General features: G+C 42.6%; 3 protein-coding genes across 4 annotated transcripts in view; 2 read left to right on the top strand and 1 right to left on the bottom strand.

The window, feature by feature from the left end:
* The window catches only part of XK (X-linked Kx blood group antigen, Kell and VPS13A binding protein), a 15,724-nt gene extending 7,539 nt beyond the window's left edge, over positions 1-8,185 (top strand). The window contains exons 2-3 of the mRNA XM_075725922.1: positions 800-1,062; positions 7,254-8,185. Coding sequence (XP_075582037.1) covers positions 800-1,062; positions 7,254-8,077 — 1,087 coding nt within the window. The 3' untranslated portion in view covers positions 8,078-8,185. The remainder of the gene's footprint in view (positions 1-799; positions 1,063-7,253) is intronic.
* A 15,835-nt stretch (positions 8,186-24,020) lies between these two features.
* Positions 24,021-46,149, top strand: CYBB (cytochrome b-245 beta chain). Its single transcript, XM_009489331.2, has 13 exons — positions 24,021-24,084; positions 26,929-27,024; positions 28,464-28,574; positions 32,962-33,046; positions 34,314-34,459; positions 35,294-35,484; positions 38,772-38,901; positions 39,735-39,827; positions 41,280-41,533; positions 41,825-41,987; positions 42,825-42,971; positions 44,687-44,811; positions 45,552-46,149. The coding sequence occupies exons 1-13, from the start codon at positions 24,040-24,042 to the stop codon at positions 45,676-45,678; spliced, it is 1,713 nt and encodes a 570-aa protein (XP_009487606.1). The 5' UTR covers positions 24,021-24,039; the 3' UTR covers positions 45,679-46,149.
* A 16,375-nt stretch (positions 46,150-62,524) lies between these two features.
* On the bottom strand, positions 62,525-70,799 carry DYNLT3 (dynein light chain Tctex-type 3). 2 transcript variants are annotated; one of them, XM_075711645.1, is made up of 5 exons: positions 70,753-70,799; positions 69,415-69,456; positions 66,825-66,948; positions 65,775-65,852; positions 62,525-64,681 (listed from the first exon to the last, which is right to left on the bottom strand). In XM_075711645.1, exons 1-5 carry the CDS (start codon positions 70,780-70,782, stop codon positions 64,605-64,607), a joined length of 351 nt encoding a protein of 116 aa, XP_075567760.1. In that variant the 5' UTR covers positions 70,783-70,799; the 3' UTR covers positions 62,525-64,604. The 2 variants fall into 2 exon arrangements, with proteins under 2 accessions (XP_075567760.1, XP_075567769.1); XM_075711654.1 differs by lacking the exon at positions 62,525-64,681 and adding an exon at positions 66,155-66,287 and having other exon boundaries at positions 65,819-65,852.
* Positions 70,800-71,373: the final 574 nt, after the last annotated feature.

The raw sequence follows: 71,373 nt of genomic DNA, 5'->3' as shown, positions 1-71,373 counted from the left end.
TAGACCTACATAAACAAGAGGGTTTGGTTCACCTGTGTATAAAGTACAAAGAGCTACAGCAACTGGAAATGCTGCATCTTCTTATTTAGAATATCTTTTGCAATATTGTGTTTAATATTCCTTAAACAGTGCAATAAATGTAAGCAAACGTAAGGAGTAAATCTCCTATTTGTGTTTTTAAAAAATGTTCGTATCCACCGTTGTGAGCCTCTAAACTGCTTGTTCTCATTACTGCTGCTATGGCTTGTTACTTGTGTTCTGGGACCATTGCTTGGCAAAGCAAGGACTAGAGTCCAACTGCTTGAGGTGTGTGCACCCGCTCATACCCTGAGCTTCTCTCCAATGTCTTGAGATTGTTTGTTTAAGGCGAAGGTATGAGAAGTGGTTTTATTGCCCTGTCACAGATGTACAGATAACACCAAGGGAAAAGCATAAGAATCTGAAGAAACACTTCCAACTTGGGTCCTGGGTTGGGAGCCTATGAACATTGTACGGGATGAGTAGTTTAAGGACTTTAACAGGACAGCACAGAGCAAGGGCAGCTGATAGGAAACAACTAAACTGCCTCCTGTGTCTGAGTACTACAAGCAGCCCAGATTCTTGCCCTCTAGTCGCATGTAGTTCATGTTTTAAAGGGTGAAATCTGTCTTATTCCAAATTTACCAAGAGGAGAAAATGTACAGGCTTTGCTCTGTGAACAGATGACTTGGTATGCGATGGCTTAAAATACTAAGGAGTGGGAAGACCTATGCTTTTCTTTCATATTTTCCTGTTACTCTATTTACTGATTTGCTTGTAGGTGTGTGGAAGTCTTTTACATTTACTTCCGTGCTGGCAGAGTTGAAGAACCCTACGTCAGCATCACGAAGAAGAGGCAGATGCCCAAGGATGGCTACTCAGAAGAAATTGAGAAGGAAGTGGGCCAGGCTGAAGGCAAGCTGTGTACGCACAGGTCTGCGTTCAGCAGGGCATCTGTGATCCAGGCATTCCTCGGCTCAGCACCCCAGCTCACGCTCCAGCTCTACATCTGCGTCCTGCAGCAGGAGATCACGGCTGCCAGAAGTAGGTAGAGCTGTTGTTATCACCTCCATATTTTGGTGGGAGGGAGAGGAGAAGGGTCAGCAGGCAGGTGTGGCTGCCCTGGGCAAGAACCAAACATATTGCAATGGGTTTCATCTCCCTGACAGCTTTTGATGGTGATGTTGCTCTCAAGTTTATCTATACCATCATGTTTTAGACTATGATGCTTCCTGTAGCATACTTGGGTTGCTATAAAACCATTAATTTCCTAAGTGGCCATTATGGCATGACAGGGAGGCAGCTGGAGGGACTGAGCTGTCTTCATGAAGAGGGAAAAAAAAATGCCTCTGTTCCATTTTGGTTTTTGAGCAAACTTTCTGGAAAATTCCTTGGGGTACAGTGCAGACCATGTTTTGCTATGCTGCATTAAGGAAGGTGTACTTTCAGGAATGCAGTTTCAGATATGGACCGAGGACGTGAACTGTCTTTACTTATGTCAGACTCTGAATTTGGAATCAAAAGGCAGGACGCAATAAGCTGGTATGCAAATGCGGCCATCTCATCTGTGGACACAGGCTGTTGAGCATTCACCAAGCAGTGATGCACCCACATGGACTTACCAGGACACATACCTCTTACCATGGGACTCTGCATCTTGGTCCATGATGTGCTCCACCTCCTTGAAGAAAGAAAAAAAAAAAAAAACCCAAAACCAAAAAAGTCTTGATTTGCTGGCTGGCTGCTAAATGAAGAACCTACTCCAGCTGGTCATAGGACAGTGAGCTTCCTGGTGTAAGAAAGGAGTTTGGCACCTGTGTGAACTGGGGGTGTGCTTCCACTGAAATACAAAATAGCTGTTGTTATATCTCTGAGGCCCTGAGAGGCCAGGGATCTTTACCAGCTTCACAGCTAGGGAGACTGAGGCTAGAGTGACAGGTTATGAATCCGAATGCTTTTGTCAGTTCTGGTGCCTTGGTTGGCAGCGTACCAAGGTAAGGAACTAAGATTTTTGGAGGAGTCTTTATAATACTGTGAGGGTTTTCCCCTCAACTCAGGGAATGGAAAACTTCAGCATGCCAAGGGGCAAGTCAGCACATAAGGATATTACAACAGGGTAAGGTCTTTATACAAAAGTACTTGTTTAAGGTCATAGCAGTAATTACTTGAAAGACATTGCTCCTGACAGTTTCTGAGTACTTCACAGCTAAGGTAGGCTCTTCGAACAACCATGGCATCTGATGTGGGATGTGAACAAAGCAGCTGAATCCTTTGCTGAGCAGTGCGATGAGCAAAATTTCCAATCACTTCACTGCAGATGGCATTTGCTTGAGAAAGGTCACCTTTTTGTTGTATTTCTTCTGTTACTGGTGTTGACCTTACTGGTCATGATTGCCAAGGAGAAGTACAGTGTTCCAGATGATTAGGGAATTGCATATTTAATAATGATTTGTAACTCCCTGTGACTTCTGACACTTATCAGTCACTGCTGAGATAAATTCTGAATGACAGACTGATAAGTGACCTTCTGTGGGAGAAGTTAAACAATCAGAGATAAGCTGGCTCACCAGCGAGTTCAGTGGACCCACCAGCAAATGCAGTAGTCATCTCGTGTCTCCCAGAAGCCATCTCTATAGCAGGTGTAATTCTAAAATACAGAAATGGGGAGGGGAAAAAAAAAAAGTGTTTTTCTTTCTTTAATCAGTGGTTTAGGAACAATGGCAATGTCTATTAGAGCTCATTTATCAGAAAAACAAGAGTCCTAATCATATTCCTCTCGTGTATTTTACCTTCTGAAATACTGAAACTTTTTGCAGTGCCTTTAGCCAGCTTATTTCTGCAGTTAATACATTTTGTGCACCAGTATTATTCAGCCTCCTTCAGAGTAAACAGGAATGATGCATAGCACAGTTTCAGCTTGTTGTTTATTATGTGTATATGGGGATTCTCATGTATAGGGACATGACTTCAACCTTTTGATCTTGCAGCATCATCAAAGTAATTTAGCAGCCAGTCCAGCTCTTCTTCCACACTTCAGATGTCTTCAACTTGCCTGTTCCTTGACACTGGTCCCCGAAACTGCATGTGTTTTTCCATTTGTCTCTGTTATAATTACCACTCTCTTCTTGTATTTTGATTTCCCCTTTTTTTTGTCTTGTCTCCCCATCAGTTGCTCATTTTTCTGGATTCCTACACTAGCCTGTCTGTTGTTCTGTGTGAATACTGCTTAGTCAATGGCAATGAGGTCAGTTATCATCTGTGAACACTTACCATCATGCTACATAGCATGGTTTGTCCCTTTCAGTTCTGTTTGAAACTCATTATTGCTTCCAGTATTGAATTGAACAGTTCTGAAAAGAGCGTGCATCCTTGCCTAGCCCTTTGTCAACCAGAGCCATGCTGCATTTTTATTGTGTATTTCATGGCATTTGTTAATTTCTCTGGATGTTTTCTTCTGGATGATCAGATTCTTGCCAGTGTCTGGCATTCTCCAAAATTGTCATTTCACTGTCTGCCAAGAATGTAAGATCAAGAAAACTAAAGCGAGTTGCAAAAGCAGGACAAAGCCTCTAGGTTAGTGATGAGAGACGTAAAGCTTTGGTGACTGTTTAGCATGAAATGCATAGAAAAGTTCTTGGATGAAATGCAACATTGGAAACCCACGTGTAATAGCCTAATCTGAGTCCTAGTTCTAGACACTCAGCTCTTTCTTTGGTTACAGCGTAACTGGGAAGAAGTTCCGTACTTGTTACTGTATGAAATGCCCAATCTGACTTTGTAATTGCCACTCCCAGAACAGGCGCTGAGGCCTCTCTTGTGCATTTGGGCTTCACCCTGTACTAGATGCTTCAGCATCTGTCAGTATTGTGCATTGCCTTAGAGCCAGCTGTAACCTTGCTTCGAAGAGGTGGCTCGGGTCTGCTTACGCACTGTTGGGCAGCTATCCGGACCTCTTCACTGAGGTAGTACCACCTGGAGAAGCACAAGGCCAGGAGGTGCCAACAAGACCTGAGCTAGTGTTAATTACAAAACCAGCTAGCTGGAGGTGGGAGATGTGTGACTTGGCCTCTTACCCTTGAAAAAGGGCCTGTTCTCAGTGTGCAGTGCTGAATGCAGAAGATCCGCTTCTGTTAAGAGCGATCTTCTTGTAAGTTTAAAGTTTTTGTGCCATTAACAGCAGTCATCTTTTTCAAGTGTTCCTTGCAGTGATAAAATAATCTCAAAAGGCAGATTTCCTACCCTTTAAAAATAAAATTGTTCTGCTGCAAAAGGTGCTTTTTTTTAATGAAAACTTGCAGCAGTGACTGCCATATTCAAGAATAGAGGCTTTTAGTTTATGATTTTTTTCTAACTTGGTGGTGTTTGCAGTGTCACTTTCCTAATGTTCATGAAACAACTGCGCTTTGTAGGCAGTCTTACCAGATATCTTGAGATGCTTCTACAGTTGCTTCCCCTCAACTCATTAAGCTCTGACCACAGCATAGTTTTCTCATTGTTTGAACAACATACTTCGAGTACTTTTTGAGTATGAATAGTTGCTTTTAAGTTGTTGAAATTATATCTTAAGGCAAAAAATTTGTATCTTGGTATCTTGTCCTAAGTAACAAAATAAGTGCCCCTATTTTTCAAGGGTTCTGATTATCAGTTTAGAAAACTATAGTGTATATATAATAGATAACTTACATTCAGCTGAAGAATCGTAAGATTTCAGTAATAGGCATTTGTGATGTAGCTCATCTAGGGAAGAATTCACTGTCTTACCCATTTCTGAAGTGGGAAAGACCTGGTCTTGAAAAGACTTAAGACACAATTAAAAAAACCCAACAAAGTAAAACAGTTATCTTTCTTTGCGGAGCAGGAAGGAAGAAGAGAACTGCCACCTTTATGAGGACTGTAAGGGGATTTGGGACTGTTCCAGGAGAAGATACTTTGCCCTTTAAATTTTCACTTCTTTGCCTGCTCAGGATGAGTAAAAGCAACAATAACGTCACCCTCCCACATTTCCCTATGGGGTTGCTTCAAACCGTCTTTCTCACAGACTTAAAAGGGATGTTTCAGCTGAAGGTTTGGTGACAGTACTGAGCTTTCGGGAAAGGAGCAGGACTGGGCTACTGTATTAAACCAGAGTCAGCATGACCTGGTTTCTATCAATGCAGAAATGCCTCTTTTGAAGGCTTGAGTTTTTAAGACAAGTTTGAGATTAATAGAGAATCTCTAAAATGAAATTGGGTAATAAGATGAATGTCTCAGCCTGTCAAAGCAGAAAGCAAGCAGAGTTGCAGGACAGAGCACCCTGTCCCCAGTGGATAGGGGGTTTTTTGTTTCTTTAACTCTGAGAATATTCCTTTGCTTCATTAGCTGATGGAAGTTACTTGTTCTCTTACAGCTCTAGAGCCGGCTCAAAACTACAGGAAAGGTTTTGTAAAGGGTCACAGGATATCAAGTGGTATTCTTGACTGCATTCGCTTGCTCTTCTGCTTTCAGCCAATGTTTTCTAAGACTTATGTTTAAAAAGTCTCAGATCAAGTACAGTGCTGTCAGAAAGATGTTTAAAAACACACATTAAAAATTTAACTGTTAAACAAACAAATATATAACCGTTTTCAGAGAATATATGCACCACCCAACTGTCACGTACAAAATGACCATATAAAATGGCAAATGTTTTTCAGCTTACTGAGTGCTATTGGAAATTTAGATATAAAGGATTAATTATTTTCCAAAGTAATTCAGAGGTGTTTGAAGATTGGGATGGGAGAGACATTAGCTAAAATGATAGAGAAAATCCTGTTAGAAAGTTGTTAGAGATCCTAAAATACACTTCTTTCTTTCAAAATCATGGTCAGAAATTAATAATTTTCATTAGGAAAAAAAAGAAAAAACCCTTAGTCATGGCTAAATAGCTATAGCAAAGCAGGGAATCCACTTCACTTGTAAGATATTGATGCATAAACTAATTGAAGGCTGCAAAATGCACTGGTTGCTAAGCATTGCAAAAATAATTGGTGTAATCAAGAACTCCCAATTCTGATTATTTTGTTTTATCTGATGCAATATAATGCCCTGTAGCATGACCAGTTAGCTTGGTTAGTTTCATTGAAATTCTGAAAGAAACAATTGAATCATTTTTACTGTGCTTAACTGATTTGCATTTGAAATGTTCCTTGTGTGGACAAAATGCTAAGATTGAAACTAGAAGTATTGATTGGGGGTGCCTAAAATTAGTCCCCTAAATCAGCTATTCAGCATGTCAGTAAAAATTGTGAAGAAAGTATGCAAATGCTAACAAAACTGTGGGCAGTCAGCACTTCTGAACATCAAGGTGCTTCTCTGTGAATGCTTATTCTATGCATCCAGGGTTCTTACAAGTCTGTACAGACTTAATGTACCAAGACAAGACTCCCTCCTGCAGTGCCGGAAAGCTTTGCCCATACTGTATCTGGAGGGGAGGCCACGTATCAACTGGCCTCCACCTTCACTTGCTGCAGAATTTAAATGCTGTGAAACCTTCACTTGAGGGATTCTGTGTAGATGAGAGATGCAGAAAGTTGATCTGAGTTTAAAGACATTTTTAAAAGGAGTGTTGTTTTTAAATGCATGATATCGATAGGTGTATGAGGAAAATAGATGTACAGGAAAACACACTATAGGCAGGTGAGCAAATATCTGTCTGCGCAGGCAGAAAACGTGCAGGTGCTTCTGGGTTTAAATTGCTTTGACTTTCACTTTTGAGCTCCATCGCAGAGCTCTTCTGTGAGCTTAGGCAATTTGCTTCAAGATAGAACTTTGCAAGCACTGAGATATCTGCACGCCCAAATAACTCCAAAATTTCAGCTTCTGCTTTGCAGTTCTTCACCTGTACCGAGGGGGAATAGCACCCCTGTGCCCTGTGGGGTACTGTGAGAGTCTGAGAGCAACTTGGATACTTTTATAACTGAGCTGTATAATTACCAAAGACTGTGTATATGAACAGCCCTGGGCGGGGGGAGGAGGGAGAGACACCTGTGACTGTTAAGTGCCTTTTTTTTTTTTTTTTCTTTCTAGCTACTTGGAAAAGTAACAAATGGAGACCAAAATACGAGGCAGGGTTAGAGTAAAAACCCAGAATTGTGTACAAGGAGTGGCTTTTTTGGTGTTACACCCTGCCATGAAGACAACTACATCTGCACTACTCTGATGCAATGTCTTTAACTTCTGCTGAGCTGAAAGTCCTGATTTGTGTTTTCTCTTTGTAGGTATTTTTATGGTCCTTTCTCTCCTGTCAATTGTATATGGCGCCTTACGCTGCAACATCCTGGCTATTAAGATTAAGTATGATGATTATGATGTCAGCGTGAAACCAGCTGCCTACCTCTGCATATTCATGTGGAGAAGCTTTGAGATTGCTACACGGGTTACAGTGTTGGTCCTTTTCAGTTCAGTCCTTCAAATCTGGACTCTTCCTGTTGTGCTAGTGAATTTCTTTGGTTTTTTCTTCTACCCGTGGATTCTCTTCTGGCAAAGCAAGTCCCCGTTTCCAGAGAACATAGAGAAGGCATTGAGCAGGGTTGGCACTACCATCGTCTTGTGCCTTTTCACCTTCCTGTATGCTGGTATTAACATGTTCTGCTGGTCAGCCGTGCAGGTGAAGCTCAATGATCCTGACTTAATTAACAAATCCCAAAATTGGTACCGACTGACTGTGTATTACATGCTGCGATTCATTGAGAATGCATTCCTCCTGCTGATGTGGTACATCTATAAAACTGATATCTACCTGTATGTCTGTGCCCCGTTGTTGGTCTTGCAGCTCCTGATAGGTTACTGCATGGCTGTCCTCTTCATGTTGGTGTTCTACCAGTTCTGCCACCCGTGCAAAAAGCTTTTCTCATCCAGCATTTCCGAAGCTTTGCTGTCCTGTTTCAAGTTCCTCTGCTTTATTTGCAAGCCTCCCAAATCCACCATACTGACGGACAAGGCAGAAGTGAAATCTGAAAATACTGATGAAGTACGGAGCAGTAGCAAGACAATAGATTCTCAAAAGGAGAATCCTCATCAAAGTGTTTCTTCCAATGCCTAGTACAACTGGAAGCAAGTAGGTGCCTTTGGAAGGTGGCAGATGACCTGCTGGGAACGTTGTGTATCTTGGACATTGTGTCTTGCGGATGGGATTTCTTTATTGCAGCTGTAGCACTGCATGACAACTGACAAGCCTACCTTTTCAGAAAACTTAGTGTATGAGTACGTGTATCTGTGTGTGTTTGTGTTTGGACATAGAGAGTAATCATTGTTCATAGACTTCTATTTCAGAGGTTTTTTGCACGTAGGTTTATTATCACGTGCTTACTTTGAAATCATTGTAGGAGACATCCTTCAAAAACTGGCCTGATGCTCATCTTACTCAGGAAATCTGAGGATGGAAGGAAATGCTTTTTATTTCAGATAGGATGTCACTATGGCATGCCACCCTAGCATGGAAACAGAGCATAGTTCTTGACTATATATTGACTGTAGCTGTGGTCTGCTTTGATCAAATTGCAGACTTTTTTACACTCTAATCAGTGTAATAAGATAATACTTCTCTCTGTGATATAAGAGTTGGACTTCTACAATGCACTGTGGTCTAGGTTGCCAAGAAACAGCCAGTTAGCCAGCACTAATACTGAAATGTGACTGTTACTGAGAATGGACAGAGAAGTTACTGGCTTTGCACTGTTTTACTCTTCATATTTGCTGCTTGTTAGTAAGGGAATTAAATTGAACACATTAATTGTGATGTTCTGGAATAGGTAATTTTTCTGACATCATTTATCAAATACCTTGTGATGTTCTGGTATTTGGGTGGTGTTTATTTTATATAACTTTAAATATCTAGAAGTTGGGCAGATAGTGTGAACTAGTCATGTAGGTGCTCTCCATAGTACACCTCCAGAGAGTAATTCAACCCATCTTAAAATGTCCTCTAAGGCAGGGGAGGTGAATCATTCTCTGGAGACCTATTACTCAGTGTTAATCAGATGCCTTGACAATTAGTTTTGACTATATGTCTCCCTTTTAGATGGCTGAAGTCGAGACAAGCACTACGCTGATTGTCAGTGGGTGGGTAGTACACCAAGCAGGCAACTCAGTGACTTGTTATGTGGGGATAGAAGACACTGAGTCCTTCTTTTTGAGGCTGTGACATGTTATGGTTAGTTTAATATCAGCAGTTCAAAACCCTCTGACTTCTTTACCTCAGAAGTACCACAGGCTTGAAATCTGAAAGAGGAAATGGAAGTTGTTGACTTTTTCTTCTATGCACTGTATCACCACAAATAAAAGTGCTTCTGTATTTTGAAAGTTGCTGAGAAAGCTTTAGCAGATGAACACCCAAGAATTTAGTGGAAATACACAAACACAACTGTATTTTCAAAAATTAAGTGAAATCTTTTTGCACTATGTTTGCTTAGCACCTTGGATTTCTTTTGAGTATTACACATTATGGCTGCTAGCGGAAACAAATAATTCATGACCCAAAGCATCTCCTAGTATCCTAAGCTTAGCCTCCATCCTGTTGTCATGGAGGATGTGAAGTTCTTCAGTAGGGATGACATCAGCATCATTGCATTAGAAATGTTTCAACTTTGGGTCTGAGGTCATTTATAATGAAATATGTCACATGCAATACTGCAAAGAGCTAAGCTGTTTTTTTTCCTTACTGCACTGTAAATGAACATCTTCATATTTCAGTTTTATAATGGAGTTATGTTTTTTATTTTGCTTAATATGAGTCTGTGTGTGGTACCTGTATGTAGATCTCATTAAATTACTGGTGGGTGGTAATGGGAATTTTTGGCCAGAGCTTCCCAATATGCCTCACGTATTTGGGGAAGACACCAAGCATCTCCGTTCTAATTTCTCTCTCTGAGGAGCATAGAATAGTGAAGTGACTCCTTGAAGACACTACAGTATTCCTCTGTACTTCTGTATGTAGAAGTACAGTATAGTATTTCTCTGTACTTTTCTAGATGTAGAAGAGTATTTCAGATTTTTTTTTTTTCCCAGCAGTGCGTTAAAGGACCAAGTAAGAATGTAACCCTTGCTTCCAAACCTGCAGAGTTCAGCACACAGGGCCAAATTTTCAGGTGTTCTTAGCTAAAACTGAGTATCTGACTTTATAGTTGGATACTGATCAGTAATCAGGGAATTATGGTTGTTGCCTATCTACAGATGTACCTAGGTCTGAAATATTAGTCTTTGAGGGGGGAAAAAAAAAAAAAGTGGCTTCATATGTAGCAGTACTTCCTATCTAAAGAGAGAGCTCTCGAATGATAGAATCGTTAAGGTTGGAAAAGACCTTTAAGATCATTAACCTACACTACCAAGTCCACTCTAAACCAATCAAGGGTAGAGTAGACTAAACCATGTCCTGAAGTGCCACATCTACCCGCTTTTTGAACACTTCCAGGGATGGTGACTCCACCACCTCTCTGGGCAGCCTGTTCCAATGCTTGACAACCCTTTCCATAAAGAAATTTTTCCTAATTTCCAACCTAAACCTCCCCTGGCGCAGCTTGAGCCCATTTCCTCTCGTCCTATTGCTAACTACTTGGGAGAAGAGACCAATGCCCACCTCACTGCAACCTCCTTTCAGGTAGTTGTAGGGAGTGATAAGGTCTCCCCTCAGCCTCCTCTTCTCCAGACTAAACAACCCCAGCTCCCTCAGCCGCTCCTCATTAACACCTGTGCTCCAGACCCTTCACCAGCTTTGTTGCCCTTCTCTGGACACGCTCCAGCACCTCAATGTCTTTCTTGTAGTGAGGGGCCCAAAACTGGACACAGTATTCCAGGTGTGGCCTCACCAGCGCCGAGTACAGGGGCACAGTCACCTCCCTGCTCCTGCTGGCCACGCTATTCCTGGTACAAGCCAGGATGCTGTTGGCCTTCTTGGCCACCTGGGCACACTACTGGCTCATATTCAGCCGGCTGTCTACCAACACCCCCAGGTCCTTTTCGGCCAGGCAGCTTTCCAGCCACTCTTCCCCAAGCCTGTAGCGTTGCATGGGGTTGTTGTGACCCAAGTGCAGGACCCAGCACTTGGCCTTGTTAAACGTCATACAGTTGGCTGCGGCCCATCGATCCAGCGTGTCCTTAAAGCAGACTTTGGACACCGTAAGTGATGGTGCAGTTGTGATTTTGCCACTTGGAAACAGTGGAAGCTTCACAAACCTCAGCCAGTGAAATGCTTGTGCTACAGTGAAGTCAACAATAGGAGAGTTTACACAGCTAGGAGTCCAGTATGTATATGTACGGAGTACCATTTAACCTCACGTATCAATGATGAAGACTACTATATATGCATATTTTTAGAGAGTGTGCCATATTACTTCCTATTTTTATACCAATCTCCTGAAGTTCATGCATAGACAACTGAATCTTTAAATCACTGTTATGAGAGAGAAAAAAAAAAACAACAAGATTTGTATGGGTTATATTTCTGTCATATGGTTTTGCCTTAGTTGTGCAGACTAACCAAACAGAGTTTAAACACTCCATCAACGTAAGGGTTGTTGCTTTTGCTGTGCCTCATGTCACCACAGCATGGAGTGCCCATTAACTAACAGTATTGCTGCTCTATGTATGTTTTGATCTAGCTGTGCTGGTATTGCTGGTAGAAAGAAGGTATGAGAGGGAGTCACAGGGACAAAGATGATCTGTTAAGACCAGTGTTTTAAAGGGCAAGCTTATTTTTCTGAAGTGTGCTGTAGTGCTAGGAGAGGCAGTTTTTCCCAGGATAATGACAGTCTAGACAGTGTCATTATCGATAACGCCCAGCAGCTGCACTGAGAAGGGGTTAGTATTAGCTACAAAGGCTGTATGTGTATGACTGGCTGGTCTCTTGCTGCAAGGTAACTGTAGTTTTACTCTCCTCTATGAATGTTAGAGGCATATGTGTTCAATGGAAGGGTATAGGGCTACTGTTAAAAAATGTACTCACTTGAGTAGTCCTGAGTCACACAAAGCTTTGCTCAATAAGGATTGTTCACAGGTATAAGAGTATGCAAGATCTGATACATAGGTTTTCTTTTATACTTGTAAAACAACACAAATTAAAATGTTGAAACACCCCCTGAAGTTGTGTTGGTATCAGTTCTTAGTCTGCTGCTTTCAGAAACCCAAGGTAAAGTTTATATAGTATGCTGTTGTCTGTTACCACACAGTAGAAGAAATGTTTTCAGGCAGACCTGACAGAAGAATAATCTGTGATTGATTTGGGAGTTCCTTACCTCCAACCAGTGGTGTTTCCAATGCTGTTTAGCTGGTTGGGATCTCAGCAGAAACTTTTGTAGGAGGCAGGCGGTTTAAGAGACCAGTGTTATACAAAACAATATCAGTATAGGTTATTCATTATTAAGATGAGAATATTTAATTGGTTTATATTGGGAATCGGAAAGAAATCATTATGTTAAAAAGGATCTGGTAACTTTTTCCTGCACACTTGTATCATGCTCATCTGGATTTACTACCTGCTTATCTCTGACCTTGGGAATAGCCAGCAAAATCCACACTGAGGACTATTGTGGAGTTACATGTATGCACAAAAACTTTGTAACATGTTTAAGTGTTTGTAAATTTTTATATATATATACACATATATATATAAAAAAGTGTATCTTATAAATGCAAGTGTAAGTAGATATATTGTAACAAGTTGTGTGCACATCACTTAAATCCTTTCTTATTGCTCCTCATTTTAGAAGTCCTGGTGGTGATGAACACCACTATCTGCTAGCAAGAGCTGCGCTCCCTAAGACATATAAAGTAATTTATCCTTTCTTACAGATAATACCTTTAGTCTTAAGGGATGATTTTCAAATGAGTATCCAGCATTTTTTTTTAATCAAATGCAGATTAAAACCTAAATGAAAAATTCCAGATTCGTGCACAATGTTGATAACTTCTGGGATTTTTATCACAAATTTCTTGGTAGTATCTGCCTTCAGATTTGAGAGAATCTCTGCCTTTTGTTTTCAACATTGTTCCTTAAAGAAAAGAAGCTTATGTGACCACACTGTTTTTCTGGTTTAGAATAACTAAATTGTTCGGAGGGCAGAAATGTGAGGAAAAAAACAGGCTTATACAAGCTTTGTGAAGACTATCAGCTTCCAGGAGGAAATGGTGGGAACTGATAAAATTATTCTGCTGATAAGAAAGGTTTCGGCATGAGCCATCTACTTTGACCTTCTTGCTGACCACTTTGCAGGCCAAGCACTCGGCACACTTTAGGTGTGATAAACCTGTCTATCGCTCAGTGATCCACATAGCTGCTAACCTTGCCCTTAGTGTGAAAGAGGACAAGAAGTTGTGGGGATGGAGAGATACAGCGAGAGAGACAAGCAGTACATCATAAAGTCATGGGAGGTAATAGGATTAATTTCAGTTTAAAGGATGCGGTATGGACTCTACAGGAAATCATACTTTTTTTGTTGTTCCATTGATTGCAGAACAACATTTAAAGTTTCTAATCATTCTAATAAAAGACAGGGGTTTGTTAGACTTGAAAAATGTCTGACAACTAAAATGAACCCTTTTTTAAAAGAAAAAAAACCCTATTATTTGCAAACAAATCTGGTGACACTTGCAGCCTGACTCAGAATTGGTGACTACTTGGGGTTGGTACACTGTAATCTAATGGAAAAAAAAAAAAGGGGTGGGGGGTTTAATTCTCCAGTAGTTTCTAGATCTTCCCATAGCAGCTGAAAATACCTAGTCTAAAATAATGAACCATTTTCTATTACTTCCTCTTACTTGAAGGGCTTATGTACCAAAGAAAACAGGATTTTGAACTGAGATATTTGCAAGCCAGACATCATAGTGGATATTTCTAATCCTGTATTTTAAAATGCAGTTGGGTCACTGCATGCTAGTCACTCAGGAATCATCACAGAAACATGAATATATAGTAATTTGGTAGAGATGATGTTTGATTCACTGGAGACGGAAGACTTGAAAACTAAGAAGTGTTAAGGATTTTGTAATTTCTTACTGACCAAGAAAAATAAGTACAATAAAACTGTTAGGTCTCTTGGGTTCACCCCAAAACTAAAGATAAAATGAAAGGTAAGTGCTTCAGAACGACACTGCAAGTTTACTGAATGTCTCACTTGAATGAATGACAACTTTATATCCTAGAAACAAAGAACAGTTTTATCCTCTTCTGGATTTCTCACAGTCATAAGGAAAATGTCTTCCTATTGAAATTAAGCGTTACAGAAATTATGAGTGTCTGTATTCAGGTATGAAAATTTCATCTTTCGGGTGTGAAATTCAGATATGAATGCTGCTGTGTGTAAAGGCTTCTGGTCAAAGACTAACATTAATGGGTAAACACATCTAAGCAGGGGATGGGTGCTAATTAGTTCGGTGTTGCTTACCAAGATTCTTCTGGAATGACATCACAGTTGTAACTTTTTGGCCCTGAAGGTGAGACATGATTTAATGAACTAGAAAAAGCCTGTCTTAAACACATGTTCTGTGCCTTCACTTGTTTAAGTTCCTATTTTGACAGAGCAAACAAAGTGACAGTGAATAAATGTTAGAGATACTAACTTCTGAAATTTCTTTCATCAGCTATTCTTTTCATCTGAGTAATGTGCCCTGTCAGTACAGAGTTCTAATCACCCACAGATACTCTTCAGGAAAATGATCCAGGATGGATTCAGATGGAGAGCAATGCCAGAGGTAGTCAAGGTGAAGATTAATTCGTGTCTGGCTTCTAGAGTGGGAGCTAAATATCAAAACAGCAGCACAGCACCTTACAGACAAGGTACCAGTGTTGCATTTCATTGTCTTTATGCATGGATTTGCAGTTCTTGTAAATCTGTGTTGCAGTGAGGTGTGCACTAAACTCAGCAGCTAACAGAAAAGAGAGGTGCTTGGAATTGCTTTAGTTTTGCAGTTGGTGGCCCTCATAACATCAGTTACATTCTTCAGAATACATGTCCTAGCTACTCCTCCTTCCTCTCTGCTCCTTCATGGTGGTCATTTTAAATAGAAATGGAGAAATGAGGCACAGTGAAACACTCAGCTGCATTTTCCAGTAGGGCTGCTCTTTAGAGACAAAGTTGCATGGCTGTGAAAAGGGCTGAACTCATGGACTGTGTCAACTCTTCATTGCCACATTGCAATTTTTTATAATAGTGGGTAGTACAGTAACTCAAAAGCATGCAGGTGTCATTAAAAAAAAAATCAGAACGGAGATTTTCAAAAAGGAGTAGCATCAACTTTGGACCTACAAGTAAAGCAAGGGAGCCTTACAACTGCAGAGTAATTAGGTGTTTCTTAAACATTTGTTTTTCATTGTGTTTGTGGATTATTGTCGGCTCCCCCCCCCCCTTTTCCTCTTATTTTTTAAGCAACGAGGAGAAAAAAGACCAAACATGAGAAAAAATAAATATTTTATGAAAATAATAAAATGTCTTTGCAAACCTACAGAAATATATGGGGCAACTCAGAAACCTGTGCACCTAGATTTATCCGCTGGTGTTCTCTAAGGTGCTTGGCACAAGCCCCAGTAAGGAGTCCGGGTTATAGCCAGGCGGTGTACTCAGCCTCAGAAACTGAGAGGGTCTCCCTGATCTAGACATAGCCTAATTTTTTAAAAATTTATCTTTCTTTGTTGTTTGACTGTTTTAATATAATTGTATACATTGTAGTACACACATTAGTTTTGATTCTGCATCTCAGCACAAATAGGTAATTTCCATGCTAATGGTCAGAACAGAAATATTACCACTGACATAATACATGCAGTTTGCTTAGCTGATTCCACCTTCCTTATGCATGTAAAGAAAAACAACGACCTGTGCAATATATCAGAGAGTTTGTAACACCACGTGGTAGCTGGCTGGTTCCTGCTTGGATCATGTTTTCTTCACCAGCTGACAAGATGTGATGTCCTGAAAAATCAGTGTCTATTCTTTACAGAAAGATAAAACATAGCATGTGCAATGCCTTAGGTTTCTCCAACAGATTAAGTCTTATTCATGGTGATTTGGCTGTGTACATCAGGAATGAACCAAACTACTTGAGTAAGAGGAAAGTGAAAACATTGCAGGGGAGACAGGTTATCAGCTGGGAACAGGCAAGGAGTGTATCAAGTGAAAAATTACTTCTGCCTCGCCATGAAATATGATGTTGTGCCATAGAGATTGATGGTGAGGCAAATTCAGGGAAGGCTAAACTATGCCGTACCATTAACTTATCAAATGACTCAACTGCCAATTACACCTGACTCTTCAGCATAATTCGCCATTGGTATGAAATGAAATGGAAGCATCCAAGGGCCCCAAGCAGGAATCCATTAGCGACCACCTATAAATCACTTGGCTTATAGCACTCAAGGGCTTATGTGTTTGAGCTGCTATCTTAATAAAACATACATCACTGTTCTTTCCGGGGTATAACAGCAAATAAGCAGTTGTCTCTTCAAGCAAGAAAAGGAAAAAAAAAAAATGGCAAGGGAAAGAGAAGATTTACTAATGGGAGATCTAAAATTAAAAAACACAAACTGTCTATGGTCTTCAGTGTATCACTCATTCACAAGAAATTCCAGTGTACTAGAAAACTAAATGCAATTTTAGCATGTGTAAGAGCATATTTGTATGGAAAAAAATACTGGCAAAGGATTGGAGTATGATTCGGCAGACCCTCCCTGCCAGGTAGCAAAAGTCTTAGAGAGGTGGGGTTGTGTCTCAGAATTCAAAAGAAAGTGGTGTAGGTCACTGTAATTAGCAGTCAAAAGCTCTGATTTTGATGAAGGTGGGCACAGCTCATTTAGCTTTGGCAGAAAACTCTGTGAGAGAAGGATCTCTAAACCCAGCTGAGAAAGAACTGAGGTATCTCCACCCTATTGCTACTCCCATAAAAGCCTGAGCAATGGAAATAGCAGAATATCATTAAGCCATCAAACCTTATAAAGCAAGAAAGAGAATGAATAAATAATATTGTGGAAATTGTATTCCCCAATCTAATCCACTCTTTTTAATTTCATTTTTAATATTGGTTTCTCTGGAAGTGCTAAAAATGTGTTACCGGAGGGAGGTATGAGTGTATGTATAAAATGCTGTAAACAGTCTTGCAACAGGAGGCTTCAGTAGCTATTAATCCAATGGTAATTCAGCCTGGAAGAAAGTCATCCCAGTTCAAAGCCCAGGTTGTGTGTCATTTGTGTCTTCATTGTTTTCCAAAGAGATGGATGGATGCCTCCAAGCTTCTCATGAGTGTAGCTAAAGCCAGGTAGGGTTTTGCAAGCTACTCTCAGACAAGCGTCCAAGTTAGCAGGGCGAATCCAGAAGTAAAAAAAGCTTTATCATGACAAATGAGCAAAGGGAAACATATAAATCCAGTGATTGTGTGGCTGGAGCAGTGTAATTCTATATGAAGAGGCAGTTTAAGTATGTTTTAGCAGTATATAGGCTTCCTGCTGAGTCTTGCCCAGGGATGAACCACATTTTAGTAATCCAGCTGACAGATAATTTTTAAGCAAAAGCGTGTTCCTTGGAGCTGTGGTTCATTGTGTCATGTTATCTTACTTAGACATGTGCATTAAACATGACATCATTCCTCAGTGTTTCCCCCAGTGATATTACTGAAAACTAAAAATTCTCCGTACAAACAGGACTGAGCCAGAGGCTGTTATCTGTCAGGTGCCTGGTCGTGGATAGGCATCTGCTAACTGGGTCACCCTGTCACCTCCATGCTGAGGACTGGGAGAGAGAAAAATCAGCAAAAAGCTATCACAGCACTCACTGGTATTTTAGAAGACAAACTGTGGCAATGTAAAGTAACATAGACCTGTGTAGTTAGGGTGTAGGCACTACTGTGTTCACACTTGGGTAGCTGTTCCTGTGCATGAACAGGGATACTGGAATACTTCTATGGCTGTGTAGTTATATTGATGCCTTTTCTTCCACTGCTGTAACGCAGACACTAGAACACCCAGCCAGCCAACAGATAAAGCTGTATCAGGGCATGCTGCAGGTTTAGCTTAGACCTGAGATTACAGACCCTTCTGTGAAGTGATGGCTTTTGTGTGCACGTGCATGCTCCCAGGTTGCCTCCCTGTATAATACCGTAACGTGCAGATAGTCAAGCCATGGATCCAACTCTAGCCACTGTGCAAATGCAGTACAGACTCATTTTCAAAAATTGTGTTTCGAAGTCAAAGATGAGAGACAGTTGACAGATGTGGAGCAATAGGGAAATGCTAGCACAAGGCAGCTTGCCTCTCTTTAACACCAGAAGGCTTGTGATGAGCCAAGTCTGCTAGACTTTCAATTCCATCAGGGAGCACATAGCTGCAAAAGTTAGCAGTGGGCCATGTGAGTGGGAGCTGGGATCCTGAGGGAGCCTGTGAGGAAGTGGCATTTTTAGTTAAAGAGGAAAAAAAGCCATTGTCTGGAGATTGTAGGCCACGGTGGCCAGTGAATCGATGCTGTGCTGATATTTTACCTAAGTTTCACACCAGTGACTTTCACTCTTGTTTCTGACTTACTCTCACCTAAAATACTTCCCTGTGGAAGTGCTGATCCCTGAATGGTAAATTAACATTTAATACAAAATGTAAACTTCCATTTACAGACAGTGGGCTTGTTTTCTTCCTCAGCTTTTACAGGTCTTTTAGAAAAATTTCAGAGACTCCCCAGTGTCTTTAGAAGTACTGCATGTAGCTTAATGAATGAAAATGTGCCCCAACAGACACCTAAAGAAAGGCTGCCTCATCCCTTACCACTGCCCACCACCCTGCATGCTATGCCAGCATCCCTTGGGGAGCAGAACAACAAGGTCTCTCCCCAAACAAAAGCGCGGGAGATTCACTGCCGGAATCGGTCCAGGGACCGCTGCAAGAGGCAATATGTGCAGAGCCACACAGATCTCACTCCCCAGTGCCTGGCCCAGTCCACAAACATCATCTGAGCAGGCCTCTCCTCGTGCATTTTTAAATGGACTCCTCTCCACACAGCACATGAGCTACTAAAGCACAGCTACGGCAGGCTGTGAGGCACCTCGCTTATTTCTAATTGTGGAAGTGGTGATGTAAATGTGTGTCAGGAGTGATACAGTTCTAGTGGATCCTAGCTGGACGCAGGGAGGTGGGCTAATTGATCTCTGGAGGTCCTTTCCTAGACTGTGATCATGAGCTGCTAATTAGAAATGGGATTTGACATCCCAGCACTGAAAGAGAGGTCACAGGCAGGGGGAAAAGTAGGAAAGAGGTTTTGAACAGGGATGCAATAGAAAAGGGGGCACGGGGGGAGGTGCATACGCTGGCAAGGTCTGGGACAGAGTGGGCACGTCTCGGCCAGCACCCTCAGCTGAAGCGTGCCCCGTGAGCGATGTGGGGTCCCGGCTGGGGTCCCTGCTGCCCAGCGGGTGGCATTGCCGAGCCGCGCTGCCGCCGCAGCAACCCTCTGCGCGGTCACAGCCTGGTGAGCCGCCGGCTTCCCGCCAGCTACGGCTCAGCTGGGGAAATCTCGGTTTGCTGGGGCTGGGTTGAAAGTTTTCTAGGCGATGAACGGCAAGAGCATAGGGGAAACCTGCCCTCCCTCTCTCATCACTGGAGACGTTTTCTTGAGTGGGAAATTGCTGGTCAACAGATTCTGGTGAAGTCCCTCTCTGCAGGCAGAGAAGAGTTACACCGGGCTATCACAGGCATGTGTAAAGGTAGTGGATCTGAAGCCATGGGAAGAGAAGCCTGGCTACACAGAGAGAAGCAAATAGATGACAGCTGTGTGCCAGTCCCAGAGCCAGACTAGCAGATAATAAAGCCTGGTACCCTGCCAAAAGGCTACAAGCTGGGCTCTTCTCCCTCGGTCCCACACAAAGCCAGGTTATGACCAGCCGGGTTAGCTCCGTTGGTTAGAGCACGGTGCTAATAATGCCAAGTTCACAGGTTCAATCCCTGCCTACTGCAGGGGGGTTGGGCTCGATGATCTCTCAAGGTCCCTTCCAACCCAAAGCATTCTATGATCTCTATTCTATTTTGGCCTCTGCCTTTATGCATCGGAGGTTATGCTATCCTAACTCTACTCCAGCTCCACCTGGAAGCTACTGCCAGCTTAATAGAATACAATTTCTATCTGTCTAAACAGGGTACATCACTGGTGGTGGCTCTTCCTTCCAATAGCATAGCAGTGCGCAGCCATTCTGGCCTGTTTCGTGCTAGTGCTGTTTGACTTCAAGCCAAGACTGATATGGCCAATAGCATGTTGATCATACATGTTTTTTTTTTTTTTTACTACATCATGTGGGTCTCTCATGATCATTGCAAAAGGCACTGTGAGGAAGTACCAGAGCAGGGAGCTGCATTGAGGGTTATAGTGTAAAACAAAGACATAGAAGGATCTGCCAGTCATCATTGGAGTCTCACTGGCATTTTTTTCCTGGCTCATATCTATATACTTCTCTGCCCTCATTTCAACATGGAAACATTTCTCTTGTAAACAAAACAGAAAAAGCAGGAGTGTCAGACTGTCATTCCCTTGAGTGAAGGCAAGTGCATACAGTGACAGCTTCAGGCTGCATGTGAAGGCAGTCCCTTCAGGAAAGATGACAAGTCTCTTGTCTGCTTCTCCCTCTTTGGTGTAGAATCTAGGGAAGGCTGGTAAACAAGGAATGCACGGCATTCGAAATAAAGATTTCAGCCTACAAAATAAAAGAGGCTAAGTGAGGTCTCTTCTTGGCTTTCCTCCTGCTACGTGGGAAGGAGCTCAGCAACCTCAGCCCAGCAACATCCTCAGCAATGCAGCAGCTGGGGCGCTTTACTCTGTTTTTTCTTATCACTCTCTCTTTTGGGGTTTATACATGCAGAATTTTACATTGTCCCTTTTAGGAGGCAGGTGTGAAACATCTGGGCCTATTGCAACTGTCTGGCATTAACTTTGTGCAGGAATACACAGAAAACTATTGCACAGAGCAGGAGAACTAAATTAATTCCGAAGCAAGGGGGTAAAATTACTGCAAGGAAATGCAGAACCCCGCGACCTACATACTTTCGCAAAACTGTCATGCTGCAAAAGAATCTGAGTTCCCCGAACTTTTCAGTGCAAAGGATTAAAAATGTTGTGTGTAATCAGCTAGCTTAAAAGAAATTTTAGAAACAGAATGAGATAGTGTTAAGTTTTCCCATACTCCAGTTTTACATACTCCTACGTAATTAATACACAGCTGCCAATGCTGCCTTTTCTTGTACAGGGTGCATTTTTTAAATTAGATCAAAGTACAAAACATGCAAGTCTTTGTAATATTACAGCAATGATGTTTCACTCGTTCAGAAGGTGCAAGCACCAGAATTAAATCAGGGGTGATGCGTGGGTGGGTTTGGTACCAGTTCTACTCACACCTGTCACTTGCAGCAACCAGGCAAAGTTTGCTGTGCATTGTCCCATCACTTTTGAAATTAATGGGAAAACTCACAAACATCAGGGAGCACCAGAACTCACCAGCTGTGGAAGGGCCAAGCACCTCTACCCTTTCTTTTGAGTTCAGGCAGTGAGATCAGCTGTGTGCATTTGATAATTCGTAGGCTGGGAGCTACTGAAATATATTCTGTTTCATGACCTGTATTCAGGCTGTTACGAGGATGTCAGACTTTGCGACTAATGAGACTGATCTAAGATCAGCCCCTGCTGGGTTTGTGGCCTGCCAGAAACCTCCTGAGCCACTAAATCCATGTTTCAGTGGCTCTGGTGCCTGAGGAGCTTCCAGGCACGGCAGGGCTGCCAAGGCTCAGAGCATCCTGGCTGCCTGCACTTGCTCACCCCAGAAAAGCTGTAAATAACTTAGCCTGAACTAAGGGGAAGAAAAAGGCAGCGAGAGCACTACCATTTTTGGGCAGGGAGAACAGGCTAGTCTTCATAGCAAGAATGGACATCCCCAAATCAGAACTGCCCCCCTCCTTTCCTTCCCCAACCACTCTAGCTGTTTAGCTCTCAAAGGCTACTTCCATAAACAAAAATGAGGAGGACCAGACCCTCTGCTGACATCCATTTGGGATGGCCATCAAAGCGACTGATACCACGTGAGAGCCTGGCCCATTGCAGAACCTGTCAAATGAGATTGCTGCAAACCCCATTTAACAGGTTTTGAAGACTTAATTTAGGTTACTTATGCTTGGGAGGCTTCTGTGGAGGAAGATGATTAAAACACTGCCAGTCCTGCCTATGTGAGGAGGTGAAGGACTGCTCTTCATCCCTGGGCTACATTTGAGCTGTAACTTCCATATGTCTCAAGAAGGAATAATAATGCAGAAGTCACCTGTATGAGATAGCTGTGTTTGTCTGTTTGTTTTAGAAAAATGTAGAAATGTAGGAGTTTGTTTCTGCAATGGATCTTTGTTCGAGTCCCAGTTATGTCACCTTATGGAGGCCATATTCCAGGAGAAAGTTAATGAAGGCAGTTGTAAGTTGGAAGTAAGAGGCAGGAAGAGAGCTGCTAGCCAGAACACAGGCATTCAACCCCGCTCCCCCATGCTCATTTTTACATCGTGACCAAATGTCTCATCACTGCCAGAACCAGGCCCTAAGAAAGCTTAGTTTCTGAGTGAGTCCAGGGTAAAGTAGACTGTGCTGAGTCTCTTCTCTGATGGCCGTGAGTCACACAGGTTTTATCCCACCTCTCCAGCTCTTGCCCTCATTAGCTGTTCAACGTCTTGCTTTCAGTTGCGGATCGGATCAGCATTTACTCTGGAGAGCAAACTTCAGTCATACAAATGCGATAAGAAGCTTGCTGTTTACTCCAGTAGGTGCAGGATCAGGCCTGTGAAAATGTCGCTGTGCTCTAAAGCTGTTAGCAAGGTGCAAGGCTACACCGGGCTCACTCAGGCTTTTTTCACTCGCAGCTATGAAATTCTGCAGGGTCCAACAGGGTGTCGCAGCTCCCACAGAGAGACACCACCATTCAAACTGCCCTTCTGCTACTTTCTAAAGCCTAAAAAGATCTTTAAAGAACACCATACATACACCTCACTGCTTTGAAAGGAGACAGACTTTTGTTGGTCACTTGGGGAGGAGATCTGTATTTCTGTAGCACAGTGGGTGGAATACACAGGAGAATGAGCCAGCAGGAGGCATGTCTGGACACCTTGCTCCTCCCTAGGGGCTGGACCTTGATGAAGGATGGTTCCTCTTAATTCTAAAGCTTCCTCCAAACTACCATTTTGCACTCTTTATTGCAAGTCTGGGAATTGTGATGCCACAGAGGCAAAACATTCAAAAATCATTAAACTCCCTTAATTTTTTTTTTTTTTTTTTTTTAACAAATACACTTGGGATAAATATCCTCTGGCTTGTAAGCTCTAAAATATACTTGGGCAATTTATCATATTTTTCACTCTAATCACAAAAGCAAAATGCTTACTTTATTTTTTTTCTTATATAGTGACATGGTTCCTGGGGCTGGGGACTCTGCGAGAATGCTAAATATGAAAAATAGCCTATCTAGTGACACATGTCCTCAGTTTTGTCCCAAGCAGAGAAGAAGTAGCAAGGCTTGTGTGTACCAGACAAGATGAGTGTTAGATTACATTTGGAAGCTCCTGTGGACATTGAATTACTGGAAGAGAAATAATTTTAGTGATTACTTAACAAAGACAACCAGCAGGAATGGGAACTCAGACCTGAGGTTATAAAAAAAGACAAGTCTGGGAAGAGATAACTCTTCTGTGCATTCGGTATTACATTTCAGCATTGAAAATTATATAAAGTGGCAAAACATTTTTTAGCAGAAAACCTGAGCAGTTATTGATTTTATCCTCTGTATCACAAGGAAAAAACAGTCTATTTCAACAGTCTATATATATTTGAATTATTAAGTTATATGTAAAGATGGTAGAAACATGTTTGAAACAGAACTATGGACATGATTCAATGGTTACTTATTTCCCAAATGAATGATAAAGGAAACAGGTTGCTGCAAGCTTCTGCTCTCACTTCCTTATGAGAGAAGACATAGACACTGTCCCAGAAAGAACGGGGCTGTTGTGCACGCTCGTCTCAGGCAATCATGGGTAACTGGGTGGAGAATGAAGGACTGTCCATCTTTGTCGTTGTAAGTACAATTTTTATTGTGATTTGTGGCTAGTAAAAAGTTCTAGAGAGAGTTGTACTAAGCAGATCTCACTACGCCAGTGAAGGATGCATGTGGTTATTCAGAAAATAAGGCAGCAAGTGCAGTGAAATCCTTCAAGAAAATAATTTTTAAGGAGCTCTGTCTGGTTTCTCGATTGCTGTAGGCTTCATTGTCAACTGAGAAATGATCGTATGTTAATTTCATTTGCTTTGTTAGAAATATTTAAGTATCTGGGGTTTTTGGATGCAATAGTGACGTAAAGAAAACAAATAACATTACATCTCACTTAAACATGTGGGCTTCAACAGAGAAAGCAATTACAACAACAAGCCTTTCCTGCACTTTTTATAAACAAAAGTGGATGTAACTGAAAGCACAGTGTCTTGATGGTATAAAATTTGTATTAGAGTCAGATTCCAGAATTTAGAGCAGAGATGCATGAATCCTTCATTAAGACAACTAGTATTTGAACTGAGTTTGTAGACAACTTGCATAGAATAGCTGTGAAAGTAGATTAAATTCATTCTGAGCATGATTTAAAAGTACTGAAAATCCAGTCGCATTTAAAAGTGCTAAAGAGTAAGGCAGGGCAGTCCTTCTTTGAGAAAACTTAGGCAGAAGTTAGTATTTCAGTGTTTTTTTTTTTTTGCTTTACAGTGTGATACAAGAGCTATAGGTATACAGTTTTATATACATATATAAATAAAAACATATACAACACCGAAATGTAGTAGCAGTTAAGGGATTGTTGTCAAGCATGCTTAGGATATGTAAGTAGTGAGAGGAAGAAAAAGAAGAGCTAGAACTTCTATATTTGTAGTGACTGAAATGTGAACATCTTTATTCAGAAAGGTATTTCTGCTGCTATGAACAATCAGTACTCACATATTACCTTCACATTGTAGATGTGTAGCTCTAGTTTAGGAACATAACCCTGGCACTTCAGTGCTTTGAAAAGGCGTAACTGTTTGCTGTCACCTTCAGTGGATTGAGGAAGTTGAAACTGCCAGGAGGTGAATTCTGGCGTATTTTTTCCCACCAGTTCTGAAATATTGAAAGAATTAAGTAAGAGGCCCTTATTTTTTTCAAATAAGGAATTTGTTTCTAGAGTCTCAAAGCTATAACAAGGTCAGCTAATAGGGAAGAAAACCAAAGAAGTCACTGACAAAGAAGCCAGCTAAAAGAACAGTTCACTGGAAGCCTTACCAAAGTGTTCTGCATTGTCCTCTACAGCTTTACTGCACACTGACCAGGCACAGGGTTATCCAGTCCTTGATAGAAACAGGACAGGCACAATTTCTATTAATCTACCCCAACAAAACAGAAACATGGCAGCCTTAACCCCAGCCAATGCTGCTTTCACTGGCCCTAGCTAAAAAGCATGGATGGCTGCTAACTCTGCAACTCAACCCAAGTTGCCAGAGGGTGTCACAGTGTTTTTCAAAGGGTCCATGTTCCACATAGGTCAACACCAAGAAGAACTGTGAGAGACCGTCAAGAATCATGCCAAACTTCATCTTCTGGGCATGCTGTCAGGCTACCACACATGGGAGTGGCACACTCTCACTTTAAATACATAACCTAAGCATTTAATCCTGAGATGAGCTTAGCTTTTTAATGAGGTTTTGGGGATTTCCCATATACTGCCTTACCCTGATGGAAATCCCTTAATTTCCGTGTATTTATACCACAAGGCTAAGAAATTTTAAAGATCTAAACTAATTCCAAGTTTTTTACAGTGTCAGCTGCACCAAAGAACTAGCAAAACCTAGGGGTTAGGAGGGGTGAGGGACTATAATGTCGCAGTCTCTGGCATCCTTAACTTATAACCAGAGACTGGGTTTTCTCCCAGTTCTCAGATTTTCTCTTCTCTGTTTTCATGCACCACCTAGTAAATCTAGTTAGACTGAGGGTGCACTGATACAGATTGGTTTCACTATGGGATGTGAAATCAGCCAACCAGCTCCAGAAGGGCAAATGGCCAGATTTACTATGATCTCTGTGGCCGGACAGGCTTGTAGCTGCCTTAGATGCCTTATAGAGAATGGCTAATAACTTCTCTTTCCCTAAAGGAACCTGCACAGTAGGATACATAAGTGTGAGAGAATACTGCAGTACAGCTACAAAGAAGCCCAGTTTTGGGTAGTCTAAACACTACCAGAGTGCCTGTGTTGAATATTTCCTGCTGCCTGATTTCAGACCTTCAGATCCTCCTACTCAATAGAAAAATTAGGCCTTAGGTGTAATTTAGGCTATCTATATTTAGATCTCAAGCTTCTTTGTCCTTTAGCATGGCTCCTAAGTCTTCCTCTTACATAGGTTAATATGTCTGAGGAACCACCATTTGGAAGAGGCCCTAACCTTTAATGATATTTGGAGATTCATCTAGACTCACAGATTTAGCTAAATACCTGTAATATGATGGTCCTTATATAATCATAGAATCGTAGAATCATTTATGTTGGAAAAGGCCTTTAAGATCATCAAGTCCAACCGTAAACCTAACACTGTCAAGTCCACCACTACATCATGTCCCTAAGTGCTGCATCTACACATCTAAACCCTTTGAGCTATGAAAAAGTTTTGGCTACCCATTTCTGTATTTTGGTTTACTGCCACTCCTGTACTCTTGTGTGCACACATCAGAGCCCATTTCCACCAGAAAAATTTCTGTCGCCCCTGCTGAACCCTTCTTACCCTGCAGTATGCCCCCCTATGCAAATAGGAGCACAATGAACTAATTGACCGTTATCTGAACTGTGTGAATTCAGACGTATGATCTCTAACAACAACTGTAAAGTTTCCTGTTCATTTCTCTTTCAGCTTGTGTGGCTGGGGTTAAATGTCTTCCTCTTTTGGTGGTACTATCTTGCATATGATGTCCCACCAAAATTCTTCTACACCAGAGTACTCCTTGGCGTAAGTACAAACATGTATTATTTTGGCATAGACTGAGCACATAGCATTTTTTCCCTAGTTTTATTTGACTGAAACAGGATCAAGTGGCTGGAGCAGCAGGTTCATGTTGGGGTTAAAAGTCACGTGCAAACAGATAACTGACTGCAGATAGATATCCAGTGCTTCTGAATAGAAAGCTGGTAAGAAAAATAGAGAGATCCCATTCTAAAGATGTTTTCAGGTAACTGTCATGCTCCTGCTAATTAAAGTGAACATGCATTGTGGCTGCTTTATTAAGCAAAAGATGAATAAAATATTGCCATTGAACTGTTGTGCAATCGTTTCCCCATGCAATCATTTTTCATAGCATGAATAGTTTACAAAGCTATTAGCTCTGAAAAACAATCACCATTCATATATTCACCAAGTGTGTGAATAGTAGTCAAGTAGTGAAGTGATCCCAGACCCTGGGCTATTCAATATAACCCAACTGGTTAATGCAGCATTATCTGTCCTGCCACAAACTTGCTTCCAAAGCTACCACAGGTCATGACCAATTGACAGAGAAAATTCATTGTTCACATACTTTAAAAGCCTGATCACAGGCATAAAAATCAGTCTAAGCTTCAAATTACAGAACATGGCACTTTGTAAAAGGTTTGCAAAGCCACAGTTTAATTCAACAAAGCAAGAAATCCCATTCCGCCTACAGCTTCAGATCTATGAATCAAATTCTGTCCTTTGGAATCATGGTGCAGTTGCCTTTGAAGTCACAGAGACCTGTGCTTGGATAACTAGATCTCAGTGTAACCCCAAGTCAGTTGCTGTGATCTGAAACCTGAAAGGGTCCCAATCAATGCAAGGAGAGCAAACATTATCTTTTCCTTCCCTTCACTGTGTTTGGATTAATATGGTCATTATTCCCTCCTTTCAAACAGTCTTTGTCAAAATCTGAAATTATTCAGGATGTGAAGATGAAGTTAAGGGAACATATTCCTAAAAGATGAGGCAACAAATTTCCCTAGACTGCCTTTACTGAAAACAGAGAACATAAAACCACTTCCCTTATAAGCTGTCCTTCTGTCTACCATAACCCCATAGCCAACTGAAACCACAGAAGTGAGACTTTCTTTATAGCCTTGGGACAGAAAACTCTACTAATGGCTTAGACTTGCGTCTGTGCTTGGCCATTGATTGTCAGACCTGACAGAGAGCTTTTTGTACAACCATATTATTTCAAAACTGGAAATAGAAGGTCTTTATCTGGAGGAATGTGTTCTGTCTGCATACGTGCCTCTGATTTGGCCAGAGCATGATTAGTCTAAAATGTGAACATTGTTAATTAACTCTAGATCTCACACTCATGAAAAGTTGTGATATATAAATGAAATCTGTGCCTATCCATGTCCTGGGTAATGCTGTAGGTAATTCATTTAATAATAGCATCTCTCCAATTACAGCGTGCTTTGGCCCTGGCAAGGGCCCCTGCAGCTTGTCTGAATTTCAACTGCATGCTGATTCTGCTACCAGTATGTCGAAACTTGCTCTCCTTCCTCAGAGGATCAAGTGCGGTAAGATGAAGAAAGAATTTCAAAATTTATGAAAGATAATAACCCAAGCATCTTTGCAAATGTATCAAGCAACTTCATCCAAGTTCCCCAAATATACCGTACTTTGGGGATATCCTCTTTTAAGAAGTAGATAAGCCTGGAGTTTTGCTATGAGCAAGGATGAGGTCTATATGCCAACAGTGTATCTAGAGCTCTGTTGAGAGGTTTAGCCTTGAATTAGCCTCCTTCAAGTCTTCCCTTTTTTTTTGCCTTCTGGGCATCGTGTTGTTCTGGATGGAAAGTCCCTCTTCTGGCTGGCAGCCAGAACATTTATCTTGTTTGTCACGGATACAACACCCATCTATAGCAGGAGATATTACCGCATGTCTTCTGTCTTTGTATCTTCAGTTCCTAAAGTAAATGTAGTCTTTCACAGACTTTCAGAATGGGACTTTTTTCTGCTGGTTCATAAATCACATTCTTTGTTGTCTGAGTTGCATTTCCATCTCAGGATGAAATAGTTCACAGGTCTTTTGACCATTTCTAGCTCCCAAATGCAAATGTTACATACAGCATCGAGGAACCACCACTTAGAAAAGGACAACTGATTCAGATGCAGCGTATGACAGATGGAGAGGCTTCCTATGATATCACATTGCTGAAATCTAGATCTCTGGCTGTTAGAGCAGAAATAATGCAGACAATGCATGCCACGGTGCAGTGAAAAAGCAATAAGAAAATACTCAGCCACAACCCAGGCTGTGTCTGTGTGTAGTACATCCAACTAGTACAAATATTCTGACAAATAGCATGGCTGATTGTCACACACAAATGAGATGTGTCAGCCACATTAAGCTCCTAAATTGCCTGTTTAAGGCATAACCCTTAGAAATATAAAGTTGGAACTGCACAGACCAGGCTTTCAGTCTTGTGCTGTACCCCTTCAGATTCTGAAATGCTACAAAAGCAGACAGCTGTACCCCCCAGGTATGTAAAAGGAAAAAGAATAGTAAGTAAAACTGTAGGGTTAAAGTTGTTCTTCCCCTGCCCTGAGAAAGATCAACTACTATCTGCCAAAACTCAGAGCTGACTCCCCAGGCTGCAGAAGTCAATAATGAACACAAATTTAGTAAGAATTAATGTTGCTATTGGATGAATGCAACTGGAAAAATATTGATGAGCTCTGGGTCACACAAGGCCTTCATAAGTTCTGAAATAGATTCCACAGAGGTCAAGCTGAAAGCAGGTTCGGCAGAGACCTTCTGAGGTCAAAGCAATGGAAGAGCTGAAGACACTTTCGCAGGCATTGCTGGAAGGCTAAAAACTGATTCCAAGGGTTGAAAATTGTACTCCAGCCAGGACTTTATGCTACTTGTCCTGTATTGCTCATCTCCTAACACCTATAGCTTAACTTTTCTAACCAGGATCTCAATGAAGCTCTCCCTCTTATCTCAGTATTCAAGCTATGGAGTAAGTCCTTCTGCCTTGGGCACTCTGATAGAGTCACTCTGGCTACACCCAGTTTGCAAGTGAGAACCATGCAGAGAGCTAGAGCTCCGGTTCTGCTGCCTGCCTGCAGCTCGCCATCTTGCTGATAGTGCTTGGCTCTATGAGGAAGCGAAGGGCTTTGAGGATGAGCAAGGAGGGGAGGGAGGGGCGTAAAATAGGATTGTTAGACAGTTGGTGTTTAACTTCAGCTGCTTTTTGCGATAAAGCTATACCTCAAGAAGGAGATAATTTTATATCTTAAGCAAAACATGCACAGCCCAGTGTGCCAGTGGCAGCGTCAGGACTGTGGTGGTCTTAGCGCAGGGGTACAGCTGCTTATGCTTGTTCTGCTGTTGTCGCTAGTTAGCTGTGCTCTGCAAGTAACACCTGTTAGGATCTCTTAAGAAAAATCAGGATTTTTAAATGTCAAATAACTTATTGAAAGGGTAATGGCCTTTCGAACAGCAGTGTCATTGGGGCTAAGGAGAGGGGAGAATTGTTCAAGCCCCCTGTTCAATAAGAATGTGCTGGAAACTCTTGCCCTTTACATCCTGCCACCCAGAAATCGTACGCTACAAAGTTATTTGTTATTAATTGAAAGAACAGCTGTGTTGTCTTTGCCTGCCCTTTATTGCTGTATTCATCACTGTTGTTAATGAGCTTCACTACTGAACCTAGCTACAGCATTTTGCCATTGCTTGGCCTTCTGCTTCTTAAACAGAAAGATCAAGAGGTTTTTGCAAGGCAGTCAAGCAAAGTTGGCACTTCATCACTATGCTACAGTTTATTCTACAATCTCTTTAATTGTGTCTCAAGATACATGATAGAGAGAAGGCCGAATTTCTCCTGGCTGTTATAGTCTGCTGAAGTCATTGCAATAGCCCCAGAGTGTTAGAGTTTGCCCTTTAATCATACAATCATAGAATTGTTTAAGTTGGAAAAGACCCTTAAGATTCATCAAGTCCAACCAATAACCTAGCAATGCCAAGTCCACCAATAAACCATGTCCCTAAGTGCCACGTCTACGTGTCTTTTAAATACCTCCAGGGATGGCGACTCAAGCACTTCCCTGGGCAGCCTGTTCCAGTGCTTGACAACCCTTTCAGTGAAGAAATTTTTCCTAATATCCAATCTAAACCTCCCCTCGTGCAACTTGAGGCCACTTGCTCTCTTCCTATCGTTTGTTAGTTGGCAGAAGAGACTGACCCCCACCTCGCTACAACCTCCTTTCAGGTAGTTGTAGAGAGTGATAAGGTCTCCCCTCAGCCTCCTCTTCTCCAGACTAAACAACCCCAGTTCCCTCAGCCGCTCCTCATAAGGCCTGTGCTCCAGACCCTTCACCAGCTTTGTTGCCCTTCTCTGGACATGCTCCAGCACCTCAATGTCTTTCTTGCAGTGAGGGGCCCAAAACTGGACACAGTATTCCAGGTGTGGCCTCACCAGTGCCACGTACAGGGTGACGATGACTGCCCTAATGCTGCGGCCACACTGTTTCTCATACAAGCTCCAAGCATTTCTCCCCTGCCAACTGCGTTTTTCCCTTCCCCTGCCCAGGCTCTCACGGCGCCCTGTCCCCATCATGCCAGGACATGAGGTGGGCTGGGAGGGCTTGACCCCATGGGAAAACCCTCCACTCACCCCTGCCTCCGCCTGGTGCTACTCGCCATGACCAAAACCCCCTTTCCAGGACAAAACCAGGCACCATGCGATGAGCCACATGCAGCCAAGACTTCAAGCCAATGTCACAGCTGGTGAATAACCAAAGGAGAGAACTGTTTCCTGCTCATCTATTTATCTGTACAGTTAATACTCATGGGATATTTAGAAATGGGCTGGTACAGAAAAGTAAGGCCACTGCTTCTCCACTAAGTAAAGAATAAATCAGAAATTAAATTGTACTGGTGTTTCATCAGCCCTTCTTCTGTTTCACTCCTGAACAGTTGGGACGATCAGCTCCACCCTATTTGCTGGGAAGATCCATTACCTTACTCTGCCATCTACAAAGTTAATATCCGGCAAACACTTGGGACAATATTTTGGTCTTCCTTAATTTGTTGTGTGAAGCATCTACATGGTTCTTGTGAGGAAATGTTTGTGTTAGTTTGCATAGCATTTTCTTCTCTTTGCCAGTCAGCAAAAGCAATATAAAGATGCCATACAGGATAATCACGCTTTCTACTGTGTGGGGACAGCAAATGCTAGTTTTCCAGGAACTTAAAGTTATAGGAAACCCCCCACTGACTACAGCACAATTTAGATGGGGCCTGCTAGGAACCTGTCATCATTCTTAATGAAAATATCATTCTGTTTCCCTTAAGAACCAACTTCTTCAGTTTGTATCAACAGAGATTTTTTTTCTTTCTGTTTCTCTTTGGGTAACTCCAGCAACAAGTTGTAAGTGAATTCCCGGCAAATACACCCCATATTTTGGGAAAGGAATCACTTTGTATTACCAACCATAAGTGACTCTAGCACATTTGGCATGGGAGCTACCAGAGACAGTTATACCCAGACTTTACAGTCCCTTTCTACAGTGTGAACTACAACAGGATCCTGATGCTAGGTGGCAACTTGAGACTCTATGACAGCAGTCACCCTGCTATGGCAGACAGTGATTGCTCCTTCTGCTTATAACATGTGATTTAACACAGATAAGATATATACTTTTGTCATACTGGATGTTAAGTTTTTTCTGATTATCAAATACTTTGTTTCAATGGGACATGCTAAAACCTAATCTGTTACTCCTCTATTCTGAAGTATGGGGGAAATATTTTTTCTATGTTTAGGAATTGTAGATTTTTACTAGCAATGCCACCAATTGTTGTGCTCAGGTCCTCTGTTTTTGTCCCTGCATTTAAATAAGTATGCATAGACATCATAAATAGTCTTCAAATACTTTTTTTCTTCAAACCTGAAGTGCTGCTCTACCCGTGTCAGACGACAGCTGGACAGGAACCTCACCTTTCACAAAATGGTGGCATGGATGATCGCCCTTCATACTGGTTGGTACTCAAATGTTTCTTTATTGCTTTCTTGTGCATTTAGACAGAATCCATGTGGGATTCAAGTTGTTAAGGATATGGGCAGAGACCTGATTTCATTACCCTAAAGGAGTCAGCATGTGCCAAGGCTTAAATCAGTTTCCAAATATTATTCTGCAACTGTCAGAGAGCAAAAGATAAACATGAAAGAAGACTTTTCTCTTGAACCGTCAGCACCATTTATGACGCTGGTTAATAAAGAGTTTAGCAATGCGCTGAGAACCAGATACCTTGGTTTTAATTCTTGTTTAGGCTTATTTTTAGATGGCATGTCTGAAACAAATAACAGAAATAATGAAAGAAAAGGGTATAAAAAGCTTGGACAGGACATGGAAAAGTTTTCATATTTTATCTCTCATTTCCTAAACGAAGGGGGTTCTATCTTTTTTTTTTTTCATCAAATTTCTCACTTCTCAATGCAAGCACCTTACAAATCATATATCCTAGAATGGTCTTCAGATTACTGGAGCTGAGCAGGTTCCCTTTCTGAGCTGTGGCTGAAATCTCACCAGTACTTCGTAGAAAAGGAGAAGGGCGATGCAGTTAACATAAGGCCACAGAGCTGGCCTGCGGCAGAGATGGATTGTTTGGGGGTGTTCGATCTGTACCCATCAGGCCCTGTTTTGAAGGTGAATAAGCATCTGGTGATATAAAAGGGGGAAAATTTTGAAAAGCATTGTACGGCTTACCCCTGCAATAATGTGTAGTGGAAGTAGTGTGAAACACCTCAGCTGTACCAGGTTTATGGACATGTCCAGCTCACCCAGACCACTATTAGTCATTATTAGCAATACAGCAGAACAAAGCAGCACTAGCAAAAGTGACACCAAAGAGATCCAGATTCACTTCTTGGCTCTTCTACAGAAATCCTGGATGATCCTGACAAATAATTTAAGCCATTCCGTGCTTCAGTTTCACATGTATTAGGGTACTGCTACTTGAATTGTTGAAAGCCTTTGTTGAACAAAGACATGCTGGAAACTTCCCTTTACTTCTGTCCTTCCCCCACCCAAAAAGGTGTAAACTTCAGATGGTAAAGCTTTGAGAGTAAAACACGTCAGTAAAACAGTAAAACAAAAAAATGATCTGAAATTGTGATGAAGAGCATGAGAGCGGCAAAGGTCTTAAGCTGCAGTTGACAAATGTTACAAAGTTTCAAATGTTACCCAAAACCACTGAGTACTTGTCTTGTGCTTAACCCCCATTATTTCTTTCCTGTCACTCCTAGCAATTCACACCATTGCACATTTATTCAACGTAGAGTGGAGTGTGCAAGCCCGTGTTGAAGAGAAAGGAACCCTGGCAGCTGTGCTTTCTAGCCTTGGTGATAACCCAAATGAAAGCTATATCAACTTTTTTAGAAAAACTATTGGGGTAAGTGACATCAGACTGTGAAGAGTCATTATTACATTTGTTTAGATGATCATATCAGACTGTTTGAGCAGAATGCCTATTTCTGGTGTGCACAATCTGGGTTTGGGCCATCTTGCAGCAAAACCTTGTATAATTCATTCTCCTATGTTTGTCAGTAATACTGTTGCTGAATTTTGGTAGTACTTTAAACTTTTTCACCTGAGGATTTCAAAGTAATTTTAAAACATTATGTAAAAACAAATGCCCTGTAAAGCAGTCTTCTGACTAAGGTAGACATGGCACACAGAAATGTGCACAGAAATCAAGGCAAAACTCTTGAACTTGGGCTGCTTAAGCTCTAGTTTAAAAAAAAAAAAAAAAACCAACAAAAATAAGGAAGTTCCCCATTCCTCAGAAGCACCGAGCGTCCAATTTCTGTATGAGTTACCAAACCCACAGCTGCACAACGCCACTGAAAAGGACTGAAAAGGACAACCTTCATTTAGCTCCCTAAATATGGATGTAGGACTCCAGCTCTTAACAACAGAGCCGTACAAATGTGTTCACCTTCCCAAACCCATACTGCTGAGCAGTGGGAAAATAAGAAACAACGTTCAGTGTGTGAATTGGTGGAAAACCCTTTCTCTGTACTTCCACTTTATTTAGTAAAGGTAAATCTGCAATGCAACAAAAATGGAGTGGGATTTTGGCATTGTTGGCATACAAATTCATAGAGGATGACTTGAAGACTTACAATAAGGTAAAGGATTTGGCGAGTGAGACAGACTGATGGTTCAGCTGGCTCTGCTTTGATGCAACCCGTTCCTTAGACCAATGTGTGCAATTATTTCACAGAATCCTGTGGGGGGCCTATATGTGGCTTTCACGTACTTGGCTGGTCTCACTGGTGTTATCATCACGCTGGCCCTCATACTAATCATCACGTCATCCACCAAAACCATCCGAAGGTCGTATTTCGAAGTATTTTGGTACACCCACCATCTCTTTGTCATCTTCTTTATTGGCCTTGTCATCCATGGTGCTGGGTGAGTATTCACACTTATCGCGCAATATGTGATAACTACTGTATCTTAATGTAAAGCCCTCTACATGGGTAAGTATAGGGACTTAAGTCACTAAGCAGCAGTTATTTTTGATGGTAGTGATGGGCTAATACAGGCTCTGAGAGCCAAGAGGCTTGCACTGATACATGCAACAAGCTACTCACATGCACAAGGCTTTATGAGACTCTGGCATACTTAAGCTCACTGATACTCAACTTCTTCTGATATTGTAATTGGAAAGCTCTTTTCCAAGGTTCCTGTTTCTAATTGTTAATTTACCTTCCTCTCCTAAAAGGAACTGCAACACACACATGCATGTAAGGAGACCTCAGCATAAAAATTATATGGAGTCTAGGATTTTGTTGGGTAAATGAAAACTATAATAACACAGATTTATCTTTCAGACTTGAATGAACTTTTAATATCAGCAGCATTTCAGAATAGATTTTTAGCTGTTGCAGCTCAAATATAGGCAACTGTAAGTTTTTGTAACTTCCAAATGCCAAACATCTTTTTCACTGTTGGCTCATTCCATACCTTCTACTGAAATAGCTGAAAAGCCTAATGAAACAATTTTAACACTATGCAAACACAATTTTAGCACTTAGAAAAATGAATTTTAGTTCCATTTTATAAAACCACAGAACTGATGCATAAAGAAAAAAAAAGGCTAAAGTATCCAAGCCACATTTCATAGTTCATAATTACACTATATTGTCCATTTTAAAGGAAAATCTAGGTGCACTAGAAAGTGTACTTTAAAAATGCCCAACAAAAAAATGACTATTCAAAAACACTTCCTCTCAGTCCAGCAGTGACCGAAAAAAGACAGAAATGAGAGTACAACAGGAAGAACAAAAATAGAAGGCAGCTGAGAATTGCCACCAGCATATTTGTCCATTCCAGCTTCCAAAACAAGAAGGAGAAGGTTTGAGCAAAAGCTGTCAAAGGACAAGAACAAGTATTTCATGTTTCCTGCAACAAATATTGTATAGTAACCGACAAAATGTCCAAACTTGCCAGTAGTTACTACACAACGCTATCAGAAAGCAGGCGTTGCTCTTTCTAGAGGTCAGTGAGAAGCATATATTTCATAAAAGTTGACTTCTTATTTACTTGCATGTTCAGTATACTTCCACCATTTTAATTGTGCTGTACTGAAAAGACAAGAGTTTGGGCAGCAGTGGGGTTGAATGTGGTTGTCAGAGAAGTTCAGCTATCCTTTGGAAGGAGGTAAACACAGGAATATTATTATCTGTAGAGGGAAGGATGCTTTCTGGCTGTGAACTCAGTGGCCTCGCTTATTTGGCCTTCAAAGCAAGAATGACATTTTGAGTTTAGAGAAAGTACTAATACATTAAAAAATAATGGACAAGGTTTTTACACTCAAGGAAGGCATCTTAGGTGTACAAAGATGGATGTTATGGAATAAGTATGATCTGTCTCAAAGTAACATGTTAGAGAGAGGCATAGATGTCAGTTAATCTCAGGAGACAAAAGGCTGTGTGTCATACATACGTAAACATGTATACATACATGTATGTATACACAGAAAACCAAACCAAAGATAATTAATAGAATCAAAGGGGCAGATTCTTGTCCGTTACAAGCTGTTACAGCACTTTTGTGGCACTGATGTTCTTTGTGCATGAGCTATGTGTCACAGACGAATGTCCCAAACTTCTCATCATAGCAGATGTAAAGAGGAGAGAGTACAGAGCTTCAGATCACCCTGCCTTGGAAACAAAAGTAAAACTTTCTGGCAAAAAATAAGTCATTAGAAGGCCATACTACTGAAAGCTTAATTACAGTACTGAAAGAGCATCTACACTGAGTAATAAGGGAAAATAAGCCTTTTCTTTCTCTTGTACAGGGTACTGGCATTGTCAAACCTTGAATGGAGCATAAGGCAAAGCAAGAACTCTCAGGCCCACTTTCCCTTAAGCAATGGGGTGAGGAGTGGCAGGAAACGGGCTCCTCCTGTTCCCGTAACTCATCCCAGAGGGCAGCTCAGCTGAACCCATTGTCACTAGTGGGGAAGTAAACTGCAACTGCCGATGTTCCTGCAAACTTTAACTCGTGGTGCTCCTGGGACAGTGTTGTTCCTTCACTTTATTTTTCAGGCAGGATGTTAATCAAACCTTTAATGAGGAAAGGTTCATTAGTAATATTTATGAGCAGTACAATCTTTTAACTTTCAAGACTGTGCACAGGCTTTCTAATAATCCTCTGATAAGTCTGACACTTAAAGCTAGGCATACATATGACTTAAATACCACATTTTCTTGAAACATCAGAAGCATAGTCTAGTTCATGGAAACTGAGCTAGAAAAGCAGAAGGAGAAGTCATGGGAAGAAGATATCAACAGAATCATATTGGCATAAAACTGAACAGCCTGATCAGAATCAGACCATTTCTAGGGAAAATCAGCACATCTTAATCTGAATTTCTCTACTATGACCCTCATCCTACTAATTACCATAATTTTTGGGACTCTCACACGCCCCTGAGGTTGGCAGAACTCCCGTCAGAGGCAGGAAATAGTGAACAAGATCAGAATATATTTTTCCCCCTCAAAACTAAAACTGTCTTTCAGCACTAGCTCTGCCACTGGAAATACAGCTGAACCAGAGCAGTCAGGCTTTCTATAATAAAATAAACAACAACCACAACAACAACAAAAAACCCTAACCAAGCAAGAATATAGAGGCCAGATCATCAACCGACATAAGCTGGTATAGCTGGCAGAGCTGCTTTGCGTCAGAAGTATCTGTGTTCATTCACACCAACCGAACAGCTACTCCCCAGCTTTAAAGGGAGAGGAAGGGTCAAAGGAAGAATATATGTTAGAAAGGGCTCTCCAAATTCCTAAGATAAACAACAGAAATAATTTCTGTATTGGTCACTAGGAAATTGATTGCCTTGCCCACTCCAGATTTTGTATTTATTGAAGAAAAAGGTAAGATAACTCTGAAAAGAATGAAGCTTTCCTGCTGTGACTACTTCCTGGAAATGGTAATGGACATAACTCTCAGTTCCTCACCTGATCTTGTAGTCAGTATTTTCCCCTACAAACTTTCCTCCCCATTTTTATCATTTTAATAGCAATTTTGTGGGTTTATTAGAGCAGTAAAGCTGTATCAAAGCTGTAGCACTGCAGAAGTCCACAACTCCATATAAATAGAGTAGGACATAAGTAGAATAACAGTAAGGGGCATACCCCTTCATTTTCATTTCATTGCCTTAATGATTTTTATTTTTTTTCCAGGCGTATTGTACGGGGGCAGACAGCTGAGAGTCTGAATGAACATAATCCAGAGGTTTGCTACAAGAACTTCACTCACTGGGGAAAGAAGGGGGCTTGCCCAATCCCCCAGTTTTCAGGGAATCCTCCTATGGTAAGAACAGTTGTCTTGAGTGCAAATCCCATTTAAAAAGTTTACAGTTTACTCCTTTTGTTAAATAACATATACACTTGATGTAGAAAAGCAGCTACGTAACCCCCAGTGCTCTTCAGTGGCAGCTTTCTTTATATAAAGTGATAGATTTTAACACCATGGGTTGTAAGCAGAAATGGACTACAGACAGACAGACAGACAACCCATTTCCAGTGTGCCGTAAAGTGAGCACAATTAACAGGCAAAGCAAAAGAGCAAATCGTATCTGAGGACTTTTTACTCAAAATGTATTTTGTGTCTTGTGGGGATTTCCAGCAAGTGCTATAATCCACATAATAAATAGTTTCACCTTATTAATGGACTAATGATCATTAACAGACAATTAATGACTCTGGAAAGGTGACATTGAAAGTTCAGCTTTTATTGACTAACCAGGCTGGTTATTTGTTTATATTTCAGGTTGGTCTGTTAACAGAAACCACATCTTCTCATGCAATAATACAGAACTGAGTCAATAATACATTCAGGGCTTTACTCCACATTTCACTTAGCTACCTTAATTTTTAGACAGAGACAATATCACTTATAGGAAAATACCTTGCTGTAACTCTAGTAGCAACTAAAAAGCCAGCTGCAACTCTCAACAGAGAAAGAAATTCCATCTCTGACCAGAAGTAATTTTGAAGCTGTCATATCCCTTAAGGGTTCCTTACTCTAGTTGGCAAAGAACCTACATTGCTTGAATTTCACATCTGCTCATAGCTTTTCCAGGATTCTATTTAACCTAAGTTGCCGTCTTCACCATCTGACTTCTCATCTTATTCTGCTTACAGACATGGAAGTGGGTAGTAGGTCCCATGTTTTTGTACCTGTGTGAGAGGCTGGTGCGGTTTTGGAGGTCACAGCAGAAGGTTGTTATCACAAAGGTATGTGTTGATGCTACGCTTAACACCAGGCAAAACTTTACCAATTTTTCTAAATGGTGCAGCAAAGCCAATGGCTCCTACATGACAGACAAAGTTATCAGTGAAAGGCCTCTCAGGAATGTTCCGCCTGCTATAATGCAAAAATAATGCCAACCTCTAACATCTGAATGTAGCCTGTCTCTAAAAGAGAGAAAGAGGAGGAAGTTAGTTAAGTCACAGGACTGAATCTTAGGAAAGAGAAATTAATTTTCTTTGTATTGAGTGAAAAATTCCACAACGTAGAAATTCAACAGCCTTAAGACTATTTAGGATACCAAATCCTTGTTTTCAAAACTACCCAGATATTTAGGGATTCTCATTTTTCAGCAGAACAAATGACACCTGAAAAGGAGAGTTAGGGGGTGCCTATTTTGTGCAGCCAAAGCTAATGTTGAGCTTCCATTCCCCATGGTGTGTTGCAGAGGTGTTAATGCTGGTTCTGAAAGTCTGACAGCCAAATTAGCATGGCTATAAGCTCAAACGTATAAAAACTACCCTGGCAGTGTAATTTCCTTACATGACACTGTACTGCATCTTGTGGACATACCTCGTTCAAGCTGTAGCAGGATTTGAGGGCCAACATTAGATGTCTCTACTGTGCCCTGGCATGATGCTGACATGTTGGAAGGTTCCTATATACCAGTGTACTTTCTGGTAATTTTACCAAAGTATGTCTGAGCCATTTCTACACCATATGTCTACGCCATCTGCTTAGTTCCCTGTTGGCAGAAAATTTCTTCCACAATCCTAAGCACCATTATTAATGCCTACATTAATAGATAGAGAAAATGGATTCTCCCTCTTGCAATTCTCTTCTGAAAATTGAAAATAGCTTTGGCAGACAACTTGAGGATTAAAAGATCATAGTAATGGACATACTAGCCTTGCTTCTAGAATATTGCTTCTATTTATTCTTCACTAAAGATAGGCAGAATGCAAATGCCCATATTATAGTTCCTACCCAGCTATAACACGAAAACATCAGTTTCCAGTGTACTATCTATCCAGTTCCCTATCTATATGATAGCCCTACGGTTTTGCCCCTATATATACAGTCAAATTAGTTAACACTGTGCTCTGTACCACTGTCTAAGATGCATCTGGAATTAACATTGTGCTTACATAGATCCGGTGATGTGTTACTAGATGTGCCAGTCTGACCTGTCCCTTTTGGAGTAACTGCAAGCATGGTGTGAAAAAATACTTCAACCAAAAATTCAGCATCTTCCACAGTCTTTCATCTAGCTGTCAGGTGCTGTTCCTCACTCTCAGTTCTGCTGGGAACAAAGTTTCACCTGCTTTCCTTGATCACATAGCAGAGGACAATGTGAGTGATGAAGTGTGTAGATACATCCAGTGAACAGTGAAGACAGACTTCTTCTCCCTTGTTTCCCCTTGTCCCTCTCACTGTAGGTGGTCATTCATCCCTTCAAGACAATTGAGCTCCAGATGATGAAGAAGGGCTTCAAGATGGAGGTCGGGCAATACATTTTTGTCAAATGTCCAGCAGTGTCTAAACTGGAATGGCATCCATTTACATTAACGTCTGCTCCAGAAGAGGATTACTTCAGCATTCACGTTCGTATTGTAGGGGACTGGACAGAGGGCTTGTTCAACGCCTGTGGATGTGATAAGCAAGAATTCCAGGAGGCATGGAAGTTGCCCAAGTACGTACAAAGAGTCTCCATGGTAAAGTCAACCAACACGTATGGTGGTTTAAAATTTGCTCAACCAGTTCTGTGGAACCTGTGATACAATCCTTAACTATTTCCATCATAGATGTGGGCCTTAGAAGGCTCTTTCCCGTTTTCTTCTATCAAAGCTACCTCTTCTTTTGCTGACTAGTAGTCAACCCAAGTGTGCATTGTAGCAAAGAAATACCTTACCTTTTTATTGTTATTTTAAATAGTGCTAATAAATATTCACTATTGATTTATTAAGTGTACTTTCAATTTCAGGATAGCTGTGGATGGCCCCTTTGGAACAGCGAGTGAGGATGTATTCAGTTACGAAACTGTTATGCTTGTTGGAGCTGGAATAGGGGTCACCCCCTTTGCATCTGTACTTAAGTCTGTCTGGTATAAATACTGCCATGATGCAACCAACCTAAAACTCAAAAAGGTGCGTGTCCTCTTTCCCAGAACCCATGTAGTTGTTCAAGGGCCGACAGCTCAAATCAAAACAGGCCCAGCAAAGGTGGTCTGGCTCCAGACATGCGTGAGTCCTAAGACGAGTCCAGTTACTTCCCAACAACAGCAGGCAGGGAAGCAGGAGAGTCAAAAGCAAAAACATAATGAAAGGAGAAATAGCCTACGAGCAAAATCACACATGCAAATCCTGGCTGTGGCCCTGGGGATTTCCACTTGCAGTGGAGATGCTGCTCAATGTGCGTGAGAAACACAAAGTCCAAGGCACTAATACAGCCTGTGCAAATATTGCATTCCTTCCCTAAGCACAGAGAGCGCAACTTTATGTCAGTGGAAGAGCACTGCTACCGTCCTCCTCTTGCCTCCTGCCGCTGGAAAGTCCCCCTGCAGATGTGTGGGCTCACACTCTGCAGTTACGGTCATATTCAGAGAACAGAACTGGTTTTGTTACCTACTTTAATTTACCTTGCCCGCTGGCAGACAGGGAGATAGTCTACCACTACTTCATTAATTTATGTCCTAACAAATTGGTTTATGAGGATGTAAGTGCGGAAAAATCATGAACTAAAAATGTAACCCACTGGTGGAAGAGAAATAGAAAGATGTTTCCTTGTTCTTGCAGTCACTCATTCTGCTTCACAACCCTTCCAGTGTCGAACCTCCTGAATAGCTTTGATACCAGCCTACCCATCTACTGAAATGGTCAGGGCAATTTCTACAAGAACTCTACGATCCTCATTCTGTCAGCAGATGTAAAACCAGAAACCATAAGTGCCTATGACCCCTGACAGCTCACTCTTGTCTCTTCCAGATCTATTTTTACTGGCTTTGCAGGGACACTCATGCCTTTGAATGGTTTGCTGACCTCTTGCAATCTCTGGAGGCTCAAATGCAGGAGAGGAATAACGCAGATTTTCTCAGCTATAACATCTACCTTACAGGCTGGGATGAATCTCAGGTAACAACACGGTGGAAAATATCACTTCCATATGCGCTGAGGTTGATGTTAGTGTGTTATGTTTTAATAAATGTTCAAATGGTGTTTATCCTGGGCCTCCATCTGGCTCTCAGAGGCTTTAAATGCAGACAGGTATTATCCATCAGAAGTTAGCTGGGATCAGTGCATTCTGACTTCCTTTCTGGTTTACTCTGGCTGTGCACTCTGGGGAAAGCAGTCTTTCATCACAGCAGCAACCTCAGCTGACCATGTGAGTATCTCTAACAGCATTTGGGACTGTAGAAGCTAATGCACGAGGTTTGAGCGATGGCAGCATATTTGTTTCAGGACTCTCATGAGTCCTCCTATCTGATCCCATGCATGTAGGTCACTGTAGGGATACAAAGGAGCAGCTCTTCCATGAGCCACTTGATAATGCATGATTGAGTCAGGAAAGGTGCTCACCCTATTACTTTTAGTGATATTTTATTTTACTTATATCTCTGCTGCAAAATTCACTACGTGTCTGAAGTGCTGTAGCTCAGCTAGACAGACAGGGAGGGGTAGGAAAATGGTAGGAAGTTATCACACAGTCAATAGAAAAACAGGAAGGAAAGAAGAAAAGTCACACAATTCTTGCTTAGGGAGAAAGTTACCCGTAACTTTTTTGGCATATAAAAGTGCTGCAGAACTCTGCAAGGCCTGAAACCGTGCACTTAACCACATCTGTGTCCAGTTTTGGGCCCCTCAATACAAGAAAGACATTGAGGTGCTGGAGCGTGTCCAGAGAAGGGCAATGGAGCTGGTGAAGGGTCTGGAGCACAGGCCTTATGAGGAGCAGCTGAGGGAACTGGGGTTATTTAGCCTAGAGAAGAGGAGGCTGAGGGGAGACCTTATCGCTCTCTACAACTACCTGAAAGGAGGTTGTAGTGAGGTGGGTGTTGGTCTCTTCTCCCAAGTAGTTAGCGATAGGACGAGAGGAAATGGGCTCAAGCTGGACCAGGGGAGGTTTAGGCTGGAAATTATGAAAAATTTCTTTACGGAAAGGGTAGTCAAGCATTGGAACAGGCTGCCCAGAGAGGTGGTGGAGTCCCCATCCCTGGAAGTGTTCAAAAAATGGGTAGATGTGGCACTTTGGGACATGGTTTAGTCTAGTCTACCCTTGATTAGTCTAGAGTGGGCTTGGTAGTGTAGGTTAATGGTTGGACTGGATGTTCTTAAAGGTCTTTTTCAACCTAAACGATTCTATGATTCTATGATCTCCTCTTCCAGGCTCTACTTAGCTAGTCTAGGTGAAAGTTACACAGGGAGGGTGGACAAGACCTCCTCATATGGATCAAACGCTCCAAAGGTCAAACTGGCAGGACTTCTTTAATGTCAAAGGAGGTGTATTATTGTACCTGAAGGGAAAGTTTTGTTTTAATTTACAGCTTTATTTTACTGCTCTTAGACTAAACCAGTTCATTGCAAAAGAAACATAATTAATTGCTGTGTTCAGTGCTTCATAGCTTTAACTCTTGAAATCAACCAGTCTGGGGAAAAGGGAGAGATAGACACTGATAGTCGGACTTTACCACTGTTAGCTTTCATTGCTAAACACCATAAATTCCACATTCTCGGTTTGGAAATAATTCAGTGTGTATTGACATTACTGTTTTTTTTTTTTTTTAACAGGACATAATGCTGCCATATCTAACTCTTTCTTTACGCTGTCCTTTGTGTTTCATTTCCCACAGGCCACTCATTTTGCAGTGCATCATGAAGAAGAGAAAGATGTGATTACAGGCCTTAAACAGAAAACCTTGTATGGAAGACCTAACTGGGAAAACGAGTTCAAAACTATTGCGGGGAATCATCCTGGGTAAACCTGTATAAACTGGACTTCCTCTATCTAAATGCCATAATAGCACAATCTTGTTCCTTTGGCTGATAAAGTTTGGGAAGCATTTTTTTTTTTCTAACAATCTCCAGGTATTTTCTATTCTTGTTTCAGCCATGGACACGATCTATGGTCATGACCAAATTGTTTTAACCTACAATTTTTTAAAAAATCATCCTTTTTTGGTGAGGTACTTCATGGAGTGTCTAATTACTAGCAGAAGTTTTAGAAAAAACATACCACAACAATCCAGCTGAAGTAGATAGGAGTATCAGATGACATCTAAATACCTCCAAAAATACTTTCTACCTCAAAAAACAAAACCTGAATACGGATGACCTTTAGCTGTGCACCCAAAATTAGTAGGAAAAAAACAGAACAGTTCCTTTCAAGAATTTGTGCTGTAAGCTCTTTGAAGCTCTATTTCCTTGACTCCACTGAGGTCAATAAACCTGTCTTCACTGACTTCTGCTGAGCTGAGATGTAGCTCACCATTTTTTTAGAAGCATCAGTTTCCGTTTTGCAGAAACTTTTTGCAGAAAACAAACAGCCTTGCAAGTTTTAAATGGTTATAAGTTTTAAGGGGTAGACATCCAGTTCTACTTTAGTTCCTGCAACTGAGAAAAAAACCCTTGCACCTACAGAACATAAGATTGGTTTACATGAAGAACATCCAGCTACTCCATACCTAGTTCCTGACCATATTTTCATTTTCTTAACAGCTCCAGAATAGGTGTTTTTCTCTGTGGACCTGAAGGCCTAGCTGACACACTCAACAAGCAGAGCATCAGCAACTCAGAAGCTGACCCACGAGGAGTACACTTCATTTTTAACAAGGAAAATTTCTAACTCCCAAGCACATGGGAGTCATTCAATACGAAGTGTAAAGACTGGATCTCTCTTTCTATTTGGAGCCTGGGAAGGACAGCCCAGCTTCTAATCTCAGCTACACTAACGCAAATCCCTTTGCTTCTTGGGAATTATTTTGGCGTTGTGGTAGAGTAAAATAGTCAAGTTTTACCTTAAGGAATTTTGCACTGCCCTCCGCGTGCTGGCAATTCAGCAGAAATCTATTTTCTTTGTCTGTGTGAGGGGATTTCCCCTCAATTAACTGCCTTTATCTTCCTGTTATTCATAATGACTGCCGAAGGGTCTAGGCGGACATATGTATTTGGGAGCAAATTCACACTTAAAAAGCTTAATGCTATTAAAAAATAAAGCATTCTAGCATAATGCTTGCTATTAAGAATCAGCTTATCTTGGCTACAGCCAGTTCCTGGAATGAGGAGGGTTAGGGAATGGTGACTGGGAAAGATTGTTCCTTACAAAAAGGAATCTCCTTTGTGCACCAGCATCTTTTAGGCTTCCGAATAGAAGCATAACCATCTTGTCCAAGAGAGAGCACAGGCAGCTGTTCTGAATAGAAGCATAACCATCTTGTCCAAGAGAGAGCACAGGCAGCTGTTCTGAATAGAAGCATAACCATCTTGTCCAAGAGAGAGCACAGGCAGCTGAAAAGCAGCCATGCCCCTCTAGGAAAGCGGAGAACTGGAAAGGAACCATCTGGATTTCTGAGCGCCACCCCCACCCCAGCTGCAGGGGGATGACGAGGACGGAGTCAAACCAAGTCCTGCACCTGGCACGTGAGCCATCGCCTGGCTGCTTCAAACACTCTCAGTTTCACATCTTCAAATTCACGGTGCAGGGATCCAAACAAGAATAGGTCTTGTGTTTTCAAGACGCATTTCTGATTTTCAAGGCTGAAAAAACTTCTTGCTAAATAATTTAATGGGTATTTTCTGAAGCATTCTTCAATGCATACAGTGCTTTTGGCTCTATTGTTCAGCTGTTCTTCTTTGATGGTGAAACAGGTTTGAGAAAGCAAAGATCATGTGGGCAGTATCTGGAATAGCTATGAATAAAGTTTCTGATGTGTACCACACACCCATACATAGCACAGTACTTCTGTATGTTCATTACAGGTAACAGGTTCTTAAAAAAAAAAAGGAACCAAAACTTTTAAAACCAGCACTATAGAAAAAAAATGAAAAAACAAGTGCAAAAAGCCTTGAAAAAGCTACAGTTTAGTATACCATGGGTCTCCTGTTCAGCCCAGTCACCCGCTTACTGCCTTTTAAACTCAGGAGTGAGAGCTCCTACACAGAACAAGACCTTGCTGACTGGTTCTTATAGTAACAGAGGAAAGCAGTGGCCTCCTCCTGCAATTTCAGACAAGTTTGTGCAGCCATCTGGTTGCATGTAGCATGTTTTACACCTCAACTTGACAGACAGGATGTGTTCCCACTTTACATGATTTTTAAATGTTATCTAAGCACTCCATGCTACTTCAGAAGGACAGCTCACCAGTTCGTATTTATTAATATCAATTTCTGTGAACTGTTAAATGACACAATGAATTATATCAACACCTGAAGGGGAGGAAGCCACAGTTGGTGAATGCTAGCAAAGGTCAACTCTTGGTGGGGAATTTTTCAGTTCTTCCCCTCAGAAGGGCCATATTTAAATCCACTTAATTTTCTTTGAAACACACATATTAAATCAGACTACAGCCTAAGCGGAATTAAAGAACCTTTTTCTGTGGAATAAAACAAATGCTACTGGAACATAGAATCATTTAGGTTGGAAAAGACCTTTAAGATCATCCAGTCCAACCATTAACCTAACATTACCAAGTCCACCACTAAACCAGTTAAGGGTAGAGTAAGAATTAATTTCATGTTTCCTGGCTTGGTGGCTGGATTATTTTTTAATGAAAGTAAAACTAGGAATCATTAAGGTTGGAAAGGACCTCTAAGATCATCAGTCCAACCATCAACCCAACACCACCATACCCGCTGAACCATGTCCCAAAGTGCCACATCTACACGTTTTTCGAACACCTCCAGGGATGGTGACTCCATCACCTCTCTGGGCAGCCTGTTCCAATGCTTGACCACTCTTTCTGTGAAGAAATTTTTCCTAATATCCAACCTAAACCTCCCCTGGCACAGCTTGAGCCCATTTCCTCTTGTCCTGTCACTAACTACTTGGGAGAAGAGACCAACACCCACCTCACTACAACCTCCTTTGAGGCAGTTGTAGAGAGCGATAAGGTCTCCCCTCAGCCTCCTCTTCTCTAGGCTAAACAGTCCCAGTTCCCTCAGCTGCTCCTCATAAGGCCTGTGCTCCAGACCCTTCACCAGCTCCATTGCCCTTCTCTGGACACGCTCCAGCACCTCAATGTCTTTCTTGTATTGAGGGGCCCAAAACTGGACACAGTATTCCAGGTGCGGTCTCACCAGTGCCGAGTACAGGGGCACAGTCACCTCCCTGCTCCTGCTGGCCACGCTATTCCTGGTACAAGCCAGGATGCTGTTGGCTTTCTTGGCCACCTGGGCACACTGCTGGCACATGTTCAGCCGGCTGTCAACCAGCACCCCCAGGTCCTTTTTGGCCAGGCAGCTTTCCAGCCACTCTTCCCCGAGCCTGTAGCGTTGCATGGGGTTGTTGTGACCCAAGTGCAGGACCTGCCACTGTTTTGTGGCCAAGTGCCATGGCTTGCAATCTGACCATTGCTATTGGTTTGCCCTCCCGCCGAAAATTTCCTCCTTCCATCTATTTGGGGATTTTCTCTTTTGGGGGTGGGGGAAGGGGCCACTTTCACAATAAAGTGATTCTTTTGCTGTCAGATTGCTGGCTTCAAAGCGCCTGCCCTGGAAACAAAGGGTGGCTTCTCACCTTTGTTTGAGAGACTGCACATGGTACTCAGCAGTTTAGGCAACTCTATCTGGCACCATGGCCCTGCTGCAGTAGCATCAGCAAGGTTTTCTGAAAGGCAGGGATATCTCAAGCTTGCTTCTGTGGACAGCAGGGAGAAACAGCACGAGGGGGATGGCAGTGAATGGTTGAAGGCAGGACTTGAGGGAGCTCCATGTTTCACTGACAAGGGTCAGTTGCCACCATAAAACTCTTCCTGCACTCTGGATGGAAGCTTCCCGCTTCCATCTTTACTAAGATCCTGATTTGCTGGGTGCCAAAGTAAATGAGCTATTGGGCTTGCTCTGGCAGAGTTCTGCCACTGCCCACAGTTGCTGGGGTCTGGGGCACCCTCCAGAATCATCCCCACTTCCAGTGGGATCTGAACACTACAAGCAGCTCTCCCATTAAGGCTGTCCTTTAACAGTAACCTTTGGTCCTAGCTCTGCCTCATCTGCAGAGATGACTCTAAAAGATGTAAGAACCTCTCAGCACTCGTGGCACCATCAGTAGAGACAGGAGCACAGTCTGTGTGACATGCACTATTGAACTCATGCTGTACCTGAGGTTGCAAAGTGGACTGATCTGTCCTTCCACCAAGTTCCACAAATTCCCTATTCAAATCAAAAATGCTCTGCTGATGGCAAGAAAAGCCAGTTGTTGTTGGATTACTAAAATAACTGCTTCCACTAATGGAAGCAATTAGGAGTTCAATTCAAAGTGACTGAAGAGAAAACTTGGTCTCACTTATGGCCTCAGCTCAGCATGTTTTCCTTCCCTTCTTATATAATATTTTCTCTGTCTTCCCATATGTAGTCATCTGAATTAAGCAGTTAATTAATTAATCAATAGCCTTGTTTTCCAGTCCACTGCCATTAGTCTTATATTTAAGGACCCCAACTCTCCAGGGTGCTGGGCAGCTCCGGTTTCTGTTGGCCTCATTTTGATTTTGGAAACTGGAAGGGGGCTCTGGAGGGGGCATGGCACCTGGTCATATCCAGATAAAATATTCAAGTAAGACCTTCATATGTACTGGGTCTCATCTAGTCCTCCTTCCTTCCCTGGTACATACTTGCAAAGTGTGCACACGGGCAAATGAAATTCAAGTTTTCGTAAGTTTTAACCTACAATAAAAATGCTACTCTGCCTGTTCACCGTCATGTATGCCCCAGGGGAAACCACTCTGGTTGCAAAATAGGTGTTCCTCTTTTCAGTCTTGTAAGACTTTCTGTGGTGGGTGGGGACTTTCTGCCTTTCAGTCCTCAAATGGCGGGTTAAACCATATTAGAAACAGAAAAACAAACAATAAGCTGCCTGTGAAACACAGGGTACTTTTGAACAAACAAGAACTAATGTTAGGGTCTCATTATGGCACTTTTTTCCAAGATCCTCCTCTATTTTGGACTGTTCCTACCAAATTAATGTTGTTTCTATTTTTTCAACTTTCAATGAGTTCTTTGTAGAATTCATAGCCAGGTATAAGCCCTGACACCTCGAACACATAGGCATATATGCTCAAAGGAAGTTAGGAGTATACATTAAGATGCTAATGCTTATAAGTGTTGACAGGACAAGATCATCATGTCTGACTGTGTACAACAGTATCAATTCCACAGACACAAGCCAGCGTAGTTATTTGTCATGAGCCACACGTTCATTTTTATGTTTCATACGGACCCTAGGAACCTGCTGGTCTCATTTGCATTCATTACACACAAACCAGCCCAGACTAGCAGCAGAATTAATTACAGTAGAGCGTGAAAGTGTGGAGAGACTTGCTGAAAGCTTACAAATGCTTTCTGCTAACCCCATTCCCTCCCTTTCCACTGGTACTCTTCTGCCTGGCTAACTCTTTTATCTCTGCCAACGCAGCTCCCACCAACTTCTTTCCGTTCATCCTGTTCTACTAATTGCTGCTGTTGCCCCTTCACTCACCCACTCCTTCCTGCTCCCCAGCTCTGCAAGTTTCCCGAAAATCTCCAGCTCCCACAATCCTTTTGCCAGTTTTGCAAGTGCTTGTGCCTACTGCAAGTGCAGGGAGAGGCACGAGGGCTTCGCTTTGAGCTCCAACAAGTGCAGTGCGCGTCTCACGTAACATGATTCAGCTGCAATCTCCCGTCACTACAAATAGACCAGGGCTGTAGCCACCTCTGCATTTCCCAAACAGACTATTTTGGTCCCCTCCCATAATACTGTCTGACCCTGCTTAATGTTTTTTTATTTTAAATTCTATGATGAAGGAAATTTATGAGCTGCTCTGTTCTAGTATTTCAGTATGTGTGGGTCAAATTATGTACTTTTACCCTGTAAGACATACCTGCATTTGACCCTAGATTTCATTTGTATTGATCAGAAATGAGGGAAATGGCCAAAAAACTCACTCCCCCCAATCACCCACCCACCCCACTAAGCATTATCATAGAGGGAGGGAGGGAAAGGCCAGCCAAGGGCGAGTCAGATCATCTCTATCCCTTGGAACTGATGCTTTATAATTCTGGCAACAGTTTACAAAGCAAAGTGCCCTGCAGATAACTCTGTGGTTGGATTTTTTTTTTTTTTTGTACTTGTAGGTCAACTGGTGTGAAGACCAGAAAATATATGAATACCATTCACCATGAGTTTTATGGCCTTACGGACAAATAGATTGCAGAAACATCTTTGGTCAAGTCACCTTTGAAGTAAAGTGTAGATGTTTCTTGTGCTGGTTTTGTCTTTTTACATTCCCATGAATTAGACTGGGCCACACTAAAGAGCAGGGTATGCACTGCGGCTCTGTAAGGTTTCTCTTCAAACGATGGAGAACACTGAGAAAATGCAGGTGGAATTTTCCATGGTGCAGAAATGGCATAGGGAAGAACTGGGACAGGGCAATTGCCATTATCTCTTTGCAGTTAACAGTCCAAAATTCCAGTGTTAATAGCAGGGCATTTTGGCACAGCAAGAGCCCAGTTTCATATCACAGACTCTCCACCCTTCTAGACCAAAGAGATTTCTACCCTGCAATCCCATGTGGCCAGGGCATAAGTGAATATCCCTGCAGGATGACCCAAGGCTGGGCAAGTTCCTGTGAACAGCTAATGAAGACAGCTGCTGCTGTGGTTTTATCGCCCTCCCTGCCTTTTTCTTGTGCTTCCCATTCATCTGTGAGAACCAATGCTAGCTCAAGCCCATTTTCCGGTGGAGAATTCACACACGCCCTCTGAGACCTAAACCTTGCTCAGAAAGCAGCAAGGAAATAATCAGCAAAGACTGACAAACCAACTGTGAGAAACACTTTTTAGAGCAAATCCCCCTGAGAAGACAGAAAAAGAGCCCTGTAGACCATCAGCAGCTACCTTCTGCCTCAAAATTATGAAAGTTCCTCTCTTCTGTTAACAATTCATTAAATACTCTCATTGTAATAAGGCTGAAAATGGTTAAGTCAGTATGTGGATCATTGTCCATCACTGTAGTCCGTCTCACGTGCATAAATTAAGCACTCAACAGCAAAGAGCTAACGCTACAAACCAAAACAAATCATGATAAAACCAGTGTGTAAAGGACAGCAACACAGGTTGCAATGAAATAGTGCTTACAGAGGACTAACTGATGCTCAGTTACCCAGTGTTACTTCTCATTCACTTAACAGGAAACCTCCAAAGTTTACAGTCTCTGCCAAAGTTATTACTGCAGCTGGAAGCAAGTTCTTTCCCTGCCATTTCACACCCTCTGAGGCAGGCAGCAAAGCCCATGTTGCAAACATAGCCAGGGAATCTTGCCTCAAGGTAGTCATTGCTGTTGGTAATTTAATTAAAGCCCCAATGCTTTTATTTGCATTAATCTGTCAAACGTTCAGCCGGTACCGCTATAAAAGCCATCATAATGAATGAAGTGATTGTTTGGGGACTGCAGGTTCATATGCTGTGTGCCTTCACATCGCTGCCTGGGGCATACCAGCAGCTTTTCGCCAAGCAACTGCTCTGAATAACAGCTCTCCTCTAGGATAACCGAAGTGACGTGAGTGTTGGTCTGAGCTTTGCATTATAGGGCCAATACATTAGTATGTTTAGAGCATTTGCCAGTGTTCTTTGGTGATGGCCTGCAAGAAGACAATACCCTGTTTAAGCCCTTTATGCACCGACTCCTTCTCTGTAGGAACTTGTATGCCCTAAATCCTTCCAGGGTGGTGGGGTGGTTAACTATAAGTTAGCAGGATATCAGTGACAGATTAGATATAAGATCTCTGTAGCAACATCTGGGGATGGGATCTTGAGGCTGACAGAAAGGGAACAGTAGTAATCAGGGAGGGAGATTATGAGAGCCACTACACGAGTCTTGGCTTGTGAGGCTGGATAGGAAAGCCAGCATTCCCCCAACGGTTACGCTGCAAAAACATCTGCATTTTGCAGACTTGGTCAGGGGTTGATAGACAACTTAGTATTAGGAAAATTTAACAGGTACGCTTACATTTATGTAAGCAATAGAAGCTAGAAGATTATGAAAGTCCTCATGTTACTTTCAAGTTATTTGCAAAGACTAAGCTGTAACCCATTAAGATGGCCACTTCCTCTTTATAAGTAACAGATGTTCCCTCCTTATTTAGCTAACATCCATAGCCATTTAATTTGTTTAAAGATGCTGGGCCTTACCAATGGACCAAAACACTGTTCGTCGCCAGCTAATGGAGACAGCTTTTGCATTTTGTAACCACACAAGGAAGCTGCATCAGCAAAGAAAATATTGCCAGAGAGGGCTAGCAAACCACTGCCTTTCATGCCAAGTAGGTATTTACTCCTGCCAGGCAAAGTGTCAGTGGTTACCCAGGACTGGCCTTTGCATATGCCACACAAGCTGCAAAGGGAACCTCTTACCTTGTTTGTCTTGTTCTCCACCCAACTCAAGAATACTCTCATGTTTTAAAAAAAAAAAATCAAAACAATTTCTGGCTAATATAACCACCCACCCTTCTTCTCTTCCATCTCTTACTGAGAAAGTATTTTATACGATTGCCAGTGCTCCCATTTTCACCTTAAACCTTCTCCTGTCTGACTTCTCAGTGCACCACTCAAAATGCTGTGACTAAAGTTTCTAAGTAGGCAGATCCCTAACCCTCTGTAGTTGTTGTCTTTGACCTATCAGTCAGCATCAACATGCTCAGTCATGATCTTCCTCGGATATCTCCGTCTCTATCCTGATCTTGAGACAACTGTTGGACTCAAATTCCTCTCTAGTACCACTGGTTTTGGGGTGGCTAATATTGCTTCTTTGCATTCCTCGGACTGCCTGCGTCCATCCATTGCAGTCTTCTCTTTACAGTCAAATTGAACAGCTTTCAGACAGTAGCTGGGCTTTTGTTTTATGTTTGAATGACATTGAGCACAGTGCAGCATTGTTCCCAACTTAGTGCTTCTAGGTGATCCAGTGATAACATCATTAAAACACCACCACCACCACCACCACTACTACCACTACTACTACTACTACTGTTATGGAGAACCAGGATCACATATTTTCACTGCTACTGCTTAAGCAATTCTTAAACTAGGTTTCCAAGGTAGATTTATTTATTTAATCTGTTTTCTTAAAGAAATGAGATAGGAGCTGAGGGAAGGAACAGATATTGAAAAAGAGAGAGACAGAAACCAGGTTTCGTAAACTCAGCTGCATTTCAAGGTTGGTCCTGTCATTTGGAGTTTTCCTATCATTTAAATCACCAACCTATATGGAAAAAAAAAAATCTGGAAATCTGTAATCTTTCTTAAGTTTCTGTTTCATCTGTTGGTGTTTTCCCTGCCCCTTCAACTGCCTCTCTTTGCTTTTCCCCATTTCAAGTTTGGCTTATAAAAGAGAAAACATCATGCAAATTTTTATGAGATTGTACAGCCCCTCGACCAGCTGTAGTGGGTGAATGGAGGTTGGCAATATATAACACCAACTCTATTTTTAATTCCCCAACGTCTGTTCAGTATCAATAGATATCACTACTGTTGCGGTCTAATATATGAATGGCAGTCCCGTGCCTCTTCTCAAGAGAAAGTATTTTCAATAGCAGCAACACTGAAATTAGAAGTATGTCATATATACAGTTAAGCATGTGTACAGTCAAAAAACTGTGTTCAAAAATCATATAGACATGGCACTTTGGGACATGGTTTAGTGGCATGGTGGAGTTGGACTGATGATCTCAGAGGTCCTTTCCAACCTTAACGATTCCTAGTTTTACTTTTATTAAAAATAATCCAGCCACCAAGTCAGGAAACATGAAATTAATTATTATGACCCTTAATTGGCTTAGTGGTGGGCTTGGTAGCGTTAGGTTAATGGTTGGACTGGATGATCTTAAAGGTCTTTTCCGACCTAAACGATTCTATGATTCTATACAAAAAGCTTACTTTTACGATGCCCAACAGCTAATATAAAAATAGGCGAAGTCAGAAGATGGGCGGGTGATTGTCACATACACAGCCCACAGCTGCCGCCGCTGCCAACTCCTGAATTCCCAGTAGGGAAGTAAAGGGCGCCTGTGGGGTATCCGTGGCTCGCAGCGACAGACACTTTGCAGTCTCATGTTTCCTGGAGGCTACGACAATTTCACAAGGAAATATACATTTCAAGAGGAACGGCACAACTGAGACGGCCCCGTGCTGTTTTGTAAGAAAGTTACTGTTACGTGTTATTAATACTACTCGTAAGACTGCAGTCGGGGCTATGATGTGCACCGCGGCTGCTGCCCGTGCCTGCGGCGGGGCTTGGCCGCTCTCCCGCCACCTCTCCCTTTCACGGTTCCTCGCTGCCCGGGGTGGGCGGCACCGAGCCCGGGCCCCGGGGCCACCCCTCAGGCCAGGCCCCCTTGGCGGCGGCCGCCAGCGAGCCCCCCAGGCCGGGAAGCCCCGGGCGCCGCGAAAGGCGGGGCAGCGCTCGCCCCGGGAGCGGCGCCGGCCCGCTCCGACGGGCCCCTTCCCGCCCGCAGCCCAGCCCGCCCCGACCGCGGCCTCCTTCCTCCGCGGCGGGGGTGCCCGGGCCGCGGCCGGCCCGCCCGGGCAGCCGGGCGAGCTTCGGGCGCTGGGCCCCGGGCCCCGCCAGCGCTCCCGCCTGAGCCGGCGCCGAGCGGCGGCCCGGCCAGGCCCAGCCCCCCGCCCCGCCGTGCCCCGGCTGGCGGGCTCGGCGCCGGCTGTGGGCGTGCGTGTGCCCCGCACACGGGGGAGACGCCCGGGGCCGGCGGGGGCACAGCCCGGCCCCTCACGGGAGCCCGAGCCGGGCGGGAGCGCTGCGGGGAGCGCGGCCGCGTCCTCCCGCGGCGCCACCTGCCGCCGGCTGCGGCCCTCGAGCGGGCCCGGCCCCGGCCCGGAGGCGTGAGGGGCCGCGCCTGGGGCCCTGCCTGCCTGGCCGCAGCGTCGCACCCAAGCACTCGCAAAATCCCCAATGCCAGCGGCTGGGGTGGCTGTGTCCGCCTTGAAATCCGGAGGTGCTGGCGGCCAGCGCGGGCTTGTGGTGGTTTAGCCCCAGCCAGCAACGCAGCACCACGCAGCCGCTCGCGCGCTCCCCTTGCCCCGGTGGGATGGGGGAGAGAATCGGAGCAGTAAGAGTGAGAAACACTCCTGGGTTGAGATAAGGACAGTTTAATAATTGAAACAAAATAAAGTACAATAGTAGTAGTAATAATAACAATATAATAATAACAATAATAATAATAGTATACAAAGCAAGTGATGCACAATGCAATTGCTCACCACCCACCGACCGATACACAGACAGCTCCCGAGCAGCGATCGCTGCTCCCCAGCCAACCCCCCCAGTTTCTATACTGAGCATGACGTCACATGGTATGGAATAGCCCTTTGGGCAGTTTGGGTCAGCTATCCTGGCTGTGCCCCCTCCCAGTTTCTTGTGCCCCTGGCAGAGCATGGGAAGCTGAACAGTCCTTGCCTAGCATAAGCAGTACTTAGCAACAACTAAACCATCAGTGTGTTATCAGCATTCTTCTCCTACTAAATCCAAAACGCAGCACTGTGCCTGCTACTAGGAAGAAAATTATCCCAGCCGAAACCAGGACAGGGCTCAAGCTGTAACACAGCCGGCTCAGCGTTTACTGCCGTGAAGCTGCCGTCGCTGGGGAATCGGTATGCCATGGCAGCTTGGACCAAGCACCCAAGGTCCAGGGAGGGCACATGCAGTCTCAGCTAAAGCCCGACTTGCCAAGACTGTATCTCCTGCATTAGCTATTTATCGAACATATATACAATTATACAAGTTCCTTTTCCGGGTTAAGTAAAGGTGGCTCGTCCACCTTGGTACAGACCAGTAGTTGATGTCTTTTGGCAGGAATTTGGATGTTGTGTCACAATACCTAGCCCATTCATCCCTACATACTATCACACACTAAAGTGTCACTCTCTCGCCTAAGCTTTCGTCACCTTTGGCACTCTCCAGTGGGGTCCAGCTCCCCCCTTAGATAGAAAGAAGAAATCAGTTTATTTACAGTCAAACAAACAATACAATTACAATTCATTACTATATTATGATCTTACAACAGTCCAAGCTTGGCTTACAAATATCTGCACAATGTCTACTGATGAAAATAACGCCCAATTCAATAAACAAGCGACCTTTTCCTATCAGGAGCTGGATAGTCCTAATTCTGTCCATAACTCGTAATTGTCTTGATACCATTTTCCCTGTGCTCCTAGCAGAAATCCCATAAATTTAATATTGTTGGTGTCTGTCAGTTCTCAAATTTGCTGGTTTAGGTGTTGACGTTGGCCAATAGTTCTGAAAGCACCTAGGCCTTTGAATGTTCCTGGCAATTCCCATCTCGACTTGAACACCTTGTGTACCTTATCCAGCGGGATACCGTACCTCAGGGATTTTACATCATCCAGGATGATACCAGCAAGTTTCCCTCTATCCAGGTAAAACAGCTGCTGGAATCGTAGGAATTGCCCCCGCTTCTTGGCCCTCTTCTTCATCCACTTGTTTGGTGGTTCAGAAGGAGCAGTCCTGCAGGCCATTTGGTGCTTCTGACCTTGGCTTGCTTTCAACCCAGTGGACTTCATAAACAGGCATGAATAGCAGTCCTCAACCGCCCCATCAATCAATATTGACGGGTCTTCTTTCCCTTTGATCACCTTTTGAAAAGTTCCCCAAAGAATGGGCAGTTTTTCGGATGTCAACCAATCGGAAATCACCCCTCAACAATGGGCACTCAGTCCTCCTTCTACTTGCGACCCAATGTCCACAGGATGTTCTCCTTCTTTTTCTAGATGTTTTCTCCCTTCTTGATCTTTTCCCCTTCTTTTCATGGGGCTCTTATGAAGCGCCCTTTTCTTGTCACTTATCTGCTTAGTTGTTTTTAACAGGGTATGTTCTGTAATCAGCTTGTTGATGTTCTTAGTCCCTTCACATTGCTTATCCAACTTCTGCAATAACTCCACCTTTTCCTCCATCCAGCACTGCTGATGTACTCCTCTTTCAATAGTCTCTTTTGGGCAGGAGGCAACAATATGCTCAATATTCCTCATAGGTGGATGGGCCAAGCGTTTTCACTGTCCCAGGATGATTTTTGATTCGAATACTCTCCCACATTCCCCACAGCTCAAGCCCTCCACTGGGGCTGATTCCATTGCCCCCTTGCACTTTGGAAAATGGCAGGCAATGCTATGATGTTTCATGTTCATTTTCCCACAACGTGTGCACTAGAACAAGATCTTTTTCTTTCCATGCGCTTTCTTCATTTATTCAGTCAGTTCCGACATCTTTCCTATCTGCTTCCCACAACATGGACATGGTGGATTTTTGTCCAGGACCTTCACCACTGGTGTGCCCTTGGTTGGCCCGTCAGTATTAGAGCCCAGGATAGGTGTTGATGGCAATGGTAAGGGTGGGGCCATGGCCCCTAGGGTTGAGATTTTGTCCTCCTCTTTGCTCTCAGTCTCTCCCAGCCGTGGGCTGATGGTAATGCCTGTGAGACTCAGAGAGGTAAGGCAGCACAAGCACTTGCTATGTCCCCCCAGTGGCAGCAGAAAGGAATGTTCAGAGAGGTTTGTGTTTGCTTCATGTGGAGCAATTCATGAAACCCAAACTGGAAAGCATGTATTTACCAGCTCCTACCCAAATAAAGCAAAAATTTTGACAAAGAAAAAAAAAAAAGAGGCAAATGCATAAGTTTGCTGAAGATGTCAGAGCGATGGTATGAAGAGCGGAGCTTGGAAGATTTCAGCACTGATCCCTAAGCCTCAGCTGATCCAGATCTAAACCTTAAATTAAAACTGCTCAGTTTCTTCCCTTCTAAAGCCAGGTTTTGCAAAGTTGTTCCCTACAAACAATCATTTCAATTATCATTCAGGGTACCTATAATGACTGCCATGAAACAAGCAACTATAATTTGCTCACAGAATTAGCTGACCATCTAGCTACAACTGTTTGGTCACAGTTTGCCTAAGATTAATTTCCTAAAATGTTCAGTTCAGGCATGAACACTATATAGGTATTACAGCACATATCTGTGAGGTCCTCACATATTTTTGAAGACATTTCAAACTAACAAATGCCATTGCCTGAAACCCTGCAATAGATTCTTGTATGATTTGGTCAGACCAGTTTCAACAGCCATTGTAGAAGCCTATGCAGAAAACAAGTTATTGCCTGAGACTGGATAAAGTAGTGACTGCCTCAAGCAGAGTGCTCTGAGTACCAATAAAGGCCCTGTTACCTAGCCCTCTCAATTCTCCTGGCCAATATCTAAATGCTAAATTGTATTATCTCTGGCCAGGATATTTGTTTGTACATGCACTGTTGGAGCCCTTGTTTTGATACCTAGTCATTGCTGAGGTGGAAATAACCAACAAGAGATGAAATTCTAAATGAACAAAATTATCTGTGTATGACTCAAAATTGTGAGGGAAGTTGTCCTGGTTTCAGCTGGAATAGAATTAGTTTTCTTTCTAGTAGCAGGCATAGTGCTGTGTTTTGGATTTAGTAGGAGAATAATGTTGATAACGCACTGATGGTTTAGTTGTTGCTAAGTACTGCTTATGCTAGTCAAGGACTGTTCAGCTTCCCATGCTCTGCCAGGGGCACAAGAAACTGTGAGGGGGCACAGCCAGAATAGTTGATGCAAACTGACCAAAGGGCTATTCCATACCATATGACGTCATGCTCAGTATATAAACTGGGGGGGGGGGGGGTGGCCAGGGAGCAGCGATCGCTGCTCGGGAACTGTGTGGGTATCGGTCGGCGGGTGGTGAGCAATTGCATTGTGCATCACTTGCTTTGGATATTATTATTACTATTATCATTATTATATTGTTATTATTATCGTTACCATTTTACTTTATTTCAATTATTAAACTGTTCTTATCTTGACCCAGGAGTGTTTCTCACTCTTACTCCTCCGATTCTCTCCCCCATCCCACCGGGGTAGGGGCAGTGAGCGAGCGGCTGCGTGGTGCTGAGTTGCTGGCTGGGGCTAAACCACGACAGAAGTGGATAAATAGAAACTATGAACATACCTGTAAATATATGTATAATATATGTGTGTGTGACAGGGTATATACCACCTTGTTTTTATCAAACAAGGATTTCATTTCCTTCATCCCCCTCTCCCCCAACCTCTAATTTTACCCAGGTGGTCATGAACAAGCACTGAATAAAGGCTGCCTCAAAAACTTCAGTAAACTCTACAAAAACAGATAGCAGAGAATGTTTAATTGCTTCCTAAGGTGTTTACAGATATGATGGGGGGGGTTCAGATATGATGATGTTTCTGAATTAGGAGGTGCTGTTCAGAAATTATTCTAATTATTTCGATATAGGCCTATGAGGAGGAGAACCTGCTGACTAGAAAGAATTTTGAGCTTCTTGCAGCCGAGCCAGCTAGTCCATCTCGTCACCTTCTCCTGTGGATGGGGGATTTTAATGGCTTTGATCTTGAAGTCTGTGTGGTCTCTACGCTGTGAAGCTGCATAAGCATGGATTACAAACTCTGTAATTAACTTACAGATATGATAAAAAGGTCTATTTAAAATGGTAGTGCCACTACAAAACTTGCCTGTCTCTTTTCCTTCATGCACTTGTGCTTTGTGGCCCAGGTAGCATCTTCAGATGAGAGAGTAACCGTAAGTGCCTGGCACAAACCATAATGACCAGTGAGGTGTGTTTTCTGTAACCCTGATTCTCCTTTTCAAGTCATTTAAGGTCAGATAGTGGAATGGAAGTTACAGGGGTGTTTGTAGCTGTCACTCTGTTCCTTTTTAGAAAACTTTTACGTAACAAATAAGCCTGCTGTCATGGCATGTTTCCTGTGTTTAGAAACAGATACTTGTTGGAACATATGAGCTAAAACCTCCAGTTAACTCGACAGTGATTTAGACTCATTGGAGTTAAAAAACCTCCCTCAGTGGGTATGCGGTGTTTGGCCGCAGCCTTCTTTGCATTGTGGGGGGAAGAGAGAAACCGTTCCAGCTACAAGCCGATGTCCACAGACCCCTTACCCAATGGGCCAGAGCAGCTCTTGTGCAACACAATGCAAACGTGACTGCATAGCTTTGGAGCCACTTTGCAACTGGGTTTATTGCTGCATTTACAGAATACCACATCTGAGCTCAGATACTCCCCAAGAGACTGGTGCTGGCTTCAAGCTGGGAATGTCCTGCAGAGACACAGGCAGAACTTCCTGGCTCAGGATATTCTGATGGGGGTTTCGGTCTGCCTCTGTGCTTGCGTGACACTGTGATTGTGCTAAAAAATCCCTCTCCGAATTAAATGGGGACAAAACAACCTGATCAGATTGTACAGGAGGCAGCAAGGCGCATCCCAATAATCAGGTAAGAATTGTTCATTACAGGATCTGCTGCCTGTATTAGAACAAATCCCCGTTTTCTCTATATGGCAGCTACTGTACTAATGCATATAAGCTACCAGTAGTTAATGTTCTCTCTTCTATGGTGTATTTAAAATATCAGTGCTCTGACATTCACGTCTAACTCTAAATAGGCTAGCTACAAGCTGGGATTTCAGTGGCTTCTGTGCTTTAGATTGCATGAAATTGAACATAGCCAGACTTCCTTCAACAAGTTGAGTATAATGGGAAGACTGTCACCAGAAAGGTGACGGTTACTGACGGACATCTGGCAGCCAATGAAAAGGAAAGCAATGAATCTGCTTCCTTACTTTCCCGTTTGCATTTTTCCATTTAGATGACAAAATTCTTATACATCTCTCTGTATGGGAGGAATAACAGGTGTCTTTTGTCATGAAATCATATGTAGGAACATATGGCTCCATATATATAGGCTATGCCTTAATGCAAACTCTTCTGTCCCATTAATAAGACCTCCATTGTTAACGATAACTCAGCCCCTGATTGTAACAACTAAGACAACCTCATATTGACAGAAAACACTATTGAAATGTTGTGCATCCTCACGTTCTGCAATCCGTAGTTTTATCCTTGAAAATAAATGACTTGGAAAAGCAAGAGGTGGTGTTCAGCATTCATTTTGGGAGTTACATTGAATGCAAGTAGCTGTTTGTACTCACAGAGGATGGAGAACGGAAAGATGGGAAAGAAATTAAACTGGGATATGATGCAGAATGAAAATATTTTTTCCAGTATTTCGTAATAGTCTTTCTGGAGCAACAAAATTTTTATTTTGCTTTTTTTTGCATCATTTTTTGCATCATGAAGACAAGCAGTTAGAGGAAGAGGTCCGAGTAGACGAGAGGTGTGAGAAATTAGGCCAAGTCTGGGAACGAGCCTTTGATGAGGTCTTGTCTCTAAAATGCATACACAACTGTAATAGATTTCCCAAGTTCTCACTATAGTATACAAGTGAAGGAAAGTACAAGAAATATTGTTCTCAGTTCCTATTTATATTGATCAAGAACACGAGGCAAAAATACAACTAAGGCAAAATTTTATTTTTTTTTGGTAGAAAGAAAAATGAAGCAGTCTTATAATTAAGCAGTATCTTCTGGGTTTCTTCTGCAGCAGGACTTTCACCAAGCCTCATTAAACTGACAGTCTTACTCAGTGCATCTTCTTTTCAAGTAAAGCAAAAATGAGATTACAAATGTCTATTTGGAATATTTCTTCTGACCATGACACCTGAATGCCCATTAAAGGGGGATAACAGCCACCACTATTTTTAATCACCCACTTCTTACGCTCTATCAGTTGTACCAATGCTTTCTCCAGTTGCTTCCCCACTTATTTTTTCACTTTGTGCAATCCCAAACATCAGTGAAACTACTGCATTTTTGTCAGTTCCACAACTCGGCTCTTGCATGCTGGCACCTAGTTCAGAAATTGCTGTCCTAACCCAAATAATGTTAAATTACTATACATTTGAAGGTCAGTATAACATACACGTACATCTTCACACTACACTTGCCTGTTAGGCAAATGCAATATTACAGTATTGATTTTACTTGCACTTAGGTAAAAGCGGAACTCTATTTGCCTGCAAAGCAAGAGATTTTGAACAGTATTGTGAATTACATGTACATGTGTTCCTTCTGTAGTCTCATATAGCTATATGCATACACAATTTAAGCAATGAAATGGTTTTTAGCTTGTTCTTTGTAGAGGACACTTGCTACATGCCCTAATAATCAGTTATCTGAAAAAAAACCCCAAACAAAACTGCATAATAGTGCTTTAATATTAATTTGTTAAAATCCAGAACAGCCTTAACAGTAGCTGTTAAGTGGTTACCAGTCTCTTCCAAAGACATGCAGTAATAAAGAAAAAACTCTATCCTTAAGCAGCATCTGAGAAAACAACTTAACGTAGCTGCCACTTAGTGGCAGCAATTGTTTAGGCATTTTTGGTATTGACATATCTCTTTATCATATAATTTGTGCATTAATCAACAAAAACATAGGCCCCAATCCAGCAAATACTTGCATGTGTGCAAATGCTTTTGTTCCACGTGGAATATTTCAAGTTAAGACTCATCAGATGAGCAAAGTTAAGAACTTGCATAAATCTTCACAGGACGGTAATTCTTAGTGCTTAAAACTTCACTTATTATTTCATAGACTTAAGATCCAATTCTAGACTTAGAGAACGTAGGAAACACTCTTATAAAGAACAGATATGTTGCTTTAAGATAAATGTTTTCAAAGCTAACAAGAGCCTCTAGAAATGTGTGTGCCTTCTCTCTGAACACTTTAATCGTACTTGGGAGTAATATGGGTCCAGTCTTACTGCCCTAGCTCCTGGCTACTGCATGAGGAATCAGTAAAGTGCTTGTCACAAATTCTGCAGTTGTGGAATAAAATAAAATTTAAGTACCTTCAGAATGTTTTCAGATTTGTAAACTATGAATTAAGGGCTAGTGTCTGATCGCCAGCATGTTTCCCTGAATCTGTAACAAATATTATGTTCTTCATACTGAAGATAAATTAGAATTCTGCTAGGACTAGGTATATTTCACCTTTGTCCCAGTGCAGTCATCCTCTGCCTCCAGGGGAAAAGCTTAAATGGATTTAGTTTCAATGTAAATGTTCATGCTTGACCGAAGTGTGATGCTCATGCAATTTCATGAGCACCAGCATTCAATGTGACAGTTAGCTTTGTTTAATCAAACATCAAGCACCAGTATTGTTTACAGTATATCCACTCTGAATTGTATTCATAATTTGTTCCCAAACGCACCATAATCCTGAGAGATCTTGCTTGCTCTTTGACCTTTCCTTTGATTTGATGTGTTTTGTTTCCCTTGAATAAAGTATCTTTGATATTAGCTTGGATATAAATTGTATTGATCTTTGTGACATCTTCTCATTAACATACTTCTGAATATTTAAATTACTAAAACTTTCTCTTTATATAGATACATATTTATATTTTAAATTTTTTGCTAGCTTTCAGATAATTAATCTATGAGAACTGGCTTAGACTGTATGCTCTCTGTAGAGAACTTCTGTATGCTCTTCATACAAAAACAAATAATGGTTTGAAATATTTAGCCATGTGTTTGGATGATTTTTTTTTTTTTTAAAGGCTTCGGTGTTGCTTATATTTATCTTCCAGTCAGCTACAGGATAATAGCAACAGCAAACACATTGACAATGCAGTTCATTGTTCGGTTTTCCCATCTCACTGTGCAGGTTCCTAGAAGAGATTATTACAAAATAAAAATAGAATTCCAGTGTCTTTACTACATTCACTTTATCGCAGTGTAAATTATGTCAAATTAGTATGAATAATTCAGCTGTGATTTAAGGTAAGTACTATTATGTCATCTTGGCTATAAATAGACTACGCTTCTCAAAACATTTTCATTAACTTGTACATTGTTTATTACCTAACATGAGCCTTGTATGCTTCAGACAATTTCCAGGACAGCACAATTTCAGTATCTCTCTTTAAAAGCTGGACTGGCAAAAATCCTTGAAAACCTCATGCTGAAATTGGCAAGATAATCAGACAAGAAATCAGAAAAAAGACTGGATCAAATCCATTCTAGTGTATTTACTTCCTGTAATTTTTCCTCTTCTATTTTATCAATGCTTTACAAGCCAAGGAAACATGAAGATCAAACTGTACTTGTTTACTTTATAATTTTTTTTTTTTTTAACCTTGGTTGACTTTCTAATGCCATCTCTATTTTAAAGCTAAATTTTGGTGCCTTATTCTAAAAAGATCTTTCTGAGTCTGTGACAGACATAGATTAAAATAATCTTGTTTCCCCATGATACTCTGAACCTGGAAAAAATGCATTTAGAACTAATTTAGAAGCAATAAAATGCATCCAAAGCCTGGCTGATAGTTAAACAACTGAAACACATACTGTTAGTCAAACTATTTATATTTTTCACCAAATTCTGCTCTCCTCCAAAGTAGCGCTGTTCCCTTAGAGCAGACAGGCAGATATGTTTCGGACTAGCCATTTGCATTTACTGCGAGCAACGTTTTACTGCCTCGTCAACTGATCTATGGTTACTGACGAGGATTAAATGTTTTGACTCTTGTTTCAGAATGAAGGCATTTCTACTCCTGCTTCTCATAATTTACAAAGCAATCGCTCTTAATGCAGGCACTGACTGCTAACAAAATACTTCTGCTGGGATTGTAAACAAGCATCTAATCCTGGAAGCTACTGCTTCTACAATCACTCTTGAAAATGTTCAACCTAACTACTACAACTGAGCAATAAGCAACATTTCTTTTACTACAAATTTTCAGCCTGACTGAGGAAACTTACCATCAGTTGTGGTATCCCAGAAGCACGAGCTTGCTGTGTGAAGACCAGCTCCACTCCTCTGCATCACTGCACAGGTTACTGCAAGATACAGTCATAAAAGCAAGGAATTAATTATTAAAGCAAAAGAGGTGAATCATTCAGTACTTCTGAACTGAAGCCTGCATTATGTTTCCAAATGGCTGACAGGCAGCACTCAGTGAAGTCAAAACCTTTTTGACCTTTGACTACCCCCTCGCCCCCAGTATTTTCCTCAAGAACTTGGTATTCATTTCACAATTGTTTTTACTCGCATAAAGACAACGGCCTTAACAAAATGCTTGCTAATAGGATTACAGTTTTTATCTTTTAAACTACTTAGGTATGGCTTGTGTCATGTGCACCTCGAACAGGATTGCAGGTGCTATCCTCACAGGTACAGCAGAAGTCACGCTTGATGAGAGTTGTTCCCCAAAAGTACTGGTTGACTGCTCTCTGAATCCACACTCCAGTAACATGCAGCATTTCTAGACTGACCTGTGATGGTCATAAAACCAGTGACAATCTGAATCTAAGACTTGCAAAACAGAACAGAGTGCAAACACTTGCTATTACATCAACACTCCATGAGAGGACCGAAGGGGGTTAAACTTCTACTTATTTCCATTTCCCTTCCACAGATACACATATAAATATAATGGGACGTGACTTAGCCCACGACTGAAGTCTTTCAAATGTCTGTATTTACAGGAAGCTTAATCCTACTGAAAATTTTATTTAAGATAAACAGTATCTATTTCCTAAACTGATATCAGAAAGTTGATATAATAGTTTTGGGTTGCTTAACAGTCAGGAAAGACGGTGTAACATGTCATCTTCTGTGCTAAGTGCTGCTAGCATGCTTAGCCCAAGTGAAACTGCCACGGTTTTACTGCAGGTATTACTAAAAATCTATACAACAGAAGAGTTCACAGTTTAAAACTTTCTACTGAAGACAGTGCTGCATTCAAATGAACCTTCCAGCAACTATTTATTGTGATTGTGTGTGGTAAAAGTATGACTGCTGGTACTTACCGATGTACTTGTATGTTTTTCCAAGTTTTACCAGATGTGTCAGCGACTGTTCTACTATAGCAGCAGTCCACTGGTTGACTTTGTTGTGATTATAATCTGCCTTGCCTAAAACACTTTCTATGCACTAAAATAGAGGAAAAAAAATAGTTACAGCAAACATACTTCAAAATATAGAGGTTTAAAACGTTGCATAATCTGAGGAATTCTATCTGGCAATTGGATTACTTTAAATCTCTTGAGCTCCTCAGGTATCACTTGCTGAATGGGAAGTAAAATGAGCCTTCTCAGAAACTTATTTTTAGTACATATTTACCACCTTATTACATGGAGAAAGATGAGGCTCTGACTGAACATTTCTTGTAGGACAGACCTTAGCCATACGCTTTAAGTACCAAGTTAAGTGAATGGATCTATTTACCAGTGAAAATATTAACACATCCCACTGTTCCCAATGACTGCCTACTCTAGCTTGGCTTTCAGAAGCCACCGTAATGGAAATGGTACAACCCAAATCAGTAATGTCAGCTTGGGCTGGCCAACCCTTCAGAGCCTGTGAGCAATACACAAAAATCTTCAGGGCTAGAGAGACAATAGTGAAATGCATACCCCAGCTTAAAAGATGAGGAAGATATGAGAGTGCGATGGTCATATCTTGCAGCACAAGAAATATCTGAAACTGCTTGAAAATTGCATGTTCTCCCACAGCTACAGATTGGCCAACCCTTGCTTAAACTTAAAATCATTGAACAGAAAAGCCTTCTCTCTAATTGTAACTCTCAAACTGCATTCTCTACTCCTAAGAAATTCAAAATTACGTGCTGATGGGTACTTCCTAGAATTGAGAAATTCGGTTAAGAAATGCACGCCTGGAAAAGGTAAGTAAAATAAAACTATGTGTCCTGGTTTCGGCTGGGATAGAGTCAATTTTCTTCCTAGTAGCTGGCATAGTGCTGTGTTTTGGATTTAGTAGGAGAAGAATGTTGATAACACGCTGATGTTTTTAGTTGTTGCTGAGTACTGCTTATGCTAGGCAAGGACTTTTCAGCTTCCCATGCTCTGCCAGGTGCACAAAAAGCTGGGAGGGGGCACCGCCAGAATAGTTGATCCAAACTGACCAAAATAGAAACTGGGGGGGGGGGGGGGCGGGGTTGGCCGGGGAGCAGCAATTGCTGCTCAGGAACTGTCTGGGTATCGGTTGGCGGGTGGTGAGCAATTGCATTGTGCATCACTTGCTTTGTATATCATTATTATTATTATTATCATTATTATACTGTTACTATTATCATTACTATTTTACTTTATTTCAATTATTAAACTGTTCTTATCTCAACCCAGGAGTGTTTCTCACTCTTACTCCTCCGATTCTCTCCCCCATCCCATTGGGGTAGGGGGAGTGAGCGAGCGGCTGTGTGGTGCTGAGTTGCTGGCTGGGGCTAAACCACGACACTATGTTCTCCTCTGATTCAGTAAGAATCAGTAATCCCGTGCACTAACCACCCACTAACAGGCTCTGTAAGATGCTTGTGCCCCAGATCTTAAAAAGCCCGGTTAGTTCCGATCACAGTGTGTAAAGCTGGACAAAGGACTCAATGGAAACAAACGTTCACAAAACAGAACAGAAGACAGGAGAGGGACAACAAGATCCATTGGGGATTTTGGTCCTTCCAGAAATGTACCCAGTGCTAGAGCTCCTTGGCTCTGGTGAAGCTTTCAATCAGAGGCAGAAACACTTGGCTTTACTCCCAGCGCCTGGTGTGAAAGTAAAGAGACTCTGTCATACCGTATTTGGCCTTTCAAGGCAAGGGACAGTTATATAAAGGGTTGAATTGTCATTTATGTGACATCCAAGAGCTTGCTGTTGTGTACTGGACCAGCTCTAAAAGTCCAGCCCTTTCCCTTCCGGACAGGGCAGGTGGGAAAGGACCTGCAGAGCCCCTCTAGGAATTCCTTTCTCAAAATGGTATGTCCCTCCAAAACCTGACAGCATCTGTACGCCGCAGGCTGTTCATTAATCACTTTCTAGTTACTAGGTATTTAATTTAGACCATCAGGCTACTCACTTTCAGCCTGCTCTTTTTGTGTAAAAACTGTTTTTCAAAAGCATTGCTAGAATAACGAGCTCATGTAGTGCAACCTCCTGCTCAAGCCAAGGCTAACTTCCAAGTTTGATCACATTGCTCAAGGCCTTGTCCAGTCAAGCATTAAAAATCTCTAAGGATGGTGACTCCACAAGCAATCCCTGTGACCAGTCTAGTGATTAACTACTCTCTAGCTGGATAAAGGTGGGGGGGAAGGGGAATCGGAGTGAATTTCCCTTGCGATTTGTGACTGGTGCCCCTTGTCTTTCCATTGTAATGTGAATTCTGGCACTCTCTTCTCTCATCTACCTTCTCCTCTTTAGGTAGTTAAGACAGCAATTAGGTGAAGCTTAAAGCAGCTCCAAAGGAAACTCCGTCCTTAACTGATATAAAAATAGTTTCATATGAAAGTTTGAATTTGTCTGGGACAGTCAATGAAAGTAACTGCTTTCACTATAGTGCAAGGTAAGGTAAAGATTTTCTTTGAAATACAGCTGGTAGCTAAAACCTACCTCCTTAACGATGTTGTGCGCCTCATCAGCATTGAAGATCATCTGTAATAAAAATTAATTATTATTATTTCTGATAGAAAAGTAAAGAAACGATGCAGTTTTACTTTAAGTAACATGTAATGATCATGTCTGGTTATTTGCATTGTGTAGTCTGTTATTATAATCCTAAAGTCTTACTTTTTTCCCCCAGCACCATACATATGTTGTTTGTATTGTTTTGCTAGTGACACTTTAGTGGGCCCAAAAAGCTTGGGCTTCAGTGAGCTTGGAAACAGGTTCAATTCACACTGTCTGTAAAGATTAAATTCCACCACTGTCCACACTTGTCATGGGAATATTCTCCAAGACAAAAAGTTAAATGGCAAATCTTTTCCTCTGGGTCTTAATCCTGGTTTTTACTGGAGTCATGGACTTAGTAACCCGTGGGTTCCACTCTGCTGCCAAATGCTAACACAAGGTTTCGCACCCCTAGTATCAAAAAGACTGGTTTCCATAGTCAGAGCTTACCCAAGTAACTTTCCCGAGTGCAGAAAAAGCATGCAAGTTTTAATGTCTCCTATTTTCTGCTCATTCCTATTTGCCAGCTTCCAAAGGAAACGCAGCATGTACCACGGTGCCATCTGCCTCTTCATACGCATCAATTCCAAACACATGGGCAAGGACAGAAACCCCAAGGACAACAATGTTTCTACGAGGTTTGGGGTTTTTTTTAAAATGAAAACTGGTGGCTAGAGACCGCAAGTAAGGACCCCTGGGGAGGGAAAGGCTCCTCAGTTCTGGCTGGCAGGGATCAGCCTGCAGCGCAGACCGGGCCCGGCACCTGTTGGGGTTTTTTGGGTTGGGCTTTGGTATTTTTTTTTTTCTTGTTTTTTTTTTTTTTTTTTCCAGGGGTGACATAAGAAAAATGGCCGCAGACGGACAGCACGGCAGCGGGCGGCAGCCCCCCGAACACCGCTTCCACCTTCCCTCGGGGGAACCTCCAGCTCCCAGCGCCGGCACAGCCTACCTGAGGCCCAGGCCGGCCGAGGGCAGGGCCAGGCCCCCCGCCGCCGCCCGGGAGCCCCGCTCCGCCCCGAGGCGGGCCGCCAGCTCTTGCGGGGGGCCCCGGGGGTGCCCGAAGCGCCGGGGAGCGGGAGGTGCCGGGGCACAGCCCACCCGCACACCTGCGCCCTTCGCCCGGCCCGGCCCGGGCCCCGGCAGCGCTGCCCGCCCCGCCGGGCTCTGGGCCGGCTCCCTCCGGCGCGGCGGAGGCAGCGGAGCCCGGGGGCTGGCCGGCGGAGGGCCCCGCACGCCGCCCGGGCAGAGCGCTCAGCCCCGTCGGAGGGCGGCGGCCCCTACCTCGTCGTTGTGGGGGCGAAACTCCTCCATGGCCCCGGCGCGGGCGGCGGCTGTCCCGGCGGCGGCGGCAGCTGCGAGTCCTGCGCGGCTGCGGCTCCGCCTCCGCTGGGCCGGGCCGGGCCGGGCGGGGCCTCCTGCGGCAGCGGCCGGCAGGCAGCGGGGGGCGCCCGGGGTTCCCTGAAGGCGCCGGCCGCGGCCCCGGCCCGGGCCCCCGGGGCGGAGGGGAGGGCGGGCGGCATCTCCCCGGGCCGGCGGGTACCTGGCGCCCAGCCCAGCCGAGCCGAGAAGGCCGGGAGCGGCTGCCTGCCCTCCCGGCCCGGCCAGGCCGGCAGTGGGCGGCTCCAGGCACTCGGGCCGGCCGGCGGCTGCAGCGCGGGGGCCGCTCCGCCTCCCCGCCGGCCTCCGCCCGCGTTCGGCAGTGCCGGGGCACCCCCGCACCAGGGGCTGCCCGCCTGGTGTTCACAGTCCCGCGTAGAAGCGGCGAAGGATTTATTGGTAACTTTATTGCTCTGTATCTGCCCTTTGCTGGACGCACGGAATTCGCACGGGAGCGGTCCCCCCAGGGGAGCAGTAATACCCCTGCCCACCCCCTTCCCCCCCCCCCCCCCGGCCCGTTCTGAA

The sequence above is a fragment of the Pelecanus crispus genome, chromosome 1, assembly GCF_030463565.1.
Source record: "Pelecanus crispus isolate bPelCri1 chromosome 1, bPelCri1.pri, whole genome shotgun sequence".
Lineage (NCBI taxonomy): Eukaryota > Metazoa > Chordata > Aves > Pelecaniformes > Pelecanidae > Pelecanus > Pelecanus crispus.
This window is presented reverse-complemented; position numbering and strand designations above follow the sequence as displayed.

What these genes read in the sequence shown, in the direction of transcription:
- CYBB (XM_009489331.2), top strand. Translation starts at nt 24,040, where the DNA reads ATGGGTAACTGGGTGGAGAATGAAGGACTGTCCATCTTTGTCGTT. An exon ending in TCCTCAGAGGATCAAGTGCG is followed by an intron (nt 28,575 to 32,961) that starts GTAAGATGAAGA and finishes TCAAACCTGAAG; the next exon opens with TGCTGCTCTACCCGTGTCAG. An exon ending in GATGATCGCCCTTCATACTG is followed by an intron (nt 33,047 to 34,313) that starts GTTGGTACTCAA and finishes TGTCACTCCTAG; the next exon opens with CAATTCACACCATTGCACAT.
- DYNLT3 (XM_075711645.1), bottom strand. Translation starts at nt 70,782, where the DNA reads ATGGAGGAGTTTCGCCCCCACAACGACGAG. An exon ending in TTCGCCCCCACAACGACGAG is followed by an intron (nt 69,457 to 70,752) that starts GTAGGGGCCGCC and finishes TTTTTATTACAG; the next exon opens with ATGATCTTCAATGCTGATGA. An exon ending in CTGGGATACCACAACTGATG is followed by an intron (nt 64,682 to 65,774) that starts GTAAGTTTCCTC and finishes AATCTCTTCTAG; the next exon opens with GAACCTGCACAGTGAGATGG.